This window comes from Cydia fagiglandana, chromosome 21 (genome assembly GCF_963556715.1).
Source record: "Cydia fagiglandana chromosome 21, ilCydFagi1.1, whole genome shotgun sequence".
NCBI lineage: Eukaryota > Metazoa > Arthropoda > Insecta > Lepidoptera > Tortricidae > Cydia > Cydia fagiglandana.
Window position 1 is genome coordinate 12160215 of NC_085952.1, and position 72089 is coordinate 12232303.

At 35.8% G+C, this 72089-nt stretch overlaps 3 protein-coding genes across 3 annotated transcripts; 2 read left to right on the plus strand and 1 right to left on the minus strand.

Annotated features, from left to right (window-relative positions):
* Window positions 1–6046: 6046 nt before the first annotated feature.
* On the plus strand, window positions 6047–10527 carry LOC134675206 (uncharacterized). The gene is made up of 4 exons (XM_063533416.1): window positions 6047–6653; window positions 7897–8084; window positions 9149–9439; window positions 10325–10527. The coding sequence occupies exons 1-4, from the start codon at window positions 6346–6348 to the stop codon at window positions 10525–10527; spliced, it is 990 nt and encodes a 329-aa protein (XP_063389486.1). The 5' UTR covers window positions 6047–6345.
* Window positions 10528–16165: 5638 nt separating this feature from the next.
* LOC134675222 (uncharacterized) lies at window positions 16166–18028 on the minus strand. The gene has a single exon (XM_063533437.1). The coding sequence runs from the start codon at window positions 17754–17756 to the stop codon at window positions 16995–16997; it is 762 nt and encodes a 253-aa protein (XP_063389507.1). The 5' UTR covers window positions 17757–18028; the 3' UTR covers window positions 16166–16994.
* Window positions 18029–35560: 17532 nt separating this feature from the next.
* On the plus strand, window positions 35561–59603 carry LOC134675223 (uncharacterized). The gene is made up of 3 exons (XM_063533438.1): window positions 35561–36263; window positions 41941–42068; window positions 59319–59603. Exons 1-3 carry the CDS (start codon window positions 35804–35806, stop codon window positions 59487–59489), a joined length of 759 nt encoding a protein of 252 aa, XP_063389508.1. The 5' UTR covers window positions 35561–35803; the 3' UTR covers window positions 59490–59603.
* The last annotated feature ends 12486 nt before the right edge of the window (window positions 59604–72089 follow it).

Here is a 72089-nt window from a genome sequence, read left to right on the forward strand (position 1 = left end):
GTATAGCAGTAACATTAGTGCAACAAGCTGATTGATGAATGTATTATAATAAGTACGTTCATAAAACGGCAAAAAAAGTGACAATCATTTACTCATGCGTACACACACATAAGAGTTGGTACAATGTCTGGGTGGATACAGAAGCATGTTGCACTGAAATTGATTACGTTAAAGTAGCAATACTAGAAGTGGTGAAGTGATTGAATATAATTTTCATTGGGATTTTCAATGGTTAGCTTTAAATTGCTAGTTTCTACTACACAGATGTTTGGTGTTTAGCATTCACTATTCAGTGAAAGAGAACATAGTAAAGAAATGTGCATAAGTCTGTAAAGAAATATAAAAATGTGTGTAAAGGACTGTTATTGATAAGATCAATTTATTAAAACCAGGAAAATGTTCAAAAAATGTATATTACCCATTAATTTACTATTAGTTCTGCACATGTAAGTACAAGGGTAATCGCAATGTTATGATGGCATTTATATCCTCCAATCTTGCAGTCCAGATTCGACCAGGATGTCAGATGACACTTCGCTTTACCTTGTCTTTCTTTCTGCAGGGAATCATCCTAAGTAATATTTCAATTTTAAGTTGGTTCGATTCGGGAGCAAGACAATAAAAAATAAAAATAAAAATAAAAGAATGTTTCCTTTAAGTACAATGAGCTAACTTAAAGTTTTAAAGTATTTTCCCATTAATTTTTTCCACGCTGTATGATAGAGTTCGAATATCTTAAGGCCGAATACGTGAAATATGGAGCGGCTATACATTGTCACGGCCAGGAGTTCAAAGATGATCCAAACTCTAGACAGCCCTGCTACGTTAACGTACCAAATGCCGTTGTCTGAATGTGGGACGATCACGCTAGCAGCTGTGATGCACATTATGTATTACCAAGTTAGATGAGACAAAAAAACGCACGAGCCAGTCGCGACGGGGCTATATCTATAGTGTGGTTGTAATTCATTGATTATTCGTTTCTGTCTGCTTTCATTTTTTCTTCCGTTTTATTTGTGTCATCGATTTCTTCTTTCGACATCAGAACTCCTTGTGTAAATTTCATTCGATAGATTTCATCGTGACGTGCGTTCGCGTTTGCGTTATGTGTATTTTTGTACGGGATTTTGAACAGTGCGCCAAGAAGGACGTTTTTGAAACTCAAAATCTCATACAAAATTCGCTCTCAATCAATTATTATTAAGCGTTAGTGCAATTAAATCTGTGAGTTGACCATACACCTGTACGCCTAGTGTACATTTCATTCGATAGGTGACGTGACTTACGCGTCAGGTCTCCTTTTCTATGGCATTTTGAGTTTCCAAATCGCCCCGCTTGGCGCGCTGTTCAAAATTTACACTAGAACGCTGGTCTAGCGGTAAAAGCGTGCGACTTTTAATGCGGAGGTCGCGACCTGCCCGCGGGTTCAAACCCCGGGTCGGCATATTGATATTTAGGGATCATCATCATAGGCCCTTCAGTCTATTGCAGACTATACAAACAGTGTCAGGCAGGGCGACAACGTTTTTCATGGCTGTATAAGCCAATACGGGAGCGGCAACCACGACCGCAAAACTGGCAGGTGTAGGGATAAAATTTATAAATATAATGATGTACCTACACCATATACGTTTACAAGTCTGCACTATACACTTGATGCACATAGTAACCAGCTTGTCGATTTTCCATAGCTGATTATACTTATTTTCACTTAGAAAAGTATTTTTAACTTCATAACTTTCACGGTTTCGCTACAATATCACTAATTAATTATTAGCAACTTATTTTTTCCTTGAACTATGTTTTAGTGGACGGAATTTTTTTATAAAACATATATATGGTAATAATCCGGGTACCTTAAATGTATTGGTATCACTTAAGTTATTTGCATAATTGCAAATACCTCTATTATAATTACTATATTAAATACCTATACAAAGCTATATTCAGTCGAAAATGTATGTATTATTACGGGCTCACTACCCTTTTATGAAAACTACTTTTTTTACTTTACTTTTTTCCACGAAGAGTGTATTGAAAAAAGTGCATGATTAAGTAAATGATACCTATAAAAAAGTAAGTAAGAAACACATTATTACTGTTGAGTACTAGAAGAATATGAGCATGACCTCAATTTCATAGCTATCAAGAATTTGGACCCTGGCTATCGACATCCTAAATCTCTGTCGTATTAATAGTTATACAATTAAGCCAAAAAATAGTTATGCAACCGAAACACCTGGCTAAACCAGTCCCAATACACCTGCTAGTTATCTAACAACCCAAACTCCATTAGATGAAATTATTAGTGAGACATCCGGCGATGTTGTTGTAGAAGTCATGAGTAGGTAGAAAAAGTAGACTGTGTAGTTAAAAGCTATTGAAAATGGGAAAAAATAGCAAATTTATTGGAGTACAAGAAAAACATGAAGAGATCCATGTGGTGGCAAATATCAGTAGTATCACAGATTTTAAATGCAATCATTCGCCTTTGCGTCTAATGCAGACGATTTATGGTGTAAGACTTTACACCGCCTGGGACGGAATTAAGGAAACGCAGGGATGCCCAGCACCTACATTACCCTCTCGGCTTCACTGTCTTATCCCTCAGGAAAACCAATACGTGTGGAAACAGGTCGGCTGCAGGAATTTTCCGCTAATTCCAGGTTTGATCCTACTCGCGCCTTGCGGAAACTCTCTCTCTCTCTCTCTCTTCTCCTAGCAAGAAGCTATTTCATCACAGGAGAATTAAATTAGCATTGGTTAAAAAAATGTTTCAGATTTTAAAATCCATATCTGTGTTAGTCTACTTACATCTAAACTTAAAAAACTGCATCTTTAAATGTAATACTATGGTTATTATTTGTAATGTTGCTAAGAGATGTGACCGTTTGGAAACTAAGGAAACAATTGAAATAGAATTAGTATCGCTGATAACCATCAGCCATAAACACATCCTAATCAGTTTTAAGTTAATTGCACTTTCTCGTTTAGATAAGACTCGTTAAGAACATTCAGAACATTTGTTTCACGCTTGGGTTCTTTAAGGAACTGCATTTTAGCTAATTTATCACAACTGCATCAGTAAAATGAGGTAAATAGATTATAGTTTTATTTTTGTTTTAAGAAGTTAACGCAAAAATAAAACTAGGTTAGAGTTTATGTAATTCTGTAATTAAACAATTTTTTTTTTGTTAGTTACCTTGGAACTTACCTATGTTGAACAAATGAAATCTTTGAATCTATAAACCAATAAATAAATTTTAGATAATTGGAGATCAGGAAATTCAAAATGTTATTTTTGAAGCCTTTCACCATCTTGAATTATTTAAAACTGTTTTTATATGTGTTCTCCAAATGTACAAGGAAAGTAAATTATAAAAAAGGCCGTACACTTTTTCTTTTTTTAGTTTCTCTTTAAAATGATTACTTTGAACTTACAAGTAGCCGTACAAGTCCAAATTAGCATATTGCTTCTGATATTTCAATGTCAATTGCGACACAAGTTAAGTAAGTACTCGCAAAACTTTCTTCAAAGTAAATGTTTAATCATTTCTCACATCTAGTCCATCTCATCCTGGTCGTGACCGACATTTTTATCGAAAGTGTGCCTAAAAACTTATTACGTTACGATTTACATCATCAGGAAGTATTTGTGTCATCCACCCACCACATCCTATAAAGAGAAAAATTAAATAAAGTGATTTCTCTTCACACGCTGCGCCTGTACGATGCCGCCCTGTGTCCGGTTTACATCCGTTGCTTTTCCTTTAAAGTACTGTACAGTGTTGCAAAACTACGTTTGCCTTCGTAAAATTCTGAACGATCACGAATATAGTTCGTATCACCTTACACTAACGCCGTTTTGAGCAGGAGTGAACGGCAAAATTAAATTTGTAGAAGAGTAATGCCCGACAAGCAATAATTTATCGTTGTAAAAGATGAAAACAGAGAGAATTAAAGCTTATGTCCAAGCAGATAAGATGTAAACCATTTTGAGACGTTTAAATGATAATTTTGCAGTGAACGAACTTACGATGTGGTCTTGACCGACAAAGTTAGCATTAACAGCGATCACGTTTGCTTTTCTCGAATTTGAGCCTTTTGGTGTTTATCTGGAAGGTTTGTTGTATTGTATTTTTTTGTTTTTGACCTGCTGTTTTACCCAAAGACCTGTAGAGTATTGTGGGGGGAGGTATTACATAAAGCACGCGAGATGCAGAAAGCCGACGACTATGTATGGACCAACAATGGCGAAAGCTATTACCTGTCGATGGATTCGTAATTTTTTCGACACTTATTAAAATGATTAGTAAAATGGAGTTTACAATAAAAAAATAAATGATACATACTTATACATACAGATAGCGGTAGATCAAATATAGAGTAACAGAATTAAACTTTATGACTGTGTTAATTATGAAAATCAAAGTAGGTTTTTTTTTATTTTCTTCTTATTAGATCTTTTCTTTCCTATTATTTACTGCGGTAAATAACAATGCCAATTAAAATATAGCAATGACATCGGGTTACTTTCCATTGAAAATTCATAATTTTTTCCCAAGTGCATTTTAAAATGTACGCCTTACTCGTAGTAAACTAGGTTAGGCGTTTGTAGTTGAGGTACATGTCCTTGTTACCTTAGGCTTCATTGCTAATAGCAACACATATGTGACATATCTGAAGAGTAATGGGTTCATAGACTACGTAGTCTGCTTACTACTCCTATCAGGATGATTGGTTATTTGCCTGGCTTGTGGCAAAAAAAACTTCATTATTATCTTCTGTATTACCTTTAAAGTACTTATATTTAGTCTACAATTTGTGAATAGTTAAATGTTCCATCTATTTCATAGACTAGTCATTAGTGGTTACATTATATAGCTTACGTTTTGAAAACTTAATGTGAAAACTATGGCTTGAATGTCATTGTTAAATCGAGGAACTATTACGTCAGTCAAACAAAACTTTTACTAAAGCAAGCCGGACGTATAAGAAAAAAATATACTTTCACTCCTTGCAGCATTCAAATTTGAAACAGTCTTTAACACCGAAACTGATACATAGGATTATGAACTCTATGCTTCTAAATTTAAGAACGATATTGTCATATGAGTGGACTTGAGTTTAGGTGTAACATTTAAATACTAGTATAGCAGGTTGTAAGACAATGAAGAGGTCAGAGGCTCTGGAAGTTACCTTTTAATGCTGATTGTCAGTATTTTATGGGTGATTTGGCTTGTTATAAAGAAATTAAATTTTGTATTTTTATGATATAAGTGATTTAACAAGTATATGTACCTACTGTACTACTACTGTACTGTAGATTTGGATGATCTATGTAAATGTGTCTTCCTCTTTCAAATTTTATAATACCTCATTTACTTTTTGGGCCATCGACTATGGAACTCTCTCCTTGTTGAGTTAAGACGTTCTCAGTCAATTACTTCCTTTAAATCAAACCTTAAGGAATACTATCTTTCCCTTCTTTAGTTTTTTATTATTATTAACACTGTTGTTTCTTTATTTAATATATACTTTTATGTGTATGTCTATGTATGTTTATGATTATACGTATTTATGTTTATCTATATTAATATTTCGTCGGGTGACAAGCAAAAGTCACTAACTAACACCATTGAAATTATTGGACAATAAACCGTGTTAGAAGTGTAATAAAGTACATTGTTACTTTAATTTTTTATAGTACTTAGTGACTTTTGCTTGTCACCCGACGATTTAATGTTGTTTGGTTATATTCAATACGACTTTTCATATTTTTTCTTTAGACCACCTACCGTCTTTGTTTATGTTACTGTACATTTATTGTAAACTACGAGTGTGTGAGGTATGCAATTAAGAGTATTGTATTGTCACTATATGACTTTTTTACTTACTGAATACAAAAATATAAATGTACATGTAAGTACAATGCACCTAAAGGTGTGTTTCATAACATTGCTAAATCTAATATTACATGACTTAATAACACCAATTGCCATGCAAATAAAGAAACAATGGCTTTCATTGCCCTCAAATTTGCTTCGATTTCCACGTTCCTAAAAAAATTACGTCAATTACACAACATGATGTAACATGCAAAACATGTGGTAGATCGTTCTCACAGATATGTTCCAAATCGCACTCAAATTTTCACCCTATTGTTGTTCGGACGTGGGAAGACCCCGTGACGAGGCCCTAACAATGGCAAAGTTCACCGAGACATAACAAGGAAAGTCTATAAGAATACTGGGGTTTGTTACAATTTCGTTATACGTAACATTCGACCCATTCTTGCCGGTGGTGTTTGCAAAAAACCGTGCAAATTTTGAAATGTTTTGAAAAATGTCTTCGTCGCTCCGTTTTACGTTTGTTTTCTTAGTTCTTACTTTAGTCGAAGTTATACCTATTCAGTTGCAAGAAGGTGAAGAGTTGAAAGAAAATAATGTTGAAAATGCGGAATTAAATGACTGTGTCAGTGTTCAAAGAAGTACGGAAGTTGGAGTTTGCTTTGGCAAAGAGGTGCTCAAGAACTTAGACAAATATGATGAAGCGGAATCTTTCAGTTTGGCTAATGGGATATCGTTCGTCAGAGATGAAAAAACGCCAAGGCACTTTGGAAGCTTTCTTGACAAAGATCCAATGGATTTCCGGTATTTAATTTAATCCATCCAATTTATCGAATCGAGCCGTGTAAGATAGCTTTTAACTAATACAATAACTGTTACATAAAAAAAAAAACAGTTTAAATTTTAATTTTAACACAAATATGTCATAAGTCCAAAAGGCGATTAAGTCCGGTATTGGTTTTAAAAATTATGAGTGAATATCGTATTAGTTTGAATCACCAGATTAACTCTTAGTCCATTTACATCTTTTTACAAAGAAAATTTAATTTTGATCAGGGCCAAATTACTAAGTTGGCATTTATCCCCTAATTGTAAATAGATATATTTGTAGCATATCTTACCAAAACATAATGGTAACAAATCATAATCTTATTACATTTCACTACAGTGAAGTGATTCTCTACAAATCCATTAAAAAACCTAATAAGTGTAATAAGCTGGTGGTACTGGTGCTCGACGCAGTCCCAGTATATGTCATCTTGAAACGTAAGTCATATTCAATAAAGGTGACAGCAGGGTGTCATCTATTGGGCATTTCGAGGCACTAGTACCACCACCTTATGGTAACATTTCATTTCTAACCGCAGCTGCAGTACCGGTACTGAATGCGTCGCTGTCATTGTCAATTTCCATAGTAAAATTGACAGTAATGCAGCTGCGGTTAGAAATGGAATGTTACCATGGAATGTGTCAAAGTCAAAGTGTTTTTATTTGTGAGTAGGTATATGTCAAACTGATGACAGTGGCGGTAAATAAATATTTGTAGCACTACACCCTGCCTGATGGCGTACAAAAACTTGAATTATTTCCTTACATACTAACATGCGAAATAAATTTACATATCTATATAATATACTTACTTAGTTATTATTAATATTAAAGTCATATCAAATCAGAAGCATTAAAATTATACAGCAAAAATTCCGAAATAGTGTAAAAACAAATAATCAATTAAAAATGACAGTAGTTTGTGCTTAAACTGATTTATGGGTAACATTCTGAATGGGACAGGCAATTTGTTATAAATCTTACTAGCTAAGCAGAACACACTTTTGCGCATTAGGGCAGTTTTTGCGGAAACAGGAAAGAGATTCTGAGGATACCTGGAATCTCTAGCAAATACCTCAGAGACCGTCCTGGATAAAGACATTCAATTTACGCAGTTAGTTAATACGGAACCCTACATGGATAAGACTAATTCCTTAATCTTAGATTCATAGATCAATTCGAATCTTATGTTAATCATTTTTATTACATTTCATTATAGTTCTATGATGGAAGATGCAAGCAACTTAATTTCAAAGAGATCGCTGCACTGGGACCTTAGCGGTCTTTACCCCGGTCTCGTGATGCGAATCGGTCCCACGTTAGCCAATGGAATATTAGAATTCGTCATGGACCCAAGGGTGAAGGATAGGGCATATCATCATCAGCAGCATGGTGAAATGTCTACAGGTAAGTTTAAATTAATGTAGTACCTATTAATTAAATATCTCATGTTCATTTGGTATCAAGTGGTTAACATGTATACGGTTTTTCTGAAATACTCTGCAGCAAAATAAATACTCTGCAGAAAATTATTATTCATGATAGGACTCGTAACGCCATCTACCTAAAAACCTTGAAAGTATTTCAGAAGTTACTTTCGTTTCAAGGTAGCGTTAACATTGAACTTGTCTGTAGGGCGCCATCTACCGAAAGAGACTGGAACTTTTACAAGGCCATACTTAGGTTGTATTTGTAAATCATGGATCAATAATGATTACACTAGAAAAATATCCGAAGGCTTTACAAACAATCAGTGCTTCGAAACCAATGAAGTTTAGATTATTTTTATAAGCTCGTTAATGTCACTATCCAAAGAGACGCTTTACCATAAATAGGAATATTAAAGTAAGTTTTGTGTTGGAAAACTATTAAATACATTTGACTTTATTTTTAATTTAGACCGTTTTATAAGTAATAAAGGATCTAAAAGTTTAACTCAGAAAAACAATAAATAGGCTCTATACAGATTCTTAAAATGTAAGTTTTATAAAAAAAATATGTGTGAAGTTATTTATATTTTATGTAAGTACACCACATGAACTATAAAATTGTCATAATTAGGTCGACAAACATATCGTAGGCCCACATTAATATGTATAACAGTACTGGTGAGATGAATTCTACTTGCATCTTTAGTTAAAAGCAGATTAAACGCCGCAACAAAACGGTACAGTGCTCTAGTGAGCTAAACTGTAATGAATAGATAATGCCTTCAAAACGTGTGGAAAATTTTAAAAATCTGAGAAAAAAGTTTATATATGCGGGGTCAAAAATAAAAAAGTAACCATAGGAATATAGTCTAAAATAGTTCACATTTTTTGAATTTTTTTTACAGTTTTTGAACATGTCTTTATACTTATTTTTAACAACATTATAAATAACATTAATTAATCATTTTAAAACCACAATTAATTTAATGACTAACTTCGCCTTCCTTTTCTATGTACATTATTTTCTATTCCCTTTTCCAGGACGATTGCTGGCTAGGAATTTGCTTGTACCATTTCTCCTCGGCTTCAAGTTCCAATTATCGACCCTGCTACCATTATTACTTGGTCTACTTTTGATCGCCAGCAAAAAAGCATTCGTCTTGGCCAAAATAGCACTGTTAGCGGTTACAGTGTTTAGCGGAGGATCAGGTTGGGGCCATGGGTCTGGGTCTGGATATGGAGATTTCTCAAGTTCGCCTTTATCGTCATATACTTCTTATGACAGTCCAGGATATTTTCACGGACACCATGGATCAGGGGGTTCAGGAGGAGGTAAGTTGTCCAGTTTATAAATAATTTATGGTTCCGCTTTTTTATGTTTTTTCTAACTCAAATCCATTAGTATCGTTCATAAGTAGAAAAATATTCGCAGTTGCTCTAGAACATTATGTTTTTAGGTAGGTTTGTGTTCCATAAAACAAAGCAAAATTTTTCGTTATTGGAAAAATCTGAGTGGAGAGAACTCAAAATTTTAATTTGGGAAATTAAATTGGGACATACCTACATTTCTGAAAACGTCCATACAAAATTTAAATTTCACCCTTAGTAAACAGAGTACAAACCAGTTAATATCCCTAGAATTCTGGATGCCGGAGTCATAAAGAACTTTCGATCGCAGGTTCATTGACCTCGTGCCGATGCTCTATTCTAAAGCCATCGACGGCTCCTTTGACTTAAAACTTAAATCACTGCGTACGAAGTGAGCAATGTGAGTTTTTAATGGTAATATTCCTATATTTCTTTCATTTTTTTGGGTTCGAATCCCAAAATTTTAGAGTTTTTAAGTTAAGTAGAAACTAAATAAAATGGGAAAAACTCTGGGAGAAAGTATCAATCAAGTAAAAAGATAATTTAATCCTGTCTTTTTCACTGCTTTGGCTTAGTTCTTCTGGCCCCAAAAATTTAGTATTCTAAGTATTTTTTGTCGACTAATTTTAAAGTCAACAACAGCCATTCCTTATAAATGGATCATTCTCTGAGAATATGTCTGAGATTAGGGCTATTTGACATGACCCTTTTCGTACATTTTGTATGTAAATATGGGTCGCGGCAATTAGACGGCAGACATATATTTTGAGAATGACCGAAATAATTAGGTAAAAACACAACTAGGAGACAATTCGTCAATTTCTCTTTAAGAACCATTAACCTTTTCAGGATACTACCATAGACATCCTCACCATTCGGAATACTATTTCAAGTCTGCAGAACAGTCCACCGCTTCTCCTATAACGCCCGATGAACTAAAAGATAGATTAGAAAGACTATTCATCACCAAGAAAGATGAAGACCCTAATAGAGAGGCAACAAAGGTTAGAAACGCAAGGAATTTCGCTTGGACACCTATCAACGTTGGATAGAGACATAAAGTAAACTAGATTTCATTTGATGTGATAGTTGGGGGTCATAACATAGCCAGAAATATTACCTACTTTATTCTTTTTGTATTTCACAATCGAATGCGCTATGAATATATTTTACATATTTATTTACCTGCCCAACTTTTGTATTTGACGTTTTAAATTGTATAAAGTGTATTTTGTAATGATGCTGATTATTCAGTATTATTTAATTACTCTATTTACATTGTATACCAATAGTATGCTTTCCTAGCATTATATTTAATTGTTATTATTTATTCCAACAATATGTGTATTGATAATATTATTAACCTTACTTCTTTATTGCATTTGTATAATAAGTATGTAATTTTATTGTATTTTCTCATTTTCATTTAATTATTTTTAAATTTTGCTCATTCATTTCATAAACAATTATTTAGCTATTTCTATTTCCCATTTCCTTCCTTAACAATTTCTCAACTCCCACTAATTAATTTATGCAATGCTCTACTTATAACTACTTAATTACTCTTCTAGTCATTTATCATGTATATTTGTCGCCTCTCTATTTTCCCCACTATCATTCATTGTAACAATTACATTGTTATAATTATCATGTTCCTCATTGTCATTGTTTCACTTTTTATCATCCCCTGATTTGCATACATGATTAATAAAAATTCCAATGCTATCTATCGATGATTCAATTTCTCGTAACTAGTTCACATGTCCCGGTTCGAGCATCCTGTATTGTGCGGCGATTACACGCTCTAAATAGTTGGAAATGCGCTCGAGTCGTTTGTTATGAGGATGTGTTTCCGATGAAATGGGGTGAAAGCGAATTTCTTTAAGTGACGGTTTTTCACTCTGGTACGTACTAAATGTTCTCTAAGGTTTATATTTTCGTCTGATTTTAAGGTTTAAGTAACGTGTATGTTAGTCACTTTTGCGACATATTTCAGAGAACCTAGGTCTCTATTTTCGAGCACTGTGCTGAACACTTTTACTTACATTGCGGTGAAAATTTAATGTTCTTTATGTACGTGATTTTTTGTAGGGTTGCATTTTAAATACATTTGTGACTAGTGAGTTGCTTAGTAACTAAGTTATATTTGTAATTTTATGATGATTAAATGGTCTCAAATGAATAATTTAATCGACGTTGAATTGTACATTATTTATCGTAGATACGATTGTACATTGGGATGAATGTAAATTTATTCCCAGAAAATGATTTTTGTATCTGTTTCAAATAAAATTTACATTTTATCTTGTGTTTTTATTTAATTTAAAGGGACTTCTTGTTTTTTTTATAATTAATTTATTTAATAATTGACGAATCTATAATGATATTTTATTTTAAATACTTACAAGCGAAATCAAACATTTATAGACCTTAGTTCCACTCTGTCAACACCTTAGTTCCTAGCAAACAAAACAAACTAAATTACTAATTGAGCTCAAATTACTTTAAAAATGTTAAATTTAAATCCAGAAAACCTTAAATGCTGAGTAATTGGGTATGTCTCTCTGTCTTTCTCTGATGATCTCACCTAACTTGGCAAATAAACAAAAATACAAAACAATATTTATAGTTGCCTCTAGTTTTCCTTTGACATAATATTATCGGTCCAATACCCAATCTTAAGGAGCCCATAGATTAGTTACCAGTTCGCCGGACGATATCAGCCTGTTAGTTAAACTAGGTTACAGTTCCGAACAACTGACAAACTGATCGTCCGGCGAATTAGTAATCTGTGGGCCCCTTTATAGCAGCAAGTCGCGCAAACCAATATACACAGTACAATCATATCGCGACTGCGAAATGTCTACGGTGCTCAATCACAACATTAAATTTATACACACCCACCACCACATCTCCGGCATATTTCACTCGGCTTTCATGATTTTTTCATCAAATACTTACGTGCTCTGTATCGCGTGCTATATCTTCGTGATTTGTGTCGATACGATTTTGCGTGTCAATTAGAAGATTCTAAAGCTTTCTTTAGCGTAATTGCTTTGCCGTTAAAATTTAAAAGATCACAACTCTCACACGCTTCATATTTTTATATTACCTTACGATTCGAAAACTAGAACATCGCTACGTCTATGGTATGGTATGTTACATGGGTTGTTTTGTTATAAAGTTTTCTTGTTAATTAAATAGTTTGGTCTGTTAGTTAGCGGTGGATTTGCTCTGATTTCTATGTATTTGAGTTTGATCACGCATCGGGACCGGGATAGCGGATATTTGCAGCGCAAAACCGAAAAGGCGTATCTGCATATGAGTTTTATAATAGGTTATGATTTTTCTAGCTTGTGGGCATAAAGAGTTTAATAAAGCCGTTTAATAATAGATGCATTAAGTAATCAAACGGCACAAAGAAGCGTGATTGACTACGAGTATTTTATTGATTTTCCACTGTGATAAAAAAGATTGAATACGTTAGGTGGCTACATGGTAAAAACATGTTGAATCGAGTTGTGAACATAGTCGTATAAATGTGACATCTGTGGCATGCTACATGATTGTAATAAAAATAAATAAAATGAACCACATGTAGTAATAGTAGTAGTAGTAGTAGAGTATTGCAAAATAGCAAACAGAGAACTTTACACGGGACCGATTCACTTAAGTTTAAATAATTATTCTCTTACTATGTTTTACCAATTGTTACAATAAATCAATGCATTGAAATATTTCATCATACAAACGTACATACAGCCATCATATATATATATATATATATATATATATATATCGGAGCGGCCAAGGTATTCACAAATATCTGAACAAAGCCTCTATTATCAAGTTGTTTAAGCTCATGTCCACTTATTTTTGAACACCTTGGCCGCTCCAATACTGAGAAATTTCAAGTAGGTACTGACAATTATGTACCCCACTACCTCTGCTTTCCGTGACCAGAATCTTATCAGTACCAAACCTAATTAACAAGGTGTTATAAATGTCGAAATGTGTTGTAAATTAGTAGTTAGTTTCCAATTACAAGCTTCGTAAAGATGGCAATCTTTGGAAAGGCATACTGTATTTATATAAACAAGTCTACGCGTGCAGGGGGCCGATTTTTGAATTTCGACCATTCGATTTCGTCATTCGAAAATCGGTAGAAAACGGAGAAATGCTAATTTTTGAAATACGAGCGATAGAAATTGGGAATCTAGTGGTATTGACCACTCGTTTTCAATTCTATTAGTAGAATTTAAATGCCTAGTAGTGGAGATATTATTGAACGAAATACACGAAATCGAGTAATCGAATTTCAAAAATCGGCCCCCAGAATGAATAACTTTAAACGTGACAATACAAACTAGAATAAAAAAAAAAAATATTTTTGGTGATTCTAAGAGACAGTTCTAATCTCGTATTGTAGCAAATTTAGTCGTCTTTAAAAACGTCTAAGGAAGGTACTATCAAAAACTAGTCCTTTAGGGTTAGAATCACCCAAAACTAAACATAAACCGAAATTTTCGCAGGTTTTTCGATTTTTGACCAAGTTGCGTTCGGCGCTCGAGGTCACCAACTTGGATTATTCATTGGACCAACATCATAATTATAAGTCTGCAAAAAATCAGAACTAACGGATTTGAAGCAAACGCTAAAAGTATAAATTTACTGTATTCACTAGGGTATAATAAAAATACAGTGTTGATATTAATTAGTATGTATATGTCTACCAATTGGTATATATCTGTATGAAGAATGCGGCACTTATTACTTAGCGTGTACGAAATATCCGTAATATCGATAATGACTTAATGACGTGTAGTTCGTTGACGGAATCAATCGCTTTAGGTAATTAAGTGTGTGACTATTTAAAAATAGAACATGACAATACAATATGTAAATGACGATGTCAATTTGTTTTTGCAAGTTGATGGATAGATGGAAAGTTAATGATGGCCTTATTCTTTAAGATACCTACGTCAAAAGTTTGCTAAAGATACGTTTTTGCTTGCAGAAACGTCACTTTTGACACTGACATATCCGATCCATGTCGTAACTTTAGCAAATTTTTCGGCCGAATCAGGCCGATTCTCATTAAAAATACCCCGGGGTTCTCGTGTAATATGTATTTAACGAGCTTGAAAGCCAATTCAAATGTATACTTTGACATCAAAATGATATCTTTTAATTATCATTCGCGTGTGTATTTCGCTTGTTCTTCCATCTTCGTAGTTGACCAGTACGAATATTATGGTCGTTCTTGTCTACGTGACAGCGTGATAAAACGGTCTCCGTCACATTCTATCCCACGGTGTTAAAAAGTGACAGTTATTTTATCCCACTGCTGGGCACAGGCACCCTCTCCAGCGGGTTTGGGCTGTACTCCCCACGCTAGCCCAATGCGGATTGGGGACTTCACATACACCTTTGAATTTCTTCGCAGATGTATGCAGGTGTTTTATCACGTGGATAAAGATGGATAAAGCCGTAGGTAATACGCTGGCTAGCAGCCTAGCCAAGATGATAATCGTACATTAACAAACGCCAAACGAAAAAGACAATGTATTGCGATTTACAGATAACTACGAAAAACACGTGGCCATTTCCATACATTGTTTAAGTTTCGATTTGTTTCTACTGAAGATTGATATTCGGATAGGCGTCCACCGGCGGTATCATGGTCACATTTTTATCACTTGTCATGTCATGCGTGACTTTCGCACTTACACTCTAGTTAGAACCATCTTAACCCTAGAGTATATGTACAGATATAGTGCATAATTATTTTACTTTGTATTTTCACGGAAGTAGCATGACAAATACGAACGGTACCGAGAAAATACGAAGGAAAACCAATATGCTCAAGGTCACCTTTTATTTGGTTTCTTACAACGCGACTCCGATACGCGCATCACGTAGGAATACGTGGTACAGTCTACGTTAAAGATATGTTTACACTTTTCGCCTTATTACAAAGGAGTAAGGTTCAAAAGTGTAAACATATTTTTGACGTCGACTGTATCACGGTATGGTCACACTACCTCACATTAATTACGATGGTAAGGCGACCGTGAAGCATCTTTTCACTATGATTTCTAAATGCCAATACGGTGAAACATTTCTAGATACTTGCCTATGGTAATTGACATAATTTTCTTTAGCCGCTTTAGAAGATTGTGCTGTTTTACACTGAAATACTTACTAACATTTTTTTTACGTTAAAGTAACAAAATATTTACTACTTACACATTTATTGGGATTGCGAATTCCGTTTAGACCAGTCAATAAGTCGGTTTGGAACAGCAAAATTGACTTTAGGATATTGATTCAAATTTATTTATTACTTTAGTTCAGTTATTTTTTTTAATTAGGCACTAGGTCAATGAATTCGGTTTTATTAAGTGCAGGCATCTATTGTTTAATAATTCTAAGGAAGCATAATTTATTCAGCAGCTCTGAGCCTTTTTCAGAAACATCCGAAAAAAATGTTTTGTTCCGATCGGATGTATTGTTTTACCGGATTATGATTTTTTTTCACAACAAAGATTAAGGTATGAAAGTAGTTGGCATAAAAAATAAAACCACTTATCTATGTCAAATCAATATTATATTTTCATATAATTCTTATTGACTGACCATGTTAAGATAGAAATGCCAGAATGAAACAAATACACGGTTTAAGTATAATTTAATAGTCTTTTTTTCAATCTTGTTGTTCTTTTGCTTAGAATATTTTTCATCATCAAATACTTATTATTATGCTATAATAATTATAAATTAACATTATTAATAGCGTTATTATAGGTATACATTATTATTTTGTATATAAATATTCAATGTTAAAAGGTACTCGCGTAACCACCTTGCCGTTTATGCACGACAATACATTAATAGATATAGATTAAATAAATAAATGGAAAAATATATTATTCTATCTACCTATCTTAAACAGCACCTTTATAAATAAGATTAATTAATTATCTAATCTTAATCTATTTTTACAAAATTGGACACTTGAACGTGAGAACAGAAATGCACAATACCCGTCGACTAGCCTACGTTACATCTATTAATAGTATATAAATTAATAATATAAATTAATAATAGTCAATCGAAATATTCAAAACATTAATAATTACCTATTATATTTGGTGCATTTGGTTACACAGTATTATTGCATCGCAATAGATAAATACATATACATCAATTAATATTCACATATTATTACTTATTTACATAATAATGTTAATATGTTTATTATTATTAATGCCATTAAATATTTGGATTAAGCACGATATGTACGTAACATCTGAATTAATTAGCAAATAAATAACCTTAAATGTTACGGTCCCAGTGTCGTCAGGATAAAAATGATCAATAAATAAAATTAACATAATGTTAATAAATCTTTGTTTCCTATTGCTACCGCAAAAGGCCAAAACTTATTTCTGTTTTGGTTAAACGGAGAGCCGAGTCGTTGTCATAATTTTGCTTAAAGAGTCGCGGGCCTTCCTTCTTACTGTTTCTTGGCATAAGCTCTGTAAGCCCTGTCCTGGGCAGCGGCTTCGTCCTCCACGCTTCTCCTATAGTGGCCTCCAGGGCCGGTGGTGTCGAAGTCATTACCGTAATGGGACGACGAGTAAGTCTGACTGTGGCTGACCTGCGGGTGTTTCACGATCTCGTACGTCGTTTTCTCATGGGCCTCTCCCCCTGACACCAGTTTCTTCAATCCGATGATGGCCGACAGCAGCAGCGCAATCTTACCAATAAGCAGAGCCTTGCCGGCAATCAAGGCAATGGCTTGGAATGCGATGGCTAAAAATCCTCCCTTAATTGCGACGCCAGCGATGATAGGTCCGATCATCTTCTTAAGCTTGCTCCTAGCCTCGTTCATCGAGCGTCCCATGTCGGCACCCACGCTGGTCGGCGAGATGATCACTCGGTGTGTCTGTATCAACTTAGAAGTAGCTAATTGGAGATACTTATCCACTTGATCCGACTCGAGAGAGTTCAGGTCGCCTTCGGGGAGAGATGAGGGGAAAGCCCTTTGAGCTTCCGGTCTACTGACGAGACTGATGCCGTCGATGATCGGAAGGGAGTCCATCCTCGCCGCACGGTCCACTAACTTGGCAGCTTGAATCTTGAAGCACTTGACGATCTCCTGGGATTTCTCACAAGTGTCATACATCCTTCCGAGAAGCTTCATCCCCGCTCCAAAATCTGCCGAGGCCACGGCGATAACACTCAAAAACAGGACTATAGTCCCGCGGCACTCCATTTTGATTGAAACCGGTGCCCTATCTCAGCTCTGGACCGATGTCCAGCGTGTACGCTTGCGTCTATTGAAATGCACAGAAAACACATGAGCACTGGCATTTATCTATTTTCACCGGGAACTGCATTTATCTATAAATCTTTTAGAGCGTGCAATCGTTGCATCGTGTGGACGTGCACTGAGGCGTGCATGTGCATGTGGTGTGTGTGCATGTCTGGGTGTGGTGACCATGTACTGGTGGTCAGCGAGGTAGGCTCTCGCACTAAGTCTGCGTCGTGTGGTCAATGTCAAGTTCAATGCTGCGTTATCGGTCTTTGTGCAAATTATCCAGTTTTTTTCTGAAAGTATTGCGTGATTGCACTCATTTAGCGTTTTTAGATTAATGTGTTAACAAAAACCGAAATAACTTACCACAATAACTTAATATAGATAGAGTCGTTATGGATTTCACAAATATGGATTTTAAGAAAGCGTACTGTAATGTAGTATTAGTATGTTTAAGTGAGTAGTAAATTAAGCTCGGGAGAGTTGAACAATTTCTCTAAATAAAAATCGATTATGCAAAACCCTATACGGACGAAAGTATTAATTTAGACCCATTTCTTACGTTGTTACAGTGACAATCAGTATAAAAGTAGCAAGAGACCTCATACTATATATTGTCATTGTGACAAGGTACGAAATGGGTCATAGATTATAACTTTCGACTGTACAAATAGCTGTCATAGTTATATGTTACTCGTATTATGATTTGGTCAAATTGTGTTGTAATGTATGGGGAAGACAAACAAATTATAGCCAGCATTCAATGAATGTAGTATGATACCTTTGGGTATTGTGCTTTAAGCACACTAGCGTCCCTCGCCCTCCCCCTGACGCAACCCCCCCTTTTAGCATGAAATATGTTTTTTTATTTTTGAGAAAAGTATTAGAGTTAGGAAAAAAGTGTCAAGGTAAGAAATATTCCTTAATAAATTTTAAATGTTTGGTAAGACTTACCATATTCATTGCAAACTTATTCTCCGTGAGTATTTCTTTCAGTAGTATCAGGTACTATGTTATATAGAACTTTAACAAGTTTTTCAACGATAAAATTTTGTCAAAGTTCATTTAGCTATAACATCAATATAGTGCATCGAATAAAAAAAAATTAAATTAACCTTTTTTGTTAAGAATTTAATAGGGATATTAAGGATCATTTCTTTCATTGACACTTTTTTCCTATATTGTATACTTTCCCCAAAAACCAAAAAAAGCTGTCAACCGGGACATATTTATGCTAAAAGAGGAGGGTTGCGTCAGGGGGAGGAGATGGGACGCTAGTGTGCGTAAAGCACCATGCCCAAAGGTATCATACTACATTCATAGAATGCTGGATAATAATTAGTTTATCAAAAAACACAATTTGACCGAATCATTATAAGGAACGACATTTACTCAGCAGTGACTTATGAGATTTGTTTTAATTATTTGTAGGTTTGAATGGGATTTCATTTGCTTGCAGGTAGGTATTCTTTAGTTTAAAATGTCGTAGGTACGTGATGTTATCTATGAAAAGGGACCTTATTGTCGATAGCGCTTACGCCATTATTGACGACGCTCCGATATAAATACAATGCCGCGTGACGCTGTGCGCCGTAAGCGCCATTGACAATAAGGTCCCTTTTTAGCCGACTTCCAAATCCCAAAGGAGGAGGTTAATTCGGTTGTATGTTTTTTTTTTCATAAATTATGCCCCATACTCGTATTAGCAATGAAACGGTAAATAACTCATGTATTTTTTAGTCACTGGCGCATGTTTCGAAGAGTCTAGGTCTCGATTTATTTTTATCCCGTAGGTACATTGCAAGACCCAGACACTTCACACATTACCCGACTACCCAACCATTGCCAGTCACTCGAACGGGACGCATAATCTGCGCTCATTATAGATAATTGAACACTAATACTGTGCTCCAGATCTTGAGATCTATCTTAAAACACGGGACAGACTTAAGATACAAAGTAATACGCAATTACTTTATTATGTAATCGAATTTACATTTTTATATTATTACAAGCGTATTACAAATTCCTATTTAACTTGCCCTGTTAAATAGTAGCCCGTCAAATCATGGAAGCTTAATTTGACCCACTTCACGATTGAGCTGAAATTTTGCACACATGTATATCTGAATTGTTTATACGACAATGGTTTCACTCACTTGAATTTTTAGTCGCTATTGGCGACATGTTTCGGGCCCGTCGGGGGTCCTTCTTCACACACACATATATATAGGACATGTGTATATCTGATGATGGACACAGGAGGTGACCATGGGATAAACAACGCAAACTAATTTTGTTTGGGGCTGTTAGAATTGTCTTGATGGGAAGTTGCCTGTGAAAAAAAAGTAAAGTCAGCGGTAAAAACAGGACAGGCACAATCGCTACGTCATTCGAGAAGAGATTCTTTCAAGCTTTATATCTTTCTAATTCTTCCCAATTTTTTGTGTACTTTCCCCGTTCCTTGTGTATGTGTATTCTATAAATTTTATTTATTTATTTATTTATTTAAACTTTATTGCACAAAACATAAAAATAATGTACAAATGGCGAACTTAATGCCTAATGGCATTCTCTACCAGTCAACCATCGGGCCAAACAGAGACATTTTGAGAGAAATTTTGTATGTATTTACTCGTATATCCTCTATCTTTCAGGTACCTTGTTGTACACTTTGCTGCATTTGACACTTTTTTTCACTCTCCTCTCATCTACTCAAAGGTTAACTCGAAGAGATCCCTCAAAGGGATAAGTTCGCCTTAGTACTTCTTACTAATTTTACGTTATTTTTCATATGTCTACTATACACTTGTACCAAAATGATTTTTTTGCCATAAACTTACCTATTTATTAAATAGGCAGGCAGTAAAACGCAAGATTAAGTCAGGGATTTTCTAGGAAGAAATAATATAAATTGACAGGCTTACATGTACATTAGCTTTACATGCTTAGAAAATAAAAATAAAAATCCATTGACATATTTAATAAATAAAATAGATAAATAGGCAAATAGATTACTATTTAATTTTAATCTACATCGGTTCACCGGTGTGCGTAAAGGGGTTACATCCAAAAATACAGAGTTCTTTTCGCATTTATTACATACATAATTAGAGATTTTTGTGATTTTATCAATAAATAGGGTTTAACATAAACAGGTAGGTAAATTAGTACATTTCGATGCTAGTGCGGAAGGTATGTCATTACTTCACGAGTACCGAGATATCTTGCCACGAGCCGCAGGCGAGTGGCAAGACTCGGGACGAGTGAAGAATGACATTTCCGCACGTGTATCGAACGACGTTTTTTAATACAGTTGCGAAAAAATAAGAAAAACATTGTACACGTACACTAAACAAAAGTGGTAACAGTGACAGCTCGGTTAGACGTCGTCTTTAAGTATATTATATCTATGGGCGTTTGGCAGCTATTCCGTTCCATTCAGTCAACTTATTAAGAACGGAATTTTCACTATTGAATATTAAAAAATAAACGTGTTATAATGATGAAGAGGTAAGTAATTAAATATGAAATATGTAATATTTTTCGTATTCTTACATTAACGTTAGGTTTTTATGCTGATTACGACGTTTAAAGGAAACTAATATTAACACTCATCAATAAGTAGTCGTGAATTGGAACAAGTATAAATTTAAAAAAATTGGAAAAGTAAAAAGCACTAGTTCGAGATAACCAACTTTCCGCACGCTAAACAGCTACGTAAAGTAGCACTTTTTGAGCAACTGTATTAAAAAATAATTTTCACCACACTAGCTCGGAAAGGCTTCCTGGCAAAAACTGATAGCAAAGTTGCATTTTATTCACATAGTAGGGCAAAGGCAAAGTTATCAAATGCAAATTTTGAGTTGTTTTCTAATGTTTGCTGGTAAAATTGACTTTTAAATGATGATTTTGGATGACAAATATTTAATAACATTCATTTGGATTTGATTTGGTATGATTTTGTTTGATATTTTACGTTAACAACTATTAATTTTCATCACGATAAAAATTATCCTATGTGTATTAAAGACTAATTCTACGCAGACAAAATTGCAGTCATCCGATATAATCAGTAGGTACCTACATGTTTACTTAAGCTCCCAAAACACATTTTTACGAGGCTTGATTTAACTCATAATACCTAAACATTAGCTACAGCTTAAGACAAAACAGGAGCTGAGTTTTAAATATATTATGTAAATATACCCGTCTCGTTAACGGAAGCGGCTCCTAAAACTAGTGCGATAAGGACAAGGCGAAAAATCCCGCGTAAAAAGCTCAAAAATCGAGGTTTCGTACTCGACTATTTCCTCCTCCAAAACTTAACCAATCCTAACCAAACTTAGAAATCTAAATGATGATGAAATTATCTGTGTCGGACCGTTTTGATTTTTTGGCTAATTGATATCAGTTTTGAATACTACGCCTCTCATTGCGGCATAGTCAATTAGGCCATTTTGGCCATTTTTGAAGGGCTTTAGCTCATAAAACAAAAATATCAAAAAAAGCAAAACGGTCCGACACAGATATTGACAATATTAATCTGTGTTGAAAAAATCATTGCTCTTGCATCAAAACCCACGGAGGAAACAGTCGAGTACCTTTGTATGGAGAAATGACCACTCCTGTTGGCTCTTAAGTCAAAATTAATTTCATTCCTATAACTATGCATAAGTAATCAAAGCTTAGGATTACTTTCTGAAGTAACGAAAGTAAGTTAGATTTTAAAAAGTGGCAATGAATACTTACGTAGACCAATTTCAGTGAAATTATGTATGTATGTAAATTACCATACGCATGCGCGTTAAGATTTTACATGGCCCGTGCACATTCGTGTTGATGTGACAATAATCATCAACTTTTTGAGTCATTTTGATAATGAATGTACCTATTTACCATGAGAATATCATTACTTTTATGGCTCCTCTACACGATGGGCCAACGCTGGCCAATCCAAGGGACGCATTTATGCGTTAGAGGGAGCAAGTGATATTGCTATCTCATTCTACCGCTTGGCTGCGTCCCTTGAAGTAACCGGCGTTGGCCCATCGTGTAGAGGAGCATTATGCCGAGTTGGCTACCGTTCGGATTCAGTAGGTACTTAGTACCACTTGCACCATTCCTCAAACCCGGGGTTAACCGGTTAAACCGTTATCTAAACCAAATCGTACTAGTAACCATGGTATCTCCAGGTTTAACCGGTTAACCTTGGTTTAGTGAATGGAACAAACCTTAGTGTAAATTTCATTCGAAAGCGTGACATAACGTACGCGTTTGCGTCAAGTCTCATTTTGTATGGGATTATGAGTGAGGGAGGCCTTTGCCCAGCAGTGGGACACAACAGGCTAACAAATAAATAATAATAAATATGAGTTTTCAAAACGTCCCGATTGGCGTTGTTCAAAATCCCGTACAAAATTAGGCTTAAGACGAAACAGGAGCTGAGTTTTAAACTTTTTAGGTAAATATACCCGTCTTGCTAACGGAAGCGGCTCCTAAAACTAATGCGATAAGGACAAGGCGAATAATCCTGCGTAAAAATCTCAAAAATTGAGGTTTCGTACTCGACTGTTTCCTCCTCCAAAACTTAAACAATCGTAACCAAATTTGGAAATCTAAATGATTATGAAATTATCTGTGTCGGACCGTTTTGCTTTTTTGACTAATTGATATCAGTTTTGAATACTACGCCTCTCATTGCGGCATAGTCAATGAGGCCATTTTGGCCATTTTTGAAGGGCTCTAACGCCTTTAAAAACAAAAATATCAAAAATAGCAAAACGGTCCGTCACAGACATAGACAATTTTAATCTGTGTCGAAAAAAATCATTGCTCTAGCATCAAAACCCGAGGAAACAGTGGAGTACGTTTGTATGGAGAAATGACCACTCCTGTTGGCTTTTAAAGGTGACATTCCATTTCCAACTGCAGCTGCAATACTGTTCATTTTAGTATGAAAATTGACAGTGACAGCGACGCGTTCAGTACCGGGAGTGCAGCTGCGGTTAGAAATGGAATGTTACCATAACGCAAACGCGTACGTCACGTCACGCTAACTATCGGATGAAATTCACACTAGGGGTTCAGAGGGCACCAGCGTTAAGGTGACAATCATGTTGATGTTAATTGAATTAAGGCCACCAACCACATTAATTAACGGACCGAGGACCTTTGAGCCGGGTACGATTCAGGGTGGTTTATTTTAGATTATTTAATAATTTATGTATTGTGCCGTGTTTATTTGTAGTTTTAGTATATAAGTTAGTTTATAGGTATTTATTGTAATGTAATTGCTTAACATGTTTTTCTTTGTACATGACGATCCTTATTAAATAAAATTTTAAAGTGTATTAACGGACTGATTAACATCAATCAACAGTGCGCGCATCCTGGCCGTTTCGGTCCCCGAGTCAGGCCACTGGTTAAAAGCTCTACCATCTCGACAGGTCGGCACTGTTCTGGATCCAAGTAGCTTAAGGATAGCAATATGCTTGAGGCTTGGATCCAGAATATGTGTTCCCCAAACGTGCGTCTGCGGCAAGGATGTGGACCAGTTGGGCCGCCATGGCCTCTCATGTTCAAGAAGCGCCGGCCGAATATTCCGCCACAGCACGATTAACGATCTGGTCCGTCGCATGTCGCAGAACCCGTGGGCATGGCGAGGGACGACGGCAAGCGTCCAGACGGAGCCACGTTGGTGCCGTGGAAGTTAGGAGGGGCCCTGGTGTGGGACGCAACATGTGTCAACACCTTTGCACAATCCCACATTCAGGGGACCCGCATTCGGGCCGGCGCTGCGGCTGACCAGGCCCAAGTTCTCAAGCGCCGCAAATACTCGACGTTGCTCAACGACTATGAGTTTGCGGCGCTCGCGGTTGAGACTTTGGGTCCCTGGTCAGCCGACATGAAAACATTTATAGGAGCACTATCGGCGCGGCTGGTTGACACCACAGGGGACCCCAGGGCTGGTGCGTACCTCTCTCAACGTATTTCCCTTGGGATACAGAGAGGTAACGCCGCCAGTGTCATGGGGTCCATGCCGCAGTCCGACCTGTTGGACGGGGTATTCTTTTTATAGTTTGGTTTTTTGTAGGTAAGTATATTTTATAGTTTGTATTTTTTATTTTATTTCTAGTTTTAACTTTAGTTTTAATATTGTATTCAATATAAATAATCAACAGTGTGGTATGAAACTTACCAGGATACAAAAAAAATACCGAACGCTTTAACTTTGCTGCAACAAACCCTGCTTTATAAGTTTTGATTAAATATTTATGTTTATTTATTCCTTAATGTTTTAGTTAAATAAATAACCTATGAAATGATTTGCACAATTTACATCTCAAAGGTCACACATGGGCTCAGAAAGTCATGTCGTTTTTGAATCCGTGACGAAAAGATGATGGTGTCAACTGTCATTAGAGAGTGGTGTGACGTCACGGTGATTTTTATGAGATTGCCCCACATTTAATTTTATTATTTTAACTACATGACTATTTATTTTACCGCCATTTGTACCATGTATTGTGCAATAAAGATTAAATAAATAAAAGTGAAGACTTTATCACACATGTGAATTGAAATAGAAATAGGTCCCCATAGGTACTTATTTACGGTAAGGTAAATATTAAATATAATAAAATAATCCCAATCCGCATTGGGCTAGCGTGGGGACTATTAGCCCAAGCCCTCTCGCGCATTAGAGAAGGCCTGTGCTCAGCAGTGGGACGTATATAGGCTGAAATGATGATGATGAATAAAATAAATATTATAGGAATATTCTTCCACAAATTGACTAAATCCCACGGTAAGCTCAAGAAAGCCTGTGTTGTGGGTTGTGGGCAGAGATGGGCATTTCGTAATTGATTCCTGATTCCACGATTACTCGAAATTACTTTGTAATCTGATTACCGATTCCCAGATTACTTTGTAATCTATAATACCGAATTACTAAGTACAATTCCATTTGAGGAATCAGGAATCAGTTTTTCTAATATTACAATTCCTAGTAATTGGAATCATTGTCGATTCCTCATTACAGGAATGCATTACTTGATTCCTTTCAGATTACATTTTGTACTTCTACTATCAAAAGTACATTTCGATAGTAGATATGTATAGATGTTGTGAATGTTGGCTTACTAGATATAGATGCACCTTACTTGAATCAGGTGAGCAGATTTCGAAAATGATGACAGTTTTGGAATCCGACATGTCTGCCGTGCACTTTGACATAAAAGTCGTCATGGGTGTCGTTTTATAGGTTTCAGGGAGTGCCGGTTTCGAAAATGATGACAGTTTTGGAATACGACACGTCTACCGTGCACTTTGACATAAAAGTCGTCACGGGTGTCGTTTTATAGGTTTCAGGGAGTGCAGAATGCGAAAATGATGACAGTTTTAGAATCCGACATGTCTGCCGTGCACTTTGACATAAAAGTCGTCATGGGTGTCGTTTTATAGGTTTCAGGGAGTGCCGGTTTCGAAAATGATGACAGTTTTGGAATCCGACATGTCTGCCGTGCACTTTGACATAAAAGCGTCATTACGTAAACCTATAAAACGACACCCAAGACGACTTTTATGTCAAAGTGCACGGCAGACATGTCGGATTCCAAAACTGTCATCATTTTCGAATTTTGCACTCCCTGAAACCTATAAAACGATACCCATGACGACTTTTATGTCAAAGTGCACGGCAGACATGTCGGATTCCAAAACTGTCATCATTTTCGAATTCTCCACTCCCTGAAATGAAATTTATAAAACGGCACCCATGACGACTTTTATGTCAAAGTGCACGGCAGACATGTCGGATTCCAAAACTGTCATCATTTTCGAATTCTGCACTTCCTGAAACCTATAAAACGACACCCATGACGACTTTTATGTCAAAGTGCACGGCAGACATGTCGGATTCCAAAACTGTCATCATTTTCGAAACCGGCTCTCCCTGAAACCTATAAAACGGCACCCATGACGACTTTTATGTCAAAGTGCACGGCAGACATGTCGGATTCCAAAACTGTCATCATTTTCGAATTCTGCACTTCCTGAAACCTATAAAACGACACCCATGACGACTTTTATGTCAAAGTGCACGGCAGACATGTCGGATTCCAAAACTGTCATCATTTTCGAATTCTGCACTTCCTGAAACCTATAAAACGACACCCATGACGACTTTTATGTCAAAGTGCACGGCAGACATGTCGGATTCCAAAACTGTCATCATTTTCGCATTCTGCACTCCCTGAAACCTATAAAACGACACCCGTGACGACTTTTATGTCAAAGTGCACGGCAGACATGTCGGATTCCAAAACTGTCATCATTTTCGCATTCTGCACTCCCTGAAACCTATAAAACGACACCCATGACGACTTTTATGTCAAAGTGTACGGCAGACATGTCGGATTCCAAAACTGTCATCATTTTCGCATTCTGCACTCCCTGAAACCTATAAAACGACACCCGTGACGACTTTTATGTCAAAGTGCACGGTAGACATGTCGGATTCTAAAACTGTCATCATTTTCGAAATCTGCGCCCCCGAAAACTTTTATGATACAGTTTCACACAAAAAGTGTATTTATGGCTGGGAGAAGAACGATCAAAAGTATTTTGACACCGAGTAATGTAATTTAGTCTGAACAATATTACGTAATCAGATTACTGGAGTAATTGATTACGAAGGAATCGCGTTTACACTTGTACTTAGATATATTCAATTCCAAAGGAATCAAGTACGCAAGTAATCAGCGGATTTGATTCCAGTAATTTCGATTACCAAAGGAATCGATTACTAAGGAATCATGATTACTGTAATGTAATGTGTAATTTAATTCCAAAAGGAATTGATTACGCCCAACTCTGGTTGTGGGTACTCAGACAACGATATGCTTATATAATATACAAATATTTAAATACATAGAAAACATCCATGACTCAGGAAAAAATATCTGTCTTCGTCACACAAATAAATAAATGCCCTTACCGGGATTCGAACCCAGGACTATCGGCTACATAGGCAGGGTAACTACTCACTAGGCCAGACCGGTCGTCAAAAGGTAAGGGTTCAAACAAGTTCAACAAAACAAATATACCTATTTTTATCGCTCCTCTACACGATGGGCCAACGCCGGCCACTCCAAGGGACGCATTTATGCGTTAGAGGGAGCAAGTGATATTGCTATCTCATTCTACCGCATGGCTGCGTCCCTTGGAGTGACTGGCGTTGGCCCATCGTGTAGAGGAGCCATTATATACAGTTATTTTACTTATTTTCTATCAAACATTTGTGTCAAATGTAGGTACCTTAAAGTAATTTATTTCTTAACTAAACATAAAACTAATTAAAAACTATGTAAATATAAATATAAAGCTAAATAAGTATACAATAAATTGGCTACTGAAGCCCATCCCGAGCTGCCCCCGAGGCAAAGGTGCCCATCACGCACGCTTATACCTACCTTACATACCAGTACCTTTAATATTTAAAAAATTTTGCACAAAAAATAAAAAAGCACAAACGAAAGACTTATGTAATGCCTAGCTAAAGGCATTCTCTGCCAAGTGATAATCAACCATTATAATATATTATACCTATACACCTATTTTACTGACATATTTGTCTATGAATCCACAGCATATTTTAAACATTTTTACAATTAAACTACGTTATTTAATTACACGAAGTCTTCACACAGACAATTATTACAGGTAATAACCCCATTAACAAGTGAAAGCTGTAAAAAACATATAGTTTAAGACTTTTACTATCTAATTTGTAGATTTATATTATGGTTGAGATTGTGAGATATGAATTAAATTTAAATTAAGAACGTAGCTAGACTCAGACTGAGATAAGTCTATATCGATTTCGATAGCATACCCAGTGCAAGTGTCATACACATTTTAAACGTCAAACTTCTATGAAATTATGACATATAAATAACACTTGCACTGTGCTATCAAAATCATTGCAGACTTCCCTAGGTCTACACCTACCCTAATCATTTTGATACCTCCATTTGGTCCTGAATGCGTGGCATTCGAGTTTGTGCAATCCTAGGAGGTGTGCATAAGTAATTTCTCTTTTTCATTATTTTGCTTGTAGCTCGAAAACGCATAAAATGTCGTTCTGCTCCATATTAATGAGGGTTAAATTCTGCATAGAATGCGAACTTCAAATTCGATTTACTGGCATAAACGAAAACAAAAGATAGAAACCTCATTCACTTGCAAAGTAAAGAAAAACGCCTTTTCATCAGTATCTGGGATATAACCGCCAAAATCGAAGTTCGTAAATTGCGGGTATTTGTCTCTGTCACTCTAATTACGTCTTAATGAGAGTAAAAGAGAAAGATCCCCGCAATTTGCAAATTTCGGTTTTCGCGGTAGACTCCCTGATCCACCAAACCTTGCTAGTAGTACTATTTGACGGTTTACAACCTAGAGGGTAAACTAGGCCTTATTGGGATTAGTCCGGTCACGATGTTTTCCTTCGCCGAAAAGCGACAAGTAAATATCAAATTATATTTCGTACATAAGTTCCGAAAAACTCATTGGTAAGAGCCGGGGTTCGAATTCGGGGTCCGGATTGAAAATCGCACGCTCTTACCGCTAGGCCACTAGCGTTGACCCCTTGCCTATAGTTCGTTTTTTTAGCATTAGAAAGAACTTGAAAGAAGGCAAGCGATCTTGACATGTCTTTTAATTGAAAAAAGCTTTTAAAAAATCAGTAACTATTACTTATAAAAGCAGAAGAATATAAATGATCGTATTAGATTAATAATTGTTACATATTTGCCGTAACTTATTTTTAAAACGTGTTTTACAATTAAAAGACACATCAAGATTGTTTACCTTATTTCTAATGCTAAAAAAATGAACTATCGTTGACGGGAATCATGCATTAATTATGTGTATGTTTTAATTGTTACGATTACCTACACATCAATCAGTAACATAAGTTTCCGTAAGAATAACAAGCGAAATATAACGTAACAAATGAAGTTTGAAGTTTCCTTGATCCGATCCAATTGATGCGATTATAATATCTACGCAACATAGTGTGAGGTACGATTGTATATTTTTCTACATGTCTTGTCTTCTATGACTGGCGCTGACAAGCGCTGGTGGCCTAGCGGTAAGAGCGTGCGACTTTGAATCCGGAGGTCGCGGGTTCAAACCCCGGCTCGTACCAATCAGTTTTTCGGAACTTATGTACGAAATATCATTTGATATTTGCCAGTCGCTTTTCGGTGAAGGAAAACATCGTGAGGAAACCGGACTAATCCTAATAACGCCTAGTTTCCCCTCTGGGTTGGAAGGTCAGATGGCAGTCCAGTCGCTTTCGTAAAAACTAGTGACTACGTCAAATCATGGGATTAGTTGTCAAGCGGAGCCCAGGCTCCCATGAGCCGTGGCAAAATGCCGGGATAACGCCAGGAAGAAGAGTCTTGTCTTATATGAGCCGATTTTTATTGTGTAGTTTTTAGGGTTCCGTACCCTAAGGGCAAATACGGGACGATATAACTAAGACTCCTTTGTCCGTCTGTCTGTCACCATCCTGTATCTCATGAACCGTGATAGTAAGACAGTTGAAATTTTCACAGATGTTGTATTTTTGTTGACGCTATAAAAATAAATAGATATAAAATAAAAAGTAGAGATGCCCCGAATAGTGAATTTGGCCGAATACCTACCGAATACCTAATATTCAGCCCTTTCTCGGCCGAATACCGAATATTCGGCATGACATGCGAACCTTTTGAGTAACAATTTTTATGAAAACTTTTCACCAACAAAGCACAACGTTTTCTAAGATATATTTTTATGTTGAACAGAATTAATGAATTTAGTTAGTCATTCAAATCAGACCCATGATAAAAATAAAATATTTTGTAATCAACAAATGCTCAAAAACGTGCCTTCGTATTAAACTTCTTTCCAAGAATACGTTTTAAATATGTACCTATTTTTTGGTTCTTTTTTTTATTAGTTATTCTTTTTAGGTAAGTGTAACAGATATTCGGTATTCGGCGGAATAGTGCCTACTATTCGGCCGAATACCGAATAGTCTGCAAAGTGGCCGAATAGTTGCCGAATATTCGTGGCATCTCGTCGTACGGAAGCCTTAGTGGGCGAGTCCGAGTCGGACTTGTCCGGTTTTTTCTGTATTTAACTTCTTTCCGAGAATACGTTTTAAATATGTACCTATTTAATGGTAATTTTTAACCGACTTCCAAATCCCAAAGGAGGAGGTTATCAATTCGGTTGTATGTTTTTTTTTTTTTTTATGTTTGTTACTCCATATCTCCGTCATTACTGGACCGATTTTGAAAATTATTTTTTTGATTGTATGTATATGCATACAGATTGGTCCCGTTTTTGTCAAAATCCAGTTCTGATGATGGGATCCATAAGGAATCGACGGAACTCCTCAAATCTTAAAGGCATACATATGGTGATTTTTGTGTTTTTATCAACAAATCAAGCATATACATTCAAAAACGTGACATTTGATGAAGTGGAACTGCTGATGATGATCAGAACGGAACTCTTCAACGACGCATAGTTCACCTTTGGCGATTTGTCCTCTTCGTTATGTTTGTTAAGCAAGTTAAGTTTTTAAGCCACAATTTTATCAAGCTTGAGTTCTGATGATGGGATCCATGAGAAATCGAGGGAACTCCTCAAATTTTAAAGGCATGCGTATAGAGATTTTTGTATTTTCATCAGAAAATCAAGCATTTTCATTAAAAACTGTCGCATTTGATGAAGTGGAACTGCTGATGATGATCAGAACGGAACTCTTCAACGACGCATAGTTCACGTTTGGCGATTTCTCCTCTTCGTTATGTTTGTTAAGCAAGTTTAGTTTTTAAGCCACATTTCTGTCAAGCTCGAGTTCTGATGATGGGATCCATAAGGAATCGAGGGAACTCCTCAAATCTTAAAGGCATACGTATAGAATTTTTTGTATTTTCATCATAAAATCAAGCATTTACATTAAAAACTGTTGCATTTGATGAAGTGGAACTGCTGATGATGATCAGAACAGAACTCTTCAACGACGCATAGTACATGTTTGGTGATTTCGAATTTCGATTTTGACTTGGACTGGGACCCGGACTCATACCCGGATCCGGTTCGGACCCGGACTCGGACTCGGACTCGGACCCGGACTCGGACCCGGACTCGGACCCGGACTCGGACTCGGACTCGGACCCGGACCCGGACTTGGACCGGGACTCGGACCCGGACTCTGACTCAGAGACCCGGACCTTGACCCGGAAAACCACTATGATACCTAAACTAAATAAACCACTATGATTACCTACCATAAAATGTGGGTATGATGATGCCAAACCCCTCCCGCTCAAACTCCCGTACACCGCACCGCATGCGCCGTTAAGTGGGTTAGGTTAGGTTTGAACTGCGATCCTCACAGAACCGAACAAAAGTGGGTTAGGTTTGGTTAGAACTGCGAGTCTTACAGAAACGAAATGCTACTAGAAAAGTGGGTTTGATTAGGTTCGAACTGCGATCCTCACAGAACCGAACTGCTATCAGAGAAGTGGGTTAGGTTAGGCTAGATAACTACGACCCTTACGGAAACGAAATGCTACTAGAAAGTAGGTACTGGTTTTACCTCCTTTTCTACATAGTGCACCATCTACCATAATCTTTCACCGGGCCCCATAGAAGTCGGTTTTTTTTTCTTAAAAATTATTTTGATTAGTTTTTCTTTTTAGGTAAGTGCAACAGATATTCGGTATTCGGCCGAATAGTAGGCAACATTCGGCCGAATACCGAATAGTCGGCAAAGTGGCCGAATAGGCCGAATACCGAATAGTTGCCGAATATTCGTGGCATCTCTAGTAAAAAGTACGGAAGCCTTGGTGGGCGAGTCCGAGTCGGACTTGTCCAGTTTTTTCTGACAGATTTTAATAAAATGTGGTAAGTATGAAGTGAATAAATACGATATTCCAATATGGGACAAAAACAGTATGTCCTTTTCTGTTGGGTTACAAAAATACCATTTTGTAGTACTTTTAGGGTTCCGTACCCGAAGGGTAAAAACGGGACTCTATTACTAAGACCCCGCTGTCCGTCTGTCGGTCTTTCTATCACCAGGCTGTATCTCACGAACCGTGATAGCTAGACAATTAAAATTTTCACAGATGATGTACTTCTGTTGCCGCTATAACAAAAAATACGGATAACAGAATATATATAATAAATATTTAAGTGGGGCTCTCATACAACAAACGTAATGTTTTTGCCGTTTTTTGCGTAATGGTAAGGAACCCTTCGTGCGCGAGTCCGACTCGCACTTGGCCGGTTTTATATTCTTCTCTGGTGTTGCAGGTGTTCATGGGCGACGATAATCGCTTACCATCAGGCAACTCGTATGGTCGTTTGCATCCTACGTCATATAAAAAAAACCGGCCAAGTGCGAGTAGGACTCGCGTTTCTAGGGTTCCGTACATAAGTCCGACTCACGCTTGACTGCACATTTCTAATAGGTTTTACTGTCATCTATAGGTAAAGAACTATTTTGAGTATTTTTTTTTCAAAATTTTAGACCCATTAGTTTCGGAGATAAAGGGGGAATGGTCATTATTTGGCTATTTTCTTAAATAACTTCGAACCTATGTACTTTAAAATTATAAAAAAATATGTACATCTTTAGGTCACCAATTTACATATGTGTACTAAATTTCAACTTAATTGGTCCAGTAGTTTCCGAGAAAATAGGCTGTGACAGACGGACAGACAGACACGCACGAGCGATCCTATAAGGGTTCCGTTTTTTCCTTTTGAGGTACGGAACCCTAAAAATGAAAAATGTAGGTATGTACAGATATTTGTAGTTGGATCTTGTACTATAAAATGAACTGTGGTGTAATATCCGAGGCACTGAAATAATCCAATGTTACATAAACACTTCCTAAATTAATTGAACTGAATTGTATGCTCGCTACACACAACTGAAGCACGAATACTGTAAGTTTCTGAAAATTGATAGTATTTTACAAGCTTTTATTTAGTTTCTGACCGTTGTCTGTCTGTGTGTAATCATAATCAAATCTTGCAAGTTAAATTTGATCCGCTTCCCGGTTTCCGATTGAGCTGAAATTTTGCATACATACGTAAGTCGGGTGACAATGCAATATTATGATGTCATCTAGCTGATCTGATGGAGACCGGAGGTGGCCACAGGAACTATGTGATAAAACAACGAAACCTAATTGTGTTTGGGATTTTTAGAATTGTCTCGATGAGCATTAGTTAACTGTGGAAAAAAAAGTACAGTCAGCGATAAAGGCTTGTACATACCAAAAATGAAATTTTTGCCAAAAACTTATTTGAGGGCACTTTCAATTAACTATTTAAGCAAAAGTATCGTTAAATGGGGAGTCAAAAATCAGAATAGAAATTGTATAACAAATCCATTTATACCCTTTCAATTATTTATGGTAAAAAAAAATCGTACTTGGAACCTAAAATGCTCAAGTGCAGAAACGTATCATTTTTTACACACCATCTAGAACCACAATGACCCTCTTTCAGAGCATGAGAAATAAAAATTGCATTTATTGTCACCCCTGCGCTCGGTCATGTGGTGAATTGCGCACCGGATTCGTCTCAAGTCACCCCATATTACGGTACGTTGTGCCTAATTAATTTAATTAGTTTACGTTTTAACTAAGGTTCAATCAAAGTGAAGTTAGACCCGCAGGTCAAAGCGAGTACGGTTGTATACATTTGCTCTGCTTGATCGTAGCCAGAGGCAAAACTATCGCTCACTCACTATTGTCCAGAAACCAAAGGTCACATTTTGAAAGGTTAATGTAGTAACTCTCACCTGTACCATAATTTTATACTTAAGTTACGGGGGGAAAAAAATAGTTAAGTAGTACCTTTATGCGGTAGTGACCGAGTGGGTATAACGTCCGGCTTTCAATCCGGAGGACGCGGGTTCAAATCCTGGCTCGTACCAATAAGTTTTTCGGAACTTATGTACGAAATATCATTTGATATTTACCACTAGCTTTTCCGTGAAGAAAAACATCGTGAGAAAACCTGCATACATGTGCGAAGAATTTCGAAAGTGTTTGTGAAGTCCCCAATCCGCATTGGGCTAGCGTGGGGACTATAGAGAGAGGCCTGTGCCCAGCAGTGGGACGTATATAGGCTGAATTATGATTATATTATATTAGTACCTTTATGCTGGCTTTAAATATTATCCAAAATACACAAAGAAAGAGAGAAGACATCATGAATAAGTATATTTTTTGCAGTTTTATGTTATTAACTTAAATACATATTATTATACCAGAAGTTTTTTTATTTATTTATTTATTTAGGTAAACAAACAGCCACTACAAGTTATACTTATTGAACTATAATTGCTATAATATCTACAATATGTGTGGCCCACACCGCTTACCACTTATTACTATAAATAATGTAATGTTCATTCAGAGCCGAACTAATCACCGGACTCCCGGTGTCACCGGACTCCCGGACTCAATTTTAAAACCCATTCAAAAATAAAAGGTATCGAGATACCTATAGCAAAATACTAATTTATGGACCATAACATAAATATATGGGCCTAACTATGTAAGCGTGTGAACATCAGTTAATCCAAACATTAAAGAAACTTTTCAATGCCTCTTAACAACCGTGTCAAATGTGTATGTCAAGCCTTTGTATAAAGGGTCATTATCAAACTTGCCACCTCCATCCCTAAGTACTCCCTTCTACAGACTAACACAAACAATTTTCCATTTCGCTACACACTCACACATAGTTACAGACTAACGGTGGGAACACACCAGCGGTGAGCGGCGGAATTACTCTAAAGCGGCATACAAACTCCAAGCGTCCCATTCGTAGTTCAACCGTTGTGCACTCACCCTAGCCCTCGATCTTAGAGGCACAGTTCTTTTTGCCATACAGCCTATAAATACGCGAGGCGCTTTATGTTCATAAACAGTCTTTTTTTACCAACCGCACCGCGTGGATCTAACACAATGTTTGCAAAAGTGGTTGTTGTTGCGGCGGTCCTCGCGGTGGCTCAATCAGCACCAAGAGAAGACATGGGATTAAAAAGTATGCTGAGGATATATGAAGAATGCCAACGGACTGACGGGATTGTTCCTTGCTTGAAAAAGAAGGCCATATTGTTCTTCGATCGAGTGGCGAGGATGGAAGCAATACCAGTTATAGATGGGATTGAAGTTATAAAATCTTCGGAGCCTGAAGTAGCGCCTATAAGTGAAAAGGATATTGAAGCAACGCTGCCGAGGAATCTTCAGGATAAGGACGAGACTCTTTCAGAGATGCTGTGGGACAGGATTGCGTCCTTCGCCAATTCAAGGACCATTCAGCTGTCCCTGCCCAAGATGACAGGAGAGGAGTTGAATAGGGGCGTCGAAGAAGGTAAATATTTAACTTATTTTGATTCTTAAATGGATTGTCTGCCGTACTCGGTAACCAAGGACAAGATAATTTTACGAGCCCCGATGCATATGTTTTCGTCAGGTGACGTGACCCCATTTTTTGAGTGACCCCAATAATGATTTTTTATTTTTTTTAGACGGGTAGGATTACAACATATGTGAAAAAGGCTATTACCAGGGAAAGCAATAGGGCTCTGCCAATGTACTGACAATTTTGTTTCGAGCCCATGCATGCAGCAGTGCTGTAGGAGAGGACAATATGATTTGAACAACGTTTTTGAAAATTCGTTTTTTTCAGCAATAAAAGTCTCATGCAATTTTATTATGCGATCAAAATAAACTACATTAAACATTGCTATTATGGTTCCCATTACTGGGTCATTATATGTTCATGTGTAAAATTTATTAAAATAAAGAAAATTGTTGCGCGGAACTAGACGAAATCATTTGCATCGGGGCTCGTAATATCCTTAATAATCTTATATCAAAAACTATCGAATAACAATGAATTTTACAACCAGACATTATGATTTATGGCGCTTAACATTCGTGAATAGGCGAAACATATACTTGTTATTATATATATCTATAAGGTGTATTCGGGTAATACCGAATGTCGGATAATTCCGAAATTCAGATGAAAATCACCCTTAATTCCATCATAATAAAAGTCTCTTTTAGGAATTGTCCGACAGTTTTCGACATTCGGAATTACCCGAGTAAACCTTATATCGCTTTTTGCATTAACAAACCTGCTTTATTATTATTTTTTATTTAAATATTTCTTTTAACTATCTTATTCGAAATTCATGCCCCCATTACACCAAAACAACAACAGAACAATAAGCAACAACTTAATTCGAATCCAATTCCTGTTATGTGAGCAGCATAATGTTTTAAAAAGTATGTACCTACCTAGTAATCATCAATAAACCATGAGATAATCAAACTCATCCAACCGTTTAATAAGACAAGTGATAAAACTTTATCATGTTACATGATTGACACGTGGCGAATAATTAACGTATTTATGATAACCTATGTTTAGCATGTAATCAATGGACAGGTTACCATACCATAATCTTTCACTAGTAACAATCGTATTGAATATATGTACATACTTTAAAAATTCAATGACCTGAACTTATTGTTATACGTAAATAAATAGCCACCACTTTAAGTTAGGCTCGTATATATAATGGAGATCGGAGTGCAATTATAATAATTTTCTATTGCTAACAGATTTTCTTATCAAGCAAACACCTCATAACCTACCTTTAAAGGTCTTAAGGTAATGAAGTCAGAATCATCATAACAATATTTTCTTACCACTTTTTAAATACACTATAAATACGAAATATCAATCAACAACGCATAATGATTCCGGAAAATGATATACTCGTATATAATATTGATCGAGATTTCCATAACTTTTACACAAGTTACGATATGGATAATTTAAAGATATTTGTAAGATAGATATGTCAAATTTGACGTTTCCGCGATTCTGGAGGCCCTCTTGAACGATTTCGACAAGTTATGACTTAGATATCCAAGTCACATCTAGTCGATATCTAATGTAAATCTAGTTGATCTCTATATCGTTTCTAGATCTTGTGATTATCTCGTTTCCCGAATACGCGTGATTGGCGTGTTCAGATATTTGTGAGCGCCTTGACCGCTCCGATATATCTGATGGCGACTGTACCTATAATTGTAGTAACTTTGATAAGGTACAAAACTTTAACGTCATAATACTATAGTGTATATAGGTATTAGGCTAAATAATATCTATATGTAGCCACAACTATCACACTATTATTTAAATTCAAAAGAAAATCACTTTTCCAACGAACTGTCGTCTAAATAATAGGCCTATTTAAATAAATGTCAAATGGAAACCTCAAATGACATGATGGAAAAGTGGCGTGGTGTGGTCAGTGCGTCCATTTGGGGCTATTGTGGCTGTTTATGTCGCTCAACGTGTCTAATGACAGTCATAAAAGACATAAATGACACTTGACAGTGGGAAATTTCAGCAACTCAAAAAATATGACACTTTACAGCACGGGAAACCTTAGTAACTCCGAATAATAAAATTCCGAACATGCACAAAACACTTGTGCATTCAATTATTAAAAAAATCTTAAACTACTATAGTATTTTTGATCATACTCGTAATGTATACATTTCACTTTCTATCATTTCACATAAAATTTTCTTAGTGGCACTTGCACCATCTCACTAACCCGGGGTTAACCGGTTAAACCGTTAACCTAGTGTCAAATTGTACTGGTAACCACGGTAACTCCATGTTTAACCGGTTAACCCTGGGTTAACGAATGGTGTAAGTGGATTTAAACGCCGTACAGCCTTTTGAGCTGGAAACAAATAAAACACCCAAAATTTACTTACATTATGCTTTGTGAGTCAAAGGAACATATGTTTGTTATGTAAACAATAATGATAAAAGTTTACATATTACTCTACCGATAGAATTGCATAAAATCTACTATACTACATAGGTACTACCTATGAATCCTAATCTCAATGTGTCGATAAAACATTTTAGATTACATTATATTAACGCTACAAACTATCTGCATCACTTTTCCCACGCAGTGTTTATTTTTATTACATACCGTGTAAAAGTTACATAAATTTCAATTCAGATTCACTCAATAACGCAATAATTTCAAGACAAAGTGTATTAAAATTTATCAATGATCCGAAACTGAGGGAAAGTTAATATTCACATAAAGCACTTCCAATGAAGATCACGAAATCGTGAGTTATAACAGTGAATAGCAAAACTTCTTTAATTGCTATCATTCATGAATACAAATTTTAATATCTTCACCACTTGTGCTTTAATGTTGGTTTTATGATATCTGTATATTGCAGATTCACTTTTCACTTATTTAACATGCTTTTATGACGTAAATACAATGAATTTTATGTCTTTGCTTGATCACATTTGTCATACCTCACTGTCACTACTCAATGGGTATTTGGGCCTAAGCAAACTGCGAACAAATCTGCGATCGTCGTGGTATAACAAAATAAGGAAATTAGAATACGACTAGGTATTAGTAACATCGTCCGTATACCGGGTGTGGCCTGTAACACGAGCAAATAATTTAAACATAGATGGTACTCGTCAAACGGTGACACTTTTGTTCAACAACTTTTAAAAATTATGAAGTATTTAGACTCCCTATTTTTCATACAAAATAAATATTATCTTTAATGGACGCCATCGCCACGTCATAACATTGTAAGTGACGTTGCTTGTCATGTCTTAAACATAACAAAATTCGCAATACATTGCGCCTTAGAGTAAACTTTAAAGTGTATTAAAAATCAAACCACAAGTTATTTTTAAAAGTCGCTGAACAATGTTGATCAGTATGCGGAGTACAGCCTACAGTTTAATTTTTTGCTCATATTACAGGCCACACCCGGTATTTAAACTTAAAAAACATAAGACATAAGTAACACTTAACTACTTATAATTAAGTAAATTTATCATCATTTTCAATATATCCGGCTTATAATTATTGTGTAATAAGGAAGGAAAACTTCGCAATTGCTATTAACGATATTTACAGTCGCCATCAGATACATCGGAGCGGCCGATGTGTAAAAAATATCTGAACATGCACTCAAGCGGCTTAATGATAGAGGCGTATTCGATATTAGTGAGCACCTTGGCCGCTCCGATATATCTGATTGCGACTGTACCGATTTGGGGTTTTCCTAGTGTGATAGCATACGGTAATTTACCTGTAATTATAAGTGACAGTAAATTAAATGAAAACTGTTTATTTCTTTAACAATATACTACACGCATGTGTAATTTGTTTGAGCGACAGATGGCATTTGTAATAATTATGCACTCGTAATATTACTAGAACACGAAAGACAATTAACTAATGTAAATATCACTTATTTTAACACTTATGAATACGTTCAATTTTGCTTAGCGTGCTATCAATACATTCTCCTTTGGTGTTGACTCGCGTTTTGACATTACGACATTTTTAACTATTTATATGGACAGATTTTGAAAAAAAAAACAAGCACTCAAAGCTTCGAGCTACACCGGCTTCCGATACATCGGAAACTCAAAGCATTTTAGGTACTGTAAAATAACTGTAAATTTCCTTTGAAGCATACTTTTTCCTGGTTGCTGAAGTAATACAATTTTGTTAATTTAGGTTTTAATTTGATTGACTAAGGCTCACTTGCACCATCCCACTAACCTGGGATTAAGCGGTTTAACCGTCAACCCAGTGTCATATTGTACTGTTAACCATGGTAACTCCAGGTTTAACCGGTTAACCCGGGGTTAGTGGGATGGTGCAAGTGGGCCTAAGTCAATAACATCCGGCAGATCGGCCTAGGGGGTTCTTGTTACCCCGACGAGTTAATTTGCACTTTCATTTCATTATGTCATTACGATGTAATGAATATCCCAAAGAGAAATCGAAATCTACGTATATGTACGGTAGTTTGCGTTTCCTTGAAAGTGATAAGTCCGGTCTTCTGTGATAGGTAGCTATCGATAATAACAGTAAAATTGCCAAGATTGTTCCTTAAAAAAAAACCCGTCAAATGGGAGTCGGACTCGTGTTCCAAGGGTTCCGTATAAGTCCGACTCACGCTTGGGTGCACATTTCTAATACATTTTCCTGTCATTTATAGGTAAAATACTACTTTGTGTATTTTTTCCAAAATTGTAGACCCAGTAGTTTCAGAGATAAAGGGGGGTGGGTGAAGGTCGGACAGACAGACAGACGCACGAGGTGATCCTATGAGAGTTCCGTTTTTTCCTTTTGAGGTCCGGAACCCTAAAAATCAATCAGACCCTTGATATGATAATCACAGTCGCGGTCACCCATCCATTGTTTGACCGTAGCTAATATTGCTTAATTTGTATAATAAATAATGTGAAACATACAGGAGACTTACAGCTACTATGTTTATTTGATCGACTACAAGACGTCCTGGAGAATATCTCCTCTAGAGATATAGGTATATAACGCAAGCTACAGTACCTTGGTCATATCATGCGAAACGAGAAGTATGAACTCCTTCACCTCATTATAAAAGGAAAGATCCAAGGGAAAAGATCATCCGGACGAAGACGTAACTCATGGCTCAAAAATCTCCGAACATGGTTCAAACCGAGCACACGCTCATTATTCCGCGCAGCTGTGTCTAAAGTTCATAATATGGTCGACTATCATGAGGGCTATATTATAGCCCTCATGATAGTCGACCTCCGGTAGGAGATGGCACTGGAAGAAGAAGAGATATAGGAATCTTTAGACGTCGTACGCTGTCCTCAACCGCCTGTTCCGTGCTACCTAGACCAGCAGGCGTATGATATGACAAAATACTCGTCACTGTTTCATTGCTTCTCTACACGATGGGCCAGCGCCGGCCACTCCAAGGGACGCATTTATGCGTTAGAGGGAGCAAGTGATATTGCTATCTCATTCTACCGCATGGCTGCGTCCCCTGGGAGTGGCCGACGCTGGCCCATCGTGTAGAGGAGCCATAACATTGCGCGATGGAAAGAGACAAACCTGTCTTTATCATGTAACAACTACTAGCATCCGATGTCTAATAAGATATCATGTATTTTCCAGGACGAGGCAAGATGAAGAAGATGATGGGCATGATGGCGATGGGTTTCGCGATGAAGATGGCCGCCATGGTCCCGCTGGCTATTGCTGGACTCTTCATCTTGGCTGGCAAGGCCCTCATAGTCTCAAAGGTATGATGTTTTGGCAACACATGAATATCCATCTCTTACTGGAACCTCCCGATCTTCTGCCACTTTTTAAATGATGCAACCCAAAAGTTTAAGCTTTATAATTAAGTTTCGGAGCATCTTCAGTTAACTAATTTCACCCGAATTTTTTTGTAAGTAAATAATTAAATTTAATCGTTTGTAATTCAGTTGATAGGCCTGTACATTGTGACGGCCATGGTTCTCAAGGGGCCCACAGATTACCAGCCCGCTGTACGATATCAGCATGTTTCTTGTCCGGACCTATCGAATTTTGCGTTTAACTGACAGGCTGATAAGGTCCGGCGAACTGGTAATAATTAGGGATTAGAGAAGGGAAGATGAAAGATAGTAAAAATATTATTATTTTTGCTGAGTATTCTAAAACAAAAGCAATTACTTAATGCAAATATCGCAATTAATGGTAGTAATATTTGGATAACCACCACTTCTAAGCTATTAATTTGTATTTTATTCAAACTTAACAACGCTTAACCACCATTTAACATACAAAACATCACTAAAATTGCAAGTAACTTGCAAATTGACCGGCATATAGCAATTAAGACGCAATCGTCAGCGTTTTCGAGTAGTTTAAGCAATTTTTAATGGTGATACTTCCATAACTCCGCTATTACCGGCTTTCACAAAATTGACAATGAGTTCTCATGGTCAAAGATGAAACTGGCGCTAAATTTTGACTTTCTATTTGAACATCGCAATTTAACCCTATAATTTGTGTGAACATAATGTCCCATAGATTCACAGAATATGAACTTATCTGCTTAACATATAGTGTCATAACTTTTTGATATATGTTATTGAAACGTTTATCAGGATTAATATCTGAACGATATCCAGAGTCATCTATTTGTTTCGGTTACTAATATTTATGCCAAAGATATATTATTAATATATTTTTTTTAGATTTTACCTTATTATTTACCTTACATATTTTTTTTTTAAAGAACTAGACCACCTTGCCCAATGTTTTAATAAAGGATTTCGGAATTATGTTATGATTTCGGAATTCCTGAGCAGTAGTCATAAAACAAAGTGTTATTTATCAAGAAAAGTAATTAGGAAGATTAAATTAGGTTATGATATTACATAAGATCAGTTAATTTATATCAGCAATAGTAGCAATGTCGACATATCTTTATTTTTTCTTAAAAATCGTAGTACACTAACCTTCAACTAACATTTCAATACTCTTGATAACATATTCATTAGGCAAGTAACTCAGAAGATAATAAGATACTACAAAAGACATCAACGCACTTCTTATTAATTATATAGTAGCGCGTTGATGTCTTTTGGCGACACGTGATTGGTCGAATTTATCGGTACAGTTGACTAAAGCATTTCCTTTATCAAGAAAATTAATTAGGAAGATGAATATAGGTTATAATATTAGATCAGTTAATTTATATCAGCAATTAAATAGGTAGCTATGTAGGTATATCTTTATTTTTTCTCAAAAAACGTAGTAGGTACACTGTCCTTCAACCAACATTTCAATACTATCTTGATAAAATATTCATCGCGCAGAAAACGAGACCATTAGAAAAAGCATAATTGGCCTCTAATTTCATTGTTAATACATTTTCCTAGCCTTCACCTATTGTGTGGTATGGTTCACAAAGTTAGCGTGGGAATCATATCATTAGGTCTGCTATGTGATCTCTTGATTAATGTCACGATAGTCTGTGAACGAGTGAAATCGGCCCTTTTAACCGACGAAAAACAAAAGATAATCCGTAACATGTATTTTTTAAACTAAGGATTTTACTTTTCACTATCAAGTGTTGAATTTAAATCGTGTTCCATTTTAAATACACTTGTTACACGTTCTTCATTTGTTTTTACGCATTCAGAATGATCGAGTGACAAATACGTAAGTACATACGGAATAAAACTAACTAAATAATTCGCTGACACGTTTATTTAAATTTTTAATTAACCTAATCACCTTTCGTATATTTATCAAACATGAAAGCAACCGTTAAAAGTATTCAGATATGACTGACACTTGCTAAATACACAAAAAAATCAACAGCTTTTGAGTTTCATAAACTTAAAATGTTATTATGACTTTCTATAACTGCCTACACAAGTAACAGTAAGGCACGATCATAATAAAAGGCCTAATTTAAACTTTAACGACGAATAATAGCGTATTATAATGGTCATTTATGTATGTTATGTGAGATAATTAGGGTTCTACGTTATCGTTGCATTTTCCATCTTAACCATAGAAATTTCCTTTCCCCTTTTATTTTTATAATTAGCCGTCATTATTTTATGATTACTCTTGGTTTTATTACGTTTGACATCGTTTTCATTCTCTACGTTACTCGTAGTATCTTTTAAGATCTTAGATTGTTTAATTAAAAGATGAAGATATCATATACGAGAATAGTTTTATTCGATGCTAATAAAATATAATCACGTTTTCATAGTAATACTACTTTTGTGCAGAAATTATTTCAAACAAGCTAATGATATAAATAATGATTTAACTGATAAAATATAGGCCAAACTTAAGTTCAATATATAGGTATTGCCAAAAACTTTTCTGCGGTATTTTACTGTTATGAACTTACATAATATTACAGTACCTTGAATAAGATTTTATGTTCATTTTCGTTGTTTAGTGTTTACATTTATCATTCTTATAAATAAACTGTTCGACATACTTCGCTTCTCAACAATGTAGCCAGTAGTTGCCAGGTAAGTACAAGTTTAGGTGCACTTGACACAGATGACAATGACAGTGCCGTTGCAGCGAGTTTTGTATTATACCTCTTAAACTGCGGTTTAACTCTTGATCAGTACAGTTAGTAGAAAAAAATAAACTTGTCAAAAAAACTTTTCTTTAACCTAAACAATTAAACAAATTAGGTAAGTAGCTCAGAAGATAAAAATATAGTTCAAAAGACATCAACGCACTCCTTATTCATTAAATAGTAGCGCGTTGATGTCTTTTGTTCTATCCTTTGGCTACACACGTGAATGGTCGAATTCATTATAGTTGACTAAAGCGTTTTGTAACAAGTCATTATAGTTGAGTCAGGATCCCATAGTGACATGTATGCAATTACACTTTTATGTAAGAAGTCTTAATTCAACAATTAAATTCGACGAGTAGAAAAAATGTATTTATTCTTTATAAATGATCAATATAAATATCTGTTATTCTGACGCTACGATTGTTAGAAATATCTCATTACAGGTACAGCCGGCTTTCTGGTTTAATTCTGGAACGCTTAAGTCACGACACGGCTCAGCCCACTTGGAAATATTCTAGGAAACGGAATTAAATGAAGGAGAAAGTAAAATTACTTATTGAAATGTTGCATTTAAAAATATTAAATATTTTTCTAATCAGACCAAAATATCGTTTAGCCATAGATACATATTTAATGGACTAAAAGATATAAAACTGTTATAATCTTAAAAACTAAAAATCATTTTTGCAGCCTAACAAAAAATTTACAGTCAAGTGTAAAAATAAGGGTGCATACAACTTACTCAAAAATATGTCCCATATTTACTTTAGCTAATTATACCTACGTAAGAAAATATTTATTACAACCACCGAAGCGGAATATAACACCTTACTCGTACCAATTAGTATGGAAATCACAAAAACTTATTCTGAAGCGAATCATATCTTTCATATCAAATTCAACCGTTTTCTGGCACACATTTTCAAGTACGCCGACTAAATACCGCTTTTGCTACCATTTTCATTTGAGTTTATCTGGATAACCTAGATCCGGAGTGCATTTTGATGCATTGATAGTATTGAATTATGGTGCATTAGAGCCAGGGACCGTTACCGGTATTCTGACTACAGGTTATTATTGAGGTATAACCGGTGTAATTTGAATTTGGGTATTTATATCACTTAAGCTCCGAATAGAGGTATTCGAATACCGGTATTCAATAGTGTTATCGGTTTAGCCAATTGACAACAAATACCACTATTTGATAGTTTACTCCTAAAGCTATTACCGGTAATAAGTAAGTGCCAATACCGGTTGTAGTAGTACCACGATTCGTTCCTTCGCTACTCGTCAAGGACGTTGTCCGGCCCGCTTGTAAAGTTGTAAATACTTAAGATTCGGATCTTAGAATGCCCGTTTTCATGTTGCTGGTGAAATTAGCTGTTAGGTGATGATTTTGACGAATACATTTTTAATAGCGTTCATTTGATTCTTTTAATTGTTTTTTAATTGTTGATTTAATTGTATTTTATTATGTATGTAGTTTATAATCTCAAAGATATGAGCGCTGATTAGACGTGCGCGCCGCCGCCATAAGGAGTACGCGCGCCGCCGCCGCCGCCGGTAGTTTAAAATTCGCGCCGAATATTTTTTTATAAGACAGTATTATGCAGCGTTAAAATATGTAATAGGTTATAGTCCGATAAGAAATAGTTGAAAATTATTGCGGGCGCCACTTCCTACGTAACTCTCACATTTTTGACGTAAAATACTTACTTAAAAATGGCAATAATTACGTACTTACGGAATTTTTCTGGTTATATAATTGAATTTCTACTATTTTATGTCGCACCAACACCATACTAAGTCATTATTTGTCTTATTACAACGTAATGAACCAAATAGATAAAAAAATATTATTACGGATTTTTTTTCCTGTGCGTTCATCAAGACATCAAGAGACAGACCCGATTTCATTTAAGAAAGTTCTTACGAAAATATTGATAAAATTACATGCATTATTGTATACCATTGTTCAGATGTTGCTGCATCCTACGATACCCCGCTAAGTTTGATTTAATGTTAATAAAATGACGCCAATGACTGGTAAAATTTTACCACCTACGAGCTATAAACTTTTTGGAAAAATATAAAAATAGTAGGTTTTACTTTAGTTCATAACATAAGTTGACATGATCAGTAAGTGTATTTGTAATTAAAAGCAATTATTCTAAAATCATAAAAAAAAAACATGATATTGACAAAAAAAAACCTTATGCATATAAAGTACTGTATATTCGGCAACGTCCAAAATACTAGACGTCTTTTCATTATGCAGCGTATCTTTTTATTTACACCGAACCTGGCAACATCCAAAATATTTGTCATACCTATGTTTTTTTCGAAACTATTATAAATAGATTTTTTTCATGATTTTTCTACAATAAACAACCACATACCTAATAAGATAATAACACCGAAAAAATGATACTAACACAGTTTTTTAAGATTTTTTTCCCTTGTCGATTTAAGGGTTAAGCATGACTTTTCATTATACGTCTTAATATTGAAAAGTTGAAAAATTCCACGCCGCCGCCGTGGATTTTATGGTGGCGCGCCGTTGCCCAATTATTTTCGACCGGCGCGCACGTCTAGCGCCGCCCGATAGGCATTTAGCCGGCGACGGTTCGCCGGTCAAAATTGGTTGGCGGTGGCGGCGAATCGGCGGCGTAGCCTTGAAAACTTGGTTTATGCGAAGAGAATTCAAACCTTTTAATTTCAAGGATTATTTATTGAATTATGGTAGGAAAAAAGTTTTTCATGCCATGAACTGTAGATAAGCAGCACAATGAACATCTTTATATTGTGAGGTTACTGTTAATTGAATTTATCACTAATTCACTACACCTTATAAAACAAAGTCTCCCGCCGCGTCTGTCTGTAACTATATGAATGTATGTTCACGATGAACTCAAAACCTACTCAACTGATTTTCATGCGGATTTCAGCTATCAATAGAAAGATTTTTGAGGAAGCTTTAGTTTAGGTGTACAATTTGTTAAGGTTTTGTGTTATCCGTGCGAAGTCAGTGCGGGTAGCTATAGTCAAATATAATAGTTATTATATGTACGTATCGCCAGGAGAGGTGAATGATTACACACACTGCTCGCACAGAGTACCTACTAATCGCAAAAATAGTATGAATGAATCAATGAGTGAATGCGACTTAAACGTACGATATTAAAAGCCTATAAAAAAAACCTTCAAGAAACTTTTTTACAGTTGATATCAACTTGATATTGGTACGAAATACGGAAGCCTAAAAAGAATATTAATTTCAAAATCTCACTGTCATTACATGATTTTGTTGTTGTGTGCGTGACTTCAACTATCGTGCTCATACCTTTACATTCAATTGTTGAGGATATGTTCTGGAATAGACGTATTAGGTTAGACTCCATATCACCTATTTCTTATTCATTGACATTGCCTGGCCACCGAATCGCTAACTACTGCCACATGTTTAGCTTAAGCATAGACAAGAGAAAGCATGCAGTCTAATATATATTAGCCAAAAAAGTTATATATCCGAACTTAATATAAGGTGCTAACAAATTAGCTACCAATATTTTTACAGCTGATAATACTCGACTCCTGGAGTATATTTAAGTATGAAACATTTAGGTTTTATGATGTTCTTTGAGAAAATTGGAAAACAAATTTGCTACGTAAAAACAACCTGTTAATGAGATAATTAAATGAGACCTCTTTTTAACTGGCCACTTCACGTTGATAAATGAAATGACACGTTGATGATAATGACATTTAACACAAACAATTGTTGGCAAAACAGAAAGTGTTAAACATCTTGTCAGTTAAATCATAGACAAATATAGTAAGCATAGAGTGTATGGAGTATACATCAGTTTTGGTACCAAAAAGACTATTATTTTCGTAATTGATATTTAGCATCGAGTAGCGGAATTATCAGTACCGCTACTTGATACTAGATGTCTCAAATGTCGCGACTCACGAAAATTGTATTGAACAACTATTTACAACTAATATTAAAGCAGAAGGAGTTGAAAATAAGTTCCAGTTAATCCTTGTTTAATATTAGCTGAAAGTTGTTGAGCATTAGACTTTTCGGTCGGTGCAACATCTATTGTCAAGTAGCAGTACTGATAATTCCGTTACTCGATACTAATGTTGACTACGAAAATAATAGTATTTTTGGTACCAAAACTGATGTATGGAGTGAGCATGAGCACTCTATGTATTTTTTCTTTATGTGGTTAAATGCACGTAATGATTATTTTTAATTAATTTTATTAATATAATTTTAATTTATTTTTTTGTTCGGTAAATAAAACAAAAATATGATATAAAAAGTTTTCTTGATTTCTATTTAAAGTTAACTGTTTTTATATAAAGTACCATCTCTTAAAATATCGATACCTACAGCTTGGCAAAAAAGAGTAGAAATTAAAAAGTGGCAACATTGTAGTGTCGTCCCTTTCAAACCAATTTATATAAGAAAACGGGACGACACTACAGTGTTGCCACTTTTTAATTTCTACTCTTTTTTGCCAAGCTGTAATTTGTTAGCACCTTATATAAAAGCAATAAATTCCCGATCAAACTAATCTGCATAGCATTTGCAACGACAACGTGTGTAAATATCATCGTTAATGTCAAATTTCTATGAAAATATGACGTTTATATTATAATAACACTCCCTCACTTTGTTCTGTTCAAATCGGTGCAAAGTTAGCTTAGACAGACTCTAGTATCTGACAAGGTCACGCCGATGCCACGGCGATAGCGCAGTGTCGGCAGCGGCGACGCGAAAATTTTGGCGGCGGCGGCGGCGCGAAAATTTTGATGGCGGCGGCGGCGCGCCGGCGCGGCGCTCATATTTCATATGGAAATGTTTTCTGGGGTTAATTCTTTTCATTAATTCATTCATTAACCTCGTGCTTTGAAACGGTCGCAATTTCGAACCACTTGCTACGCTCGTGGTTAAATTATGAAATATTTCGCTTGTACTGCGATCAATATTAGCATGAGGACTTAACAACAACTTTAACCTCTTGTCGCAAAGTTTTTGGTTACTCTTTGATCAAGTGCAATGAATACCGGTATTAAATACGATAACCATTACCGGTATACTGAATACCTGTTATTATTGAGGTATTAATGAATACCGGTATTTCATTATGTCAATTAGTGTAGTTTAGCGATAAAGACAAAAACGGAATGACAGCAATACCTCTAATTCGAATATAGGTATAACATTTTAACCGGTATTCGTTTGACAGTTTATATACAGGTATTTAATAAAACCGGTTATACGGTCCCTGATTAGAGCACGAGCGTAGCGAGCAGCGGAAATCTAAATGGCGATAAACGATATTAAGATTAAATACTTTTTAAATATGAGTGTTTTAGACATTAAACGTCGGGTAATTGTGTATACAATATTCTACCCTAAAGATAGAGGCATGACTTTACTCCGACATAATACCGACATTGTACGTACAATTATACGATATATTATTACCATTCAAGTACTACATTAGGTTTATTGATAAGGTAGATACAAATATTAAAAAACTAACTTATCTATTCAAGTTAATTTTAAAGACTATACAATTCTAAAATTGCATACTTATTTGTTTTTAAAATATGCGTTACGCTTTTTACACTCATTACTTTTACCAATACATAATCTAGCTAAACATTTAAAATTCCCAGTTATTTTTTAAATTTAATTTATAATCTTACTTCTTAATAAAACCAACTAATAGCTACTTAATTAGTATAATCTCTAGCCGCTCAGAGACCTTTTTAAGATCTCTAATTCCAAATTGTACTGTGAATCTTCATTTTGATAAATCAAAATTGCGTTTGTCTTGCCAACTTTTGATGTATGGGCGACATTTGTACGGCACTTACTTTTGCCGCTCTGCTACTACCTTGGCTCCATCCTGCAAAAGCATGCAAACACAAAATGTGTTAAATGCACAGATAAGAAACGCGTTCTCAATGATCTCGGCACTGATTCATCGCAACAGTTTACACGATGCAAAAACTGCCAACAATAATGAGAATCTAATCGTCGGTGAGAAGAGTTTTTACTCATTGAGTCAAGGTCATTGTCATCAGTGTGCCATAAGTCTGGTTTTGATTTATACCGGTATGTGGGAAAATGTATAAGGAAATGAAGAATTGAATGAAGTTGTTTATTGATTGTTGGTATGGATAATTTTAACATATGTACATTATAAATAAGTTTTGATAGCATATCGTCTACAAACTTTAACTAGGCTTTTTTAACTACGTTCATAATCTAGGCACAAAAAAAGAAATAGGTACGGCATGGTATTCTTGAGGATAGCAGTAAGATGAGATTTATTATCCGGTCTACAATAAAACGCGCTAGTAGTACATTGTGTTAATTAGAGAAACCAAGTGAAACATATATTTCAATATAATTACTGAATTGACCTCTAGCCGCCCAGAGACCTATAAAAAGGTCTCCTCTTCCATTCTAATTTGAACTTTGTGTTGACAAAATAAAATTTAATTTTGCTTGGCATGGTTTGACGTATGGGCGGCTAGAGGTTAAATAGACTATACATATAATATACGCCCTGTTAAATACACGATCTTGGCATTTTAATGATGAGTGCATTAAGTGCATTAATATGTAAGTACATATTTTTCATTGAAGGACGTGAAGTTATATCTATTACGAGTACTGTACCGAATTAGCAGCTCAAGATCTCGCATAGAAAATGTACAAACTGAATTGTTCCCTCGGTTAATAAGTTAAAGAATAAATATTATGATTTTATAATTAGCATTACCTATGTACGATGTTCTTTTGTTTTTGATATATTATATTAGAGACGGATGGATAACACAAATTAAGTAGACAGTCTTTTTACATATATTCAATTACACAAACGGTTCTACCGCGATATAATTTCATTGTTTTTACCTTTAATTCCGACGTTTCAGCTGAGTTGCACCAGCTGTGGTCACAGAAAAACTCACAACAATGAAATTATATCGCGGTAGATCCGTTTGTGTAATTGAATATGTGTACAAAACGCGAGAGTTTAAAGTCTTTTTACATTTTTATATTATTTAACTGTAAGTGCCTAATTATGTTTTTTGTCCTCCGGCGGTGGAATTTTAGAGTTCCTTTTAGTTTGTTGATGGAACTAAGTAGTGTAACATTATTTTTTTTATAGTCTGAGTTGTAAATCTATTGCCGTCCGATATGTCGTAAACGACTGTCAGACCAAGGGGCCAGAGCACATTTTTTAAGAATACAAAATGGTTTTGAACGAGAGTCAAAGATTTATAGCATCATCGAAATCAAATGTTAAAGCAATCATAGCGGCTGTGGATAAAAACTACTGACATAATAATTAACGTGACCCGTGAAGTTCAAGTTGAAAGTACAGTCAATTAAAGCGAAAAAAGGTTGTGCAGTGGAATCATATCATATAACTGGTCAATATAAAAATAAAGTAGATATTTAGTTTATATTATTTTCTCTCTTGTATTAGTCCTGTCTGAATTTTAACGGCTTTCTATGAAATGCGCTGAGCAATAAAACTGTTTACTATTAGAAATAACACAAAAGTGGCAAAATAGGTCACAAAAAATAAAAATGGCAAAAAATAAAAGAAACGCTCAGATGACAATGGTAATAAACGTAAAATAAGGTACAAGATCCATACCAAGAACGACGTGACAAAAATAAGGTTGGTTTAAAGGAAAATTCGGCAAACATACTTCTAAAAACAGTAGGTATACTTAACTAACCTATTCATAAATTTTTGCATTGACAGTCCACATAATGGTCACTTAACTCTATTGTATGGCCCTTAACACCCACGGCGCACTTTTATTCAATTAAGAATCTCCGAGTGAAAGTCAATCATAATACAAATAATTACGGATGATTGACGTGAGTTATTGTTATTCTTATATTTTACGCATCTATCAATGTCTGGCCAAGAGCTGTCGTCGGGGTGATGACCTTTACTTTCGCCGTAATGCGATTATAAGAGTATGCTTGACCTGGAGCTTAGAAAACCGGGCAAGTGCGAGTCGGACTCGCGCACGAAGGGTTCCGTACCATAATGCAAAAAAAAACGAAAAAAAAAGCAAAAAAAAAACGGTCACCCATCCAAGACAAGTACTGACCACTCCCGACGTTGCTTAACTTTGGTCAAAAATCACGTTTGTTGTATGGGAGCCCCATTTAAATCTTAATTTTATTCTGTTTTTAGTATTTGTTGTTATAGCGGCAACGGAAATACATCATCTATCACGGTTCGTGAGATACAGCCTGGTGACAGACAGACGGACGGACGGACGGACTGACAGCGAAGTCTTAGTAATAGGGTCCCGTTTTACCCTTTGGGTACGGAACCCTAAAAAAGTCTTAGTATATTTTTTTATAAGTTTTGGGTTGTCTTTGAATTTATAAAAATTGTTGTCTGTAAAGTCGGTTTACGGATGATAATTTTGCGTGATAACGTCATAAGAAAACGTGGCCGTAACGTTACCATGGAGATCTGTCCACAACGTGACACTTTTTCGTGCATACTACCGGTGTTCATCGATTTATAAGACGTTATCACGTCAAAAAATGTGTCGACGCAATGCTTTCATTACTTATACTTATTTGACTGTATGATTTTTAACTCTTTAAATTATTTGAAAAGAAGTTTACTTCCTATTACTGGAAACATGTATAAATATTACAGTGTACCTATTCAACTGGCCGCCAAATATTACTCAGTGTACTTCAAAAAGAACAAAATTACAACATAAGGTGGTGGTACTAGTGCTCGACATGCTAACGCCCAATAGATGACACCCTGCTGTCACCTCCATTGACAATCGCGCGAACGCCAGTAACCACCACCTTATATCATATTTATCAAGAAATTTAACAATTTACGATCTTCGTTTGTTAAATTACCTTCTTAACAAAAGGATTAAAAGATAACCATGTTTTAGGTCTAACTCTAATAAAAAAAAATCAAGATGAAAATAGAGAAATACCACTTCTCATTTTCTCCTTTACAAACTCGGAAATAGAAATAGATACTATCACAACATAGTCGCTAGCGCAATCATTCCGAGTCAGAAATGTGGATCCAGTCCTTTAGTAGGTCGTTGCCATTATATATAACTATCTGTACTTGTCTAAGTAATGGCGCTGTTTAACTTTCTACCAAGGTTTTAGGATATATGGGTTATGGCATTTATAACAGTGGGGTGTTTACATACTTGCTACCATGTAACTTTTCACTATAATAAGCCAAGGCACGTTTGGAGATAAATGAATTTCTAAGAAAAACTCAATGAATTGGTATTATTGACATAGTTAAGTTGTACTTAGTTAAATAGTAAGTACAGGCCGCGTAGCCAAGATGTCAATCGCTTACGCTCCGTAGCGATCGAAACGCAACTGTCACTGTCGCGCTAATATAGAAGAGTGATAGAGAGACATAATGCTTTTCGATGTCGAAGCGATAGCGATTGTAACCTTGGCTAAGCCGGCTGTATACTTTGAAAGTAGTAGTATACGTAGCAGTTGTTTCTTCGCCTACTGAAATATCAGAGCAAACTCGTGTGGCGATGGAACTTAAAATAAACCTAGATTCATTTTATCATCATTATCATCCCACTGCGTGGTTGGCACTGGTCTACTTTCATTGTACAGTCAGCAGCAGAAGTTGCTAAGCGGGCGAAGTATCCAAAATGATCTTGACGCGACTTTATTGTTAAGAGAATAAGAGTGTATCAAGGTAATTTTGAACACCTCGCCCGCTTAACAACTTCTGCTGCTGACTGAGAAAGTTTGAGCTGTAACCCTCATGCTCGCCCGCGGATTAGGGATTTCAAACAGAGGGCCTACCGCGAACCACGTTCTACGTGTTGCCTCCCTGTCACACTTACGTACGAAATTACAAGTGCGACAGAAAGTTCAGTTCTTGATTAGAAGCGCTGGTAACTGAGAGATATGACGTTGTTGTAGTAACTAAGAGACTTGTTGTTAACCTAGGGAAGAGCGGTGCCTCCCAACACAGGCAATTCTTTGCTTACCGGGCGGCTCCATCCCTTAAACCATGGCCATGGGTGTATTTAAAAGAAATAAAGAATTTTGTATTAGTCTGGTTTCCTTCAACCAATCAATCAATACTTATGTCTTTATATAAACCAGAGGGGGCCAGCGAAGATTAAAATCGTACATCGACAAACGCCCAACGTAAAGATACTACGAAAATTCATGTGACTATTTTATTTATTGTGTTTGTTTTTTTTTTTTTTGTTATGTAGCGACCGATCTGGCCTAGTAGGTAGTGACCCTGCCTATGAAGCCGATAGTCCCGGGTTCGAATCCTGGTAAGGGCATTTATTTGTATGATGATACAGATATTTGTTCCTGAATCATGGTTGTTTTCTATGTATTTAAGTATTTATAATATTATATATATCGTTGTCTGAGTACCCACAACACAAGCCTTCTTGAGCTTACTGTGGGGCTTAGTCAATTTGTGTAAAATGGTCCTATAATATTTATTTAGTTATTTATTTATTTCCAAACTAAAGTTTATTTTGGCGTTTTCTACCAACGAATGTAATTTTGGTCTGTTGATGTTGTGTTGAAGGGAAAAATTGTGAGAAAATCTGTATACATCTGCGAAGCAATTCAAAGGTGCGTGTGAATTTGCAGCGTCTTAATAATATAACTACCATAAATCACCATTAGGTACTTTCACAGTTATACAATTATACTCGTACATTACCTTAGCGTGATGGCTCTATCTACTACGATTATCGTGACACAGTACATATTATACACATTAGGGAAAAAACGCTAACACACACACACACACACACACACACACACACACACACACACACACACACACACACACACACACACACACACACACACACACACAGGACCAGATATGGCCGCTAGGTGGTGACAGCGCAATTGGGGCCGAACGGATGTACTTTTAGCTACCTGTAGCAAAGCGACGAAATCGCGGAGTGAGACACGCCTGGCAGAGCTTACATTTATTATGTTATATTATATCGTTATTAAGATTGGTTGTTACTTTGTTATGAGAACTTCATTCATTCCTTTCCCATTTAGACGTTGAAGTAAAGATGGTTCATTTTTTAGCTCAATACAGCACAACCATGCTCGATAACCCACAAGCGGTGACCCATACACTCATATTATGAAAAGACCCAGCAATTTTGAAATGATTGTATGATTCAATTGGAAGATTCACCTAACATTCATTCTCATACGATATTACTTTCCCTGTGACCTCCCAACCTGCGTTTCGTGATCCAGGCGCACTTTCTAGACCTCAGCCTTGTGAGGTCGTGTGAGGTCACATCCTACGAGATCTTCGTGTAGATTTATATTGTGACTGTGAAGGGTCTACCTATTAAATTACTAAGAATAATATGTTACACGGTGGTTAAAAAGTTTTGGGATTACACTGAACAACTTTTACTATGGGACTAACCCCGGAACGAGAAAAAAAATTTACCCTCCCATAGAAAATGGACCAGCCAAAATGTAAGAAATAACCAATTAAATTTTCGGGTTTTGGGGGTTGGTCTCATAGTAAAAGTTGCTCAGTATAATCCCAAAATCTCCCTGGTACCGGGAATGCAGTTATCTTTTAGCCACCGTGTATATACCGGGTGTGGCCTGTAATATGAGCAAAAAATTAAATTGTAGGCTGTACTCCTCATACTGACCAACATTTGTTCAGCAATTTTTAAAAATAACTTGTGGTTTGATTTTTAATACACTTTAAAGTTTATTCTAAGACGCAATGTATTGCGAATTTTGTTATGTTTAAGGCGTGACAAGCCACGTCAATCTCAATTCGTCAATTGAAGATAATATTTATTTTGTACCTATGAAAAATAGGGAGTCTAAATACTTCATAATTTTTAAAAGTTGTTGAACAAAAGTGTCACCGTTTGACTCCTCAAACGGTGACACTTTTGTTCAACAACTTTTAAAAATTATATTATTATTATTATAAATTATTAATTACAATCTATGTTTTAATTATTTGCCCGAGTTACAGGCCACACCCGGTATAAGCTTTATAAATTCGTGTCGCAAACAATCAATTCAATTCAATTCAATTTTTTATTAATAAAATATACATTTTACACGTCAAATTTGTAACAAACAACATATATTATTAAATCCCTCAATCCCATGGGTAAAATCATTACAAAATCTAAGGTATGACCAAACAATGCGTTCCATTAATCCTTATACCTAAGACTTAAGGTTTAGAATTGATAATATTACTGGTATTCTAATGTTTATCTTTTGACCTTCGATGGTCGATTTTTGCTGAATTGGTTTCGCTTACGTTCCAATAACAAAATGTGTTGCTGTTGTAGAAAAAAATATTGTTTTTAGGTATTTTTGGAATAAATACCTATATCAAACAGCTTAGAACAAACCTAACCTAAACCTAAGTGTTATTATTTTAAAATAACCCTAAGATGAAAGTAGATCGCAGCACAAAACCGCCTTTTCATAAAAAAGGTCTTTCCCATTTTCCTCCCTAGATATTGATATTATGGAAAATATATTCAAATAATTTGATACAATTATTAACCATAACTATGCCCCCTTCGTTTGATTTATTTTAATTTTTACCCCACTTATTGCTAGATATTGGTTTATGTGGGGCCACAGTTTTGGTCTAACTTGAGTCACTTTTCTGTGAGCCCTTTATTTCTATTAAGGTTTAAAAAAATTATATCATATCCCTAGACGAAGTTTAAATATATTATAATATGTTTAACCATTACACTAGAATGTATAACACTAAGAAACAAAATATTATTCACAAGGCATCCTACTCCTTTTGGCAGTCTCAAGTTAATATTTCATTAAAACTGCTGCAAAAAAAACTAGGCGATTCTCGTCACATCGTTGGCAACACTGCATTGAAATTCGAGGCAGTCTTTTGTTTGTTACAACACGTCCCAGTCTCTTTAAATAATATCTAGTGTTCACACTTAACTTATCAGAAAACAAATATTAAGCCATAGTTTTATGTGAAATTTGAGTGTTGCAATACGAGTTTATAGAATTTTATAGTTCAGTTCGAATAGATAAACGAGGAGATGCAGTAGTGGAATAAGTTTTATTGTCTATTCAAGTAAATCTCGTGCGGCATTTGTTTTCATCAAAGCCTGAAGAGATTTACTTATATAGATTGTAAAAATATCAACATAGTTTTGGTAAATGAGTTTGGTTTGATACGGTGTTTCGAAATCAAGAAGTGATTTGTCTTTGTTCTGATTTTTTTTACGTTAGTGAGCGCGTGGAAATACATAATCGTAAACGGATACCGTAGCCTACGAAAGTTTGTAATGAAGATAAACTTGCAAAGCTTAACGCAGATGGTGCTGCAATCTTTAAAAAAAGCATGTCTTTACCTATACCAAATACAAACAAGTATAAACCGTAGACTACAGACTTTTGTTTATTTTCAAGACAGTCAAAACAATTTAATAATCTGTGGGTTTTTAAATTCTATTCAATTCCAGATAATACAGATGTAGTGCATAACCTCCTAAGGCCCAAGGTCCTACCTATATTACTTAATAATTTTGATGAAATTTAAACCATATTAAAATAGGAATAGAGTTGCAATTGTATTGTTTCGTTCAATTCTCAAACAAAACAAAATCAACTCTATTCCCTACGCTACAGGTTCAAATTTCAGTGGCAAATTATGGATTTTTCATCTGCTGATGGCCTTAGGAGGTTTCCTTTACCATCGTATTTTCATGAAAACGTACGAATGTGTTAAGCCATTCCAGTCTCACAGCCGTTTTCGAACAATGAGATACGTCAAATACTAGATATTGAAACGATATGGATTAGATACGTCAGTGTCAAACAAGTGTCAAAATTGACATGTCTTCAAACAAAAACGTCACTTTTGACACTTGTTTGACACTGACATATCTATTCCATATCGTTTCAATATCTAGTATTTGACGTATCTCATTGTTCTAATACGGCTGTCAGTACAAAAAGTACTGAGGTTGACTGAAGTAGCATGACAAATACGAACGTTTCCGAGAAAATACAATGGCAAAAGGTTATACATCTGTACCTACTCGTATACATTGACAAAATATTTTAAAAGATACCTAGCTGATAAGGTGACTGGCATGACACGAGATCCTCGCATTAAACATTTTATTTAACATAACTTATTTTTTGATTTAACCGTTTCGATTTTTGTCATAACCTCTAGCCGCCCAACTACCTATAAGAAGGTCTCCTGTTCCATTCTAATTTAAAATTACAAATATCTTCTATAAGTAAGCAATAAATATATTGATTGATTGATTGATTGATTGATCTAACCAAGTGTATTCTTCTTTCCAGATTGCCCTTCTGCTCTCAGGCATCATAGCTCTCAAGAAGATCATAGCACAGAAGAATAGCGGCGGCGGCCATGACAGCGGCTGGTCTTCTGGAGGCAGCAGCGGCGGGTGGGACCGTCGCTCGTATAACGATGTATCAGAACTCGCGTACTCTGCCTACAAGAAAGACTAAACCTTATTACTGAGATATCTAAGTCTAATTTCTAATGTCACCTCATTTTTGTTTAGTTTTAATTTATGGAAATCTTCTTGACTATTCGGCGTACAAGAAAGATTAAATCTTATAACTATCACATCTAAGTCTAGTTTCTAATGTCGCCTCATTTTTGTTTAGTTTTTTTTTTTTCAAGCCACGATCTAGAAGCAAATCTGAGTTATACTGTTTTTTTTATTTTGCAAGTCATGTGGTTCATCTTTTTTAAGTTCGTGATATTTTTTTTATTTTTTTACCCACCTTTTGAAACACGTGACTTGTTTTGTTGTGTTTATTTTCCTAATTTTACAAGAATTAGGTACTAATTAGAATTGTTCTTTGTAAAGGACAATTTGGAAGTACTTTATATTTAAAGGTGTATTTTTAATTTATTTATTTTAGACTTAAGGTTCGACTGCTCTGTGCCGGAATACTCATTTTATAATTTATTTTTAATTTGTGTCATATGTAAAATTATTATTTATTTTGATTTACTGTATATATTGAAATGATGTACTTTGAGTAATTTTATTATTTTTATTTATTTATTTTACTTAGTTAATTTATTTGAAACTTAATTTATTACAATATTTCTAGCCCTTAGTAATTAAAACTATTTATTGATGTCTGTTATGTGGAAAATTGATCGATTTTTCTAATAAAATGATGAAAATTAATTAGTGTTTTTGCTTTTCTGGTTATACAATATAACTACATTTACCTATCCAGGGAAAAAAAAAATTTTTATTTAACTTTAATTAATTTTACATCGATCTGAAAAACTATAACTTACTTTAAATAATTTTAAAAACGGGTCACTCACGTATTTTAAGTCAAAAAATGCTCGATATTATATTTAATATGTCTGTCTCACAGAAGTTTTGTTATTAAAACTTACTTTAACTAGAACCAACATTATTAGTACCTATCTTTTTAATACACGGTACCATAAAAGTAACGACCCATATCCCTTCCAAACCAGAGCACAGTAATGACCGTAATCCGGCTCTATGCATGGGAAGCAAGGGATATTGGGCCCGATTCGGATTTGAAATAGACATCTATTAGATATCTTTTAGACATCACCAAGATACGATAACGGTATGTTTAAGATCTAACCTGTCAAATTTGACATTTGCGCGATTCTGGAGATACTCTTGAACGATTTCCACAGGATATTACTTAGAGATCCAATTCACATCTAATAGATATCTTACTCTATCTAACGTAAAAGTGACATTGGTTGCCTGAATTGCGCTGCAAAAGAGAACTAGTTGATATCTAAACTATAACGTATCTAGAATGGATCTAGTACGTGTCGTCTCTTGTGAATACTATACCTAGTCTGTAGCTTTAGGTATTTAAAAAAAATTAAACAAACAATTTGTAAATTTTCGGGCTATAACATTTATTGGCTAACCGACCAATTACAAAACAGCCTGGATTAGTCACCGAACGACCTGACTTTAACCTACATTATTTAATCGTGTAATGTTTTCATCTACCCTCAACTGTTAAGGAGCCAGTTGAGTATAGATTATGTTTAGGTATTTTTTATTTAAATACTAATACAGACATAAGATAAGAGCAAAAACAAGTTTTGTATTAGGAACTCTCTTTTCTTGAAAGTTTGAACTTTTTTTTGACCGGAAATACCGCATGCGACAATTTATTCCACAGTTTAGCTGCGCAAGACAGGAAGTGGGTAAATAAATATCTAGTATATCTATAGAAAAAATATTATTTATTTAAAAAAAAGGTGTAGTTAATGTTTAACCCGTCGTGTTGATACCCGAGCGAGGGAAAGATTCTATTGTTGCGAAGATTTTAAGACACGAGGTTTAAGCAAAGGAACCGAAATATTTTCTTACATTTTAGTATTGTATCTAACATTTTAATTAATAATTCAAGTTACATTTATTACAAATTCAAAAGACTTAATTTAGTTTTCTTTAGACGCTTCAGTTTGACCATTAAGACCTTTTCTTGTGCGCCCTCTACCAACCAACCTCAGAAGTTGTAAGTCACAAAATGTATTCAAACGCCATCTACCCGTCTCAATGAGAACTTCTAACTCGTCTATTGTACTAAATCAGTGCGCAATTGATGCGCTAGCGACGGAAAATGGAAAGAAAAGTGCACGGCTGAACGCATGCATGCATTGACAAAATTGCAAACATTGTACTACAGATATTTAATTTTTAATTTATTCAAACGATAACGTAGAAAACATTTCAGGCATTTCTTAAAATATGTATGTTAAAAAGAAACATTTTGTAATCGATAGTACCAATTAGTCGATAGTTTTTAAGGATTTAATGTATTGGGCCCACTGCATTAAAGCAATACATAAGTCAGAAATAACGAAACACCCCAGGCCCCATACTAATCGGTACCTATTCAAAATTGACTTCACGCGTAGAAGCCGTCTTGAGATAATATCTCAAGACGGCTATATATTATATGGAAAACAATAAAATAGGTACCTACCTAGTATGACGATCTATCAAATATATTTAACAAATCGATGATGCCAATATTTTCACTGAAGAAGTAAAAATAACTTTTAGGTTTTGCATAATTATGCCATTGGCATGATGTGGCCATAATTAGTCTTTTTTTTCTGTGTATGTATTGTATAACTGTGTACTTATACTGAAATAAATGGTATTCTATTCTATTCTATACTAATTATAATTATTTTGGTGTCCAATTAATTACAGTAAATTGCTCATTTTCACTTTATTTAATTAGATAAATCGGTTCAGCGGTATGAGCATGAAGATGTAATAAATATACATCCGACATAGTACTTCCGTATTTATAATATTAATAATTATTATTTTATTATAATAATTTAAAAAAATAAATAGAAAAAAACTAAATAATTACCTACCGATAGACACACATTAATTTGTATCCAGACGAGACAATTTTTCGCCAATCTGATGAAATTCTCCGATCGAACAGACCGTGCGGATGCAAATACCAATTTGATTCCCCGATCATATCAGCAGGTGCGGACACAAAAATGCTAATTTTCGAACAAAGCGACTGATTTGATCAGTCCCGTCTGAATACCCCTTTAAAGAATAGGAAGTATGACAACGGAAACACTTCACAGTCATGAAAAAAAGTAAACAAATAATTATTAATTAGTATACTGGGCCTAACGCAAAAAACTGTACCACATGTTCCACACGAGTGACAAGCAAACAAGCAAATCTATTTAATAGATAAACAGAATGTGGAAGTAACGTCCTTCCGTCTGTCGTGCGGTGATAGACAATTAGACACGTGAGCGGACAAACAGCAACACTTCTAATTGTACATGGGTGGACCTTATTACAAAAGGCATAAGGTCCACCGATGTACAGTTAACGGTGTGAGCGATGGTATAACCGGCGATAAATATTGCACGACGGTCTTCGGAAAGGCACAATTGGCTGTAAATAGGTATACGGCATTTTTTAAATATAAACGCCACTTGTAATTAGTTGTTGTAAGTAGGTTTCAGTCTGCCGTATTCGAACTTCAAGATATTCACAGGAGACGACACGTACTAGATCCATTCTAGATACGTTATAGTTTAGATATCAACTAGTTCTCTTTTGCAGTGCAATTCGGGCAACCAATGTCACTTTTACGTTAGATAGAGTAAGATATCTATTACACTAGATGTGAATTGGATCTCTAAGTCATATCCTGTAGAAATCGTTCAAGAGTATCTCCAGAATCGCACAAATATCATGACAGGTTAGATCTTAAACATATCGTTATCGTATTTTAGTGATGTCTAAAAGATATCTAATAGATGTCTATTTCAAAATCCGAATCGGGCCCATAGACAATTAGACACGTGAGCGTACAACCGGCGATAAAATATTGCACGTCGGTCTTCGGAACGACACAATTGGCTGTAGGTTAATGCAGCTGTAAGTTAATGTTTTTTCACCACACCAGCTCGGAAAGGCTTACTTTGCACTTCAAAAACTGATAGCAAAGTTGCATTTTATTCACATGTGAGGCGAAGTAATCAAGTGCAAATTTTGAGTTGTTTTCTTATGTTTGCTGGTAGAATTGACTTTTAAATGATTTTGGATGATAAATATTTAATATTCATTTGGATTTTATTTTGTTTGATATTTTACATTCAATATTTGTTTCGGGTGGGTGTGGTGAAAAATGTTGTGTTTCACTCGGGGGCAAATTTTGTTTAAAACAAATAACTATTGTTTGAAGAAACTTCACTTATTATTATTTCACTGACATAATAATTGTGCGATACATATCGTATCTTTAGCAAAATTTTGACGTAAATATTTTAAACTTCGAATCAGGCCGTAATACTTATCAGTTATCTCATTACAATAAACGCCAATATTATTTAAGTCTAATGAATATACCTTGAACCTTACGGCTTTGTAATAAGTGACAAAATATCGTTCGCCTTATCCGTACACGGCGGGAAGAAGTTGATAACTCGGGAAAAAATGGAAGAAATTTGAACCTTATGCAGTTTTATTTTAAGTTCAAATTTCTTCAACAAAATATCCCGAGATATCAACTTCCCGCCGTGTACTATATTATACCTAATGTAAACGATGTGGAAGTAAATACTTCCGTTCTTCGCGTGTTACATGGATGACCGAATCCTGTTCATGCACGATCGTACCCGCACATCTACGCACACGCATACAACGACGTAAACGCCTCATTTTGATATTCTATACGTAGAAATATGTATACATTTTCCGCCTTATTGCAACGGATTAAGGTATAACATTGTTAAAAATAAATTGATGCGAAATGTACGCATGTTCCTTTCGCAATTGTGGCAATATAAACACTTGCGTTTGCGCTTTTGTTTTTCGGCTTCCTTGATATTAATTAGTAGACAATTAATTAGACATAAGTATACAATAACTTATGTTTCTAGTTTTTATGCGATGTATTAAAATTATGCGTCTGCTGATATTGAACTTGTTTGTAACTTAAGTTTTATAATAATTAAGTAGTTGAAAACATGCAGTAACTGTAATATAATTATTATACCTACTCTGTATCTTTGGATAATTAAATAAAAGTAAACAAATAATTTGTACATTTTTGGGTAGTTTATTGGTTCACCAACGCAATACAAAACCGCCTGGATCTGTCACTGAACGACCTGACTTTGGGCCCGATTTGGATTTTGAAATAGACAACTATTAGATATCTTTTAGACATCACCAAGATACGATAACGATATGTTTAAGATCTAACCTGTCAAATTTGATATTTGCGCGATTCTGGAGATACTCTTGAACGATTTCCACAGGATATGACTTAGAGATCTAATTCATATCTAATAGATATCTTTCTCTATCTAACGTAAAAGTGACATTGGTTGCCCGAATTGCGCTGCAAAAGAGAACTAGTTGATATCTAAACTATAACGTATCTAGTACGTGTCGTCTCTTGTGAATACCTTGAAGTTCGAATACGGCAGTGAAACGGAGCTCGCTCACAATCGCCCTTACCCACTAAATAAAATCACTAATAAAATGTTTAAGTAAGTGCGAGCGACTTGGAAAATGTAGATATGAACGTTTTATTGGACAGCAGTAATTAATTGCCAAACGCATTAGCTAGCGTGACTGGATATTATAATAACGGTCAATACTTCAATAAAAAGTTTTCTCACACGATCATAGTAATGCGGCACCAATTATCGTCAAGTTTATTTATGCAGAATACCTAATAAACAGCTCTGTCAGGATTAACATTCGTATTATACTGTAACGGCTTGGCCACGGACATTGAGCAACCGGCGGCGGTGGTGGCGGCAACTATAGATGGAAACGAAAGGTCCAATCGCTGTGTCTCGCCTTGTGGCCGAGCCGTAAAGGTTACAATGGGAGCGACTGTAGTACCTAGCTTTACTGAACAGGGCATTGCAACGTTACTGGCAATTTACTTCATAAATGGGTGTTGATGTCACTTTGGGATATTTAGAATCATCATTTTTAGTGTTCCGTACAAAACTTTGTTTACGGAACACTTATGGGATCACTTCGGTCTTGCAAATCAGTTAAATACGTTTTTCTCAGAGACCGTTTGACATAGATACCTAAAATTTGGAACAGTTATAGCAATTACCACCACTCATATTGTGAATAAGTCAAAACTGCTTATTTCTTATTAAAGGGGGAAATTTAGGGGGTTGAGAGGGGTAGGCTGAAACTTTTTTCATTTGTAAGAATCGTGTGGGGTACCATTAGAAAGCTTGCAAAAAATTGAGTCGATGGACTGATTTTGACTTCATTTTAGACTGCAATAGTTTCGTCAAAAAATGCATTTAAAGTTGCAAGTTTTCATACAAAAATTTTCACCTCTGTCCTGGCGATTTTCGCGAAAACTATAGCTAACAGGCAGCTGACCAGTCAATACCCAACTTAAAGAAGCATGGAGACGGCGGGAAAATTATCAGCTTAACTTTATCTTTATTAGTTTTTCAACTGTAGCTTGACCTTTGGCTGCTTAGGGCTAGCTAACTGATGCTTACACTGGTCAATTCATATTAGGCGAGAAACATCCTTAGTTAAAACTTTGGCATTGAAATTTATGACTTATGTCTTCGACACAAAGTTTAATTCTGCTTGCTTATTTTTGTGGGATATTTAATTTTATCTCAATAGCCTACTATAAGTATGAGAGAGATCTACAAAATACGACCTTATTATATTGCAAATAAGTTTCAATTTCGAACGGGCTTTCCAAGCAATGGAGTAGGCATCTCAAGTCTGAAAAATTCAAATTAAGAATTCCGTTCTTGACTGTCGTTGTGTTTTTTTTTCCACAATAGGACACATAGAGTTAGTAAGGCGTATAGAGATAATAAAGTCATTTAATATTTATGAACAGTTTTGGCCTCATGTATAGATTTTATTGAGAGTATCTGATTCGTCGAAACAATATACACAATATTCCTTTTCATTAAGTACCATTACATTTCTGTATTAATTGTATAATTATAATATCTATTAATTATATTCAGTACTTATGTATATTTTTGAACGGATCGGTGAGCAACAAGATTCAGGGCTATAACCGCGAAAATAGAAGTACGCAAATTGCGAGCATTTTTCTCTGTCACTCTAATTACGCCTTCATTGGAGTAAAAGAGAAAGATCCCCGCAAATTGCGAATTTCGGTTTACGCGGTAGCCCCTCAGTCCTGTTACGAGAAAATAATTTTGGAAGACATTAATAGTATATGACAGTTAAATATCACAGTTTTTAGAAACAAAGGTAAAATTGACGAAATATTTAAAGTAAGCCGATCTTGTTTTTTAGCAGTTCTAAATAATATTAAAGTCTATATATATGGCATAGAACTAGAAACAAAATCAAATAAAAAATAATAATGAGTTCTAAATTCAAATTGAAGGAGTATGTTACATTTTAAGGTATTATAGGCCAAGCGCGCACCACGATATTAATTTTTGCGACACGATTTTAGAATCGCGCTGTAATATATCGCAGAAAATTCACTGCGCGCACTGCGATGAAAATGAAAAAGTCGACCAGTCGCTTGTCATGAAACGTGTCTTTAATATGCGATTGCTGTATGACTTTGAGCATTTATAACACAAAGATGATCCCCGTCTATTTCCATAATTAAATGGTCAACATCTAGCGTCTCATTTTGAGACTCCATTGGAGATGCAGGTGCCTAGATGTTGGGGTTTGGAGAGCGAAATGCCGACTGAGGTCCGGCCGGGGTGCGATTTTATTATCATAGTGCGCGCGGGGCCATACAACTCCGCATGCTGCAATTCACTTTGCGACAATCGCGTCGCGAACAATCGCGGAAAAATGTGACAAATCACAATTTAAAAATCGCTGCGATTTTTTTGTCGCATATGCGCGCACTAACATATAAACACATACGTTGCATTTCTGCGACAAAATTATCGCAGGACAAAAAATCGTGGTGCGCGCTTGGCCTTACTCTAAATTATTATAATACATCAAGCATTCGCGAGATGCTCGACTTCGGTATTCAAACACAAAGCAATAGTACAAGAATCTAACTAAATGCAAAGGCCGAAGGAGCGATTCGAGATCCGAAGCGTCCGACAGACGCGCGCCTCCCGTAACTTTTCCAAGTATTTTTAAGTACAAGTGTCTAAGTCGCAAGATCCAAAGGCTGAAGTCGCATTGGGCCGAAAGCCCGAAGCATCCAGGAGGTCAGTTCTAAACACAGGTAATTAATACAAGTGTCTAAATGCGAAGGCCGGAGGCCGAGCTCCGCGTAGGGCCGAAGGCCCGACGCCTGCAAGATGTCAGTGGTTAAACACAGAACTGACAGCCTGGACGCTTTGGGCCTTCGGCCCTACGCGGAGCTCGGCCTTCGGCCTTCGCATTTAGATACTTATACTATTGTTCTGTGTCTAAGTACTAACATCCTGGACGCTTCGGGCCTTCGGCCCTACGCGGAGCTCGGCCTTCGGTTTTCGCATTTAGACACTTGTACTATTGTTCTGTGTTAAAGCACTGACATCCTGGACGCCTCGGGCCTTCGAGCTACGCGGAGGTCGGCCTTTGGCCTTCACATTTAGACACTTGTACTATTGCTCTGTGCTAAAGCGATGACATTTTGCTAAAGCTCGGCCTTCGGCCTTCGCACTTAGACACTTTGTACTATTGTTCTGTGTGTGTAGTTGAATACGGTACCCTAAAAACAGGCAAACAACCTCTGTAAAATGTAACGATGCGAGCGGTACGGCTACCATCAGTTTGGCATTGACATAAACGCTGCCGTGGGCGTGAACGTAATTTACTTTCTATGCATCTCGCTCGTACTGACATATTAGTGCGAAAGAGATATACCTATAGGAAGTAAATTACGTTCACGATATCGTTTATGTCAATGCCAAACTGATGGTAGCCGTACGGAACACTAAATGCCTCGAGCTATCTCGGACTTGGCCAAATTATTCATTCATCATTTCAGCCTATATACGTCCCACTGCTGAGCACAGGCCTCCTCTCATGCGCGAGAGGGCTTGCTGGGCTATAGTCCCCACGCTAGCCCAATGCGGATTGGGGACTTCACATACACCTTTGAATTTCTTCGCAGATGTATGCAGGTTTCCTCACGATGTTTTCCTTCACCGAAAAGCTAGTGGTAAATATCAAATGATATTTCGTACATATGTTCCGAAAAACTCATTGGTACGAGCCAGGATTTGAACCCGCGACCTCCGGATTGAAAGTCAGACGCCATATCCACTCGGCCACAACTGCTTCTATATATATATTTTGTATGCATGCATAATTGCATATTATGCATTCTGCAACAGTAACGATGATTAGAAAATCAGATAAGGCTAGGAACTTGTAGCGCAATTATGCCCCATTTCGGCCTCTGCCATGACGGCCCCAAGTGGCTACTTTAAAGCCTCAAGTGGAATCGGGCCATATACCCGATATATGTATGGTTTATGCATAGGTACACCATGCATACACCATGCATGTAACACCATGGCCCGTGTGCAGTAAGGCACTGGTCCCACCGCGAGCTAGTAAGCTATGAGCTATCGGCTATAAACACGAACAAAAGATAAGCACTCCCGTGTAAATAAAAGAGACACGGCGATATTTATACTTACTCGCCCAGCGGTGAGCTATAAATATCGCCGTGTCTCTTTTATTTACACGGGAGCACAGATTATATAATAGTTCTTACGAACAGATACTTATCTCTCGAACAAAACGTAAATACCTACCGTTTTGATACCTACACAAAAATACAATGGAGTGACCTTCAACGCGCCGCTCCCCGCACCGCGCGCACCGGCACAACGCTAGGGTTGCTGATGCTTAGAAATGATAAATAAATACCTACTTAAACGGTGGAGTGAAATAAAAGGAAAGCTAAATCTTAAATTATACCTAATATTCCGACTATGCGTGTTTGCGAAATAGTCATTTTAAAAGGTCATATGTCCCTGCAGTAACCGCAGTGTTTACACCGTTTTATAAACCGCGCAATAATCCCAGCAAGAATTAGTTTCTTCGTGTAATTTAAAACCAGATACAGATTAATGTTACACAATAAAGAAAAATAATAGAAACCCCATGAATACAGGTCATTAATTATAAGTTAACCAGAGCAAAAATGAGTAGGCACTTTCCGGTGTAAAGTTAACTTACCTACTGTCGTTAAAATAAACATTTACCAAAATAAATTAGAAATTTGTTACCTATTTCAAATAGATAGATATCTAAAACTATACATTTGTCATACATGATAAACATTACGGGTTTAATTAAAGAAATTCAATAGTAGGTAGGTACCTACTACGAGTACGTAGCTTTTAACTATCGTAAAAATTGACAGTGCGGCGCGCGGTGACGTGCGTACACAAAACAAAGAAGTAATAGAAGTGAAACGTATGTCTATAGCGTGTGGCAAGATTATGGTTAGCTGCATACACTTTCAGCACAGACTATTGTTAGTCGTGTGACAGTTCAGCATGGCGCTTTTGACATGTCAGATGTGAAAACGATTCCAGTAAAAATTAGAAATAATTACAAATATGCCGTGCTGCTCCATTTTGGAGTGTAAAAACACTAGCGGGACAAAAAATATTAGATATGGAGGCATTTCATATCATCGGTAAGTATTATTTTATGTAATATTTCAATATTTTTTACATTTTCGGTTTCCGCAAGGATTTTTGGATTGTTTAGTAGAAAAATCAGATTTATGTAAATGAGATAAGGTTGATATCTACTTAGCGTAAAAGTCATGTACGGGTGCGCTATTCGCCCACAGTGCGAGGACCATATCAAAAAAGTTATCGATGTCGATGTTCGTATAAATATACACAGTTCGGTTTGTTTATATTCATACATGTTCTTAATAATTTATTTTTGTTTTGCCTCTGGATGATCATATCAAAAAAGTCGTCGCTTATGCACATTTTATATTATGTAGGTACAAAATATGTTCTTACTTATTTATTCCAATTCAATGGATTATTTGATTTTAATTTTTTCTTATAGTATGCATAGTATCTAGTATCCATACATATTTGTCAATTTTCTCTATTAAATACGAGTAGGTAAGGTGTCAGTTTTAAGCTGTCACATAATTTTACTGCCGGGTATTTGCTGGCCAGTCTAAAGCCCGCTCCACAAGCTTGCACAAATCTTGAAGCGTTCTTCACATTGGATGCGAGTACACACCATGCTCCGGTAAAAACGTGCATAGTGCTATCTCGCTCGTACATCAGAGCGGCATTTCTATCCGCATTATTGCGATAAATTGATAAGTGCAAAAAATATTGTTAATATTTCCATTGTTTATAATTAGCATTTTTTTATAATTTTGCATACGAGCTTATATCGGAGATTCATATTGATGTATAACACAACATTATTGCTTTGTTTTGCCTTAAAATAATAACGTGCTAGTTAATAAGTATTGTGAACACTTATTAGCTACACTTACACTTACTTGCGTATTTTTTACGCACGCATCTAGTAAGAATATTAATTGCAGGTAAAAAATACGCACCTCGCGTATTTTTCACGCACGCACACACGCATCGCGGTGGGAGGGTAAGAAATTTGATTTAATTAAAAAAAACTATAAGTACACAACGGGTTAGTACTAATTGGCTAGCAGGTTATTATTTCGCGTCATTACAAAGCAATATTGTTCTGGGGTGTGCTAAAGAGTAACAGTTTTTATTATATACCTACTCGCTTACAGTTATATGCGTGGTTGGTGGCGTGATTACTTTCAATACGAGATTTTTTTTATTAAAAAGTAAGTAGGTAAGTAACTAATCGTCGAAAATAAAGTAATACATATGTATAAAAAAACTGAATATTTTACGTGTACATTGATAATTAATAAGCGTTTATCGATATCACACCGAATCATGCACATCCCTATCGCATGTGTCAACCTCATAGTCGAATATTTTATCCTATCGCATTCACTCTTGGAAAAACCATGCAAGTGTAAAAGGGATAGAGCATAAATGACAATTTGTCAATGATTTGTGTATTTTTACAAAAAATAAAAATCGTAGTGCAATTTTGACATAATTTTCTTGACTGTAAAGTTCAAATTACTGTGATGGGCAAGGGCTCATAATTCATTTCGAAATAAGAAAATATGGCCAATTTTTGTGACAGCGTTTTGGCGACATAGGTTCTCATACTAATCCAGGCACATGCCGTTTCCCTTCAGAGCGCGGCGCGCTCATTCTTTCTTCCGTGCGTGCGTACGTGAGCGCGTGTGGTAACCAACTGACTTGCTTTTCTACCGTGAACGGGAGCACATTCGTAGGTATTAATCCGAGCTCGCACGGAGAGTTCCATAGGCCTGACGGGAGTGCTTATCTTTTGTTCGTGTTTATAGCCGATAGCTCATAGCTTACTAGCTCGCGGTGGGACCAGTGCCTAATAGAAGACATTTAAAACCATTCGATAGGTAATGCGGAGAGTGAACGAAAAAGCCGGCATTCACATCAAGCATTTGCTAACAAATAGAAAACAAAATGTAAAAAAAAAC

Coding starts and splice junctions, on each gene's coding strand:
- LOC134675206 (XM_063533416.1), top strand. CDS start 6,346: ATGTCTTCGTCGCTCCGTTTTACGTTTGTTTTCTTAGTTCTTACTTTA. Junction 8,085..9,148: donor GCATGGTGAAATGTCTACAG/GTAAGTTTAAAT, acceptor TCCCTTTTCCAG/GACGATTGCTGGCTAGGAAT. Junction 9,440..10,324: donor ATCAGGGGGTTCAGGAGGAG/GTAAGTTGTCCA, acceptor TAACCTTTTCAG/GATACTACCATAGACATCCT.
- LOC134675222 (XM_063533437.1), bottom strand. CDS start 17,756: ATGGAGTGCCGCGGGACTATAGTCCTGTTTTTGAGTGTTATCGCCGTG.
- LOC134675223 (XM_063533438.1), top strand. CDS start 35,804: ATGTTCATAAACAGTCTTTTTTTACCAACCGCACCGCGTGGATCTAAC. Junction 36,264..41,940: donor GAATAGGGGCGTCGAAGAAG/GTAAATATTTAA, acceptor TGTATTTTCCAG/GACGAGGCAAGATGAAGAAG. Junction 42,069..59,318: donor AGGCCCTCATAGTCTCAAAG/GTATGATGTTTT, acceptor TCTTCTTTCCAG/ATTGCCCTTCTGCTCTCAGG.